This window comes from Pollachius pollachius (assembly GCF_949987615.1).
Source record: "Pollachius pollachius genome assembly, chromosome: 2".
NCBI lineage: Eukaryota > Metazoa > Chordata > Actinopteri > Gadiformes > Gadidae > Pollachius > Pollachius pollachius.
In genome coordinates this window covers 20,105,328-20,177,416 of record NC_136935.1, presented here as the reverse complement: position 1 = coordinate 20,177,416, position 72,089 = coordinate 20,105,328, and the positions used below count along the sequence as shown (strand labels likewise).

General features: G+C 43.6%; 2 protein-coding genes and 1 long non-coding RNA gene across 5 annotated transcripts in view; 1 reads left to right on the top strand and 2 right to left on the bottom strand.

The window, feature by feature from the left end:
- Positions 1-14,011: 14,011 nt before the first annotated feature.
- On the bottom strand, positions 14,012-26,445 carry LOC307092094 (transcription factor E3-like). 3 transcript variants are annotated; one of them, XM_079758984.1, is made up of 11 exons: positions 26,067-26,445; positions 23,982-24,071; positions 23,767-23,832; positions 23,132-23,297; positions 22,586-22,780; positions 22,312-22,416; positions 20,677-20,776; positions 18,140-18,199; positions 17,569-17,644; positions 17,105-17,252; positions 14,012-16,193 (listed from the first exon to the last, which is right to left on the bottom strand). In XM_079758984.1, the coding sequence occupies exons 1-11, from the start codon at positions 26,189-26,191 to the stop codon at positions 15,855-15,857; spliced, it is 1,470 nt and encodes a 489-aa protein (XP_079615110.1). In that variant the 5' UTR covers positions 26,192-26,445; the 3' UTR covers positions 14,012-15,854. The 3 variants fall into 3 exon arrangements, with proteins under 3 accessions (XP_079615110.1, XP_079615111.1, XP_079615112.1); XM_079758985.1 differs by having other exon boundaries at positions 18,140-18,196; XM_079758986.1 differs by having other exon boundaries at positions 22,312-22,395.
- Positions 26,446-58,414: 31,969 nt separating this feature from the next.
- Positions 58,415-70,685, bottom strand: LOC307092086 (transmembrane protein 26-like). Its single transcript, XM_079758974.1, has 6 exons — positions 70,484-70,685; positions 68,833-68,929; positions 68,185-68,268; positions 62,971-63,191; positions 62,722-62,804; positions 58,415-61,823 (listed from the first exon to the last, which is right to left on the bottom strand). The coding sequence occupies exons 1-6, from the start codon at positions 70,666-70,668 to the stop codon at positions 61,561-61,563; spliced, it is 933 nt and encodes a 310-aa protein (XP_079615100.1). The 5' UTR covers positions 70,669-70,685; the 3' UTR covers positions 58,415-61,560.
- A 1,171-nt stretch (positions 70,686-71,856) lies between these two features.
- Positions 71,857-72,089, top strand: part of LOC307070343 — a 4,659-nt gene continuing 4,426 nt past the window's right edge. The window contains exon 1 of the long non-coding RNA XR_013811551.1: positions 71,857-71,905. This is a non-coding gene — a long non-coding RNA (uncharacterized lncRNA). The remainder of the gene's footprint in view (positions 71,906-72,089) is intronic.

Below are 72,089 nucleotides of genomic sequence, written 5' to 3'. Positions count from 1 at the left end.
CCCTAGTGAGTTAAGGAGCCTCAGTAAGGCGGAGGAGCCACAGTGAGGAGGAGGGGCCTTAGTGAGGTGACAAGCCTCAGTGAGGTGAGGGCCACGGTGATGAGGAAGGGCCACAGTGAGGAGGAGGGGCCTTAGTGAGGTGACAAGCCTCAGTAAGGTGAGGGCCACGGTGATCAGGAAGGGCCACAGTGCGGAGAAGGGGCCATAGTGAGGTAGGGCTGCACAATATATCGAATTTTTATCGCGATGACGATATTGGTGTCCCACAATGTTTTCTCGCGATATTTTCGCGATATTTTTTTAAAATAATGCATCCGCAAAAAAAAGAAAACCAAAAAAGAAACGAGCCCCGTCCATGCAGTATACGCTCTACCTCCGCTGCAAAGCAAACCAAGCGCTCCCTGTACACCTATCTGTGACTGCGCAGCGGTGCGAAGCCTGAAAAAGACTAGCGATTACTTTGAAAGACAAACACAATTACAATGTCTGACACAGTTGAGGTCGAAGAGCTCGTCCCTCATCAAGGATCTTCTTCTGTTATGTGGAAATATTTCGGATTTAGGGCAAGTGATACAAACCAGCAAAAAACAATGTGCAAAGGGTGCCTGTCAAGGCTTGGTACACAGGGAACTAGGGTGACTCAAGTGCGAAGCAAAAACAGGATTAGTGTAAGGTATTTATTCCTCATTAATAAAGTTCCAAAAGCTCAGAAGATCCAAAACACAAAACACAGAGTCCAAGTAATCCAAAAGGCAAAAACACAAAAAACTCAGTCCAACAATCCAAAAGGGCAAAAACACAATCAAAGTAAATCCAAAGGGTAATCCAAAACTCAGAGTATGGGAACAGTCCAGGGTCAAACAACAAGAAATCCAAAACGTAGAGTTCAAGACCAAGGTCTACTCACATGGGTTCAGTGAAGACTCAACAGAGACAGAGTGAAAGAACCAGGCTTAAGTACTGTGAGACAAACACGGCGGAACCAATCACATGACTAATTAACAGGGCCAGGTGAGTCTGCTGAACAGTCGACATTAGGTGGAAACAACACAGAGAACAGAAAGACAGAATTGGCGCCATCTAGTGGTCTAAGACACAATAGTCCAACATTATGACAGAATCTCCCCCTCTAGGAACGTCTCCTGGCGTTCCCAGGACGATCAGGATGCTGTTGGTGAAAGTCTCTGATCAGGGTCTTGTCGACAATATTCCGAGAAGGAACCCATGAACGTTCTTCAGGGCCGTAGCCTTCCCAATCCACCAAGTACTGGACCGACCTCTGGACCCGACGGGAGTCCAGCAGCTGATTCACCGTGTAGACTGGTCCACCATCAACCATCCGGGGTGGAGGAGGGGGCTTGAGGGCAGGGGCAAAAGGGGAGGTAAGCACGGGTCTCAAAGGTGAAACATGAAAAGTGGGGTGGACTTTCATGGACCGGGGCAGTTGGAGTCTGTAGGCGACTGGATTAACCCGGTGGGTAATCTTGAAAGGGCCAATGTAGCGTGGGGCAAGCTTACGGGACGCCACCCGTAACGATAGATCCTTGGCGGACAGCCAGACCTTCTGTCCCGGGCGGAATATAGGAGCCGGTGTCCGGTGACGGTTGGCTTGCACCTGGTTCCGTTTGGCAGTGCGAAGCAGTGCCTGACGAACCCTTTTCCAGGTTCGTCTGCACCGCCGCACGAAATGCAGAGCAGACGGCACCCCTGCTTCATTCTCCTGCTCTGGGAACAAGGGTGGTCGGAACCCAAACTGGCACTGAAATGGGGATAGACCAGTGAAGGAGGACTGGAGGGTATTATGAGCATACTCCGCCCACGGCAACTTGGCGCTCCAAGATGAGGGGTTGTCAGCAACCAAGCTCCGAAGGGTGGCCTCCATCTCCTGGTTTACCCTCTCTGTCAGGCCATTGGACTACGGATGGAACCCCGAGGACAGGCTGGCAGTGGCCCCTATGAGTCGGCAGATGGCTTGCCATATACAGGAGGAAAACTGGGGGCCTCTGTCCGAGACGATGTCCTGCGGCAAACCAAAAACTCGGAACACATGGATGTGTTTCTTTACCTAAGTTGCCATGCAGATGGCAACTTAGGTAAAGAAATTAGTCTGCAGGCCTTAGAGAACCTGTCAACAATAACTAAAATGACACTGTTACCTTCTGAGACGGGTAGGCCAGTCACAAAATCCATGGACAGGTGCGACCAGGGCCGACTGGGAGTTGGGAGTGGTAAGAGCAAGATTAAGGACGCTGACGAAGGTCTTTGCTTCGGACACAGGTAGCACAGGCGGCAACAAAGTCCTTAACCTCCTCCATCTCCGGCCACCAAAAGCGTCGCTTGAGGAACTCCAGAGTTCTTTGGGCACCTGGATGTGCTGTGAGATGCGAGGAATGGCCCCACTGGAGAACTTCAGACCGTGCTCTTCTGGGAACAAACAGTTTACCATCTGGTGCAGGTCCCGGATCAGGATCCTGCTGAAGAGCCCGTCTGACAACGGTCTCGATTCCCCAACGGACAGGTGCAACAATTCTCTTCGGTGGGATAATTGGCCCTATATCCTCTTCCCGGTTGTTAGGCAGAAACTGTCTGGAAAGGGCATCAGGATTTCCATTTTTGGAACCGGGTCGATAGGACAAGGTGAAGTCAAAGCGACCGAAGAATAATGCCCACCGAGCTTGCCGAGGATTCAGGCGTCTGGCTTGCTGGAGGAACTCCAGATTCCGGTGGTCCGTCCAAACCAAGAAAGGATGCTGGGCTCCTTCCAGCCAGTGGCGCCACTCTTCAAGCGCCATCTTCACTGCCAGAAGTTCCCTGTCACCAACATCATACCTTGTCTCTGTGGGACTGAGGCGATGGAACAAAAAGGCACATGGGTGTACCTTCCCATCAGACGAGCGCTGAGACAAGACAGCTCCAATACCCACGCTGGAGGCATCCACCTCTACAATAAAAGGCAAAGAGGGATTAGGTACTGTCAGTATAGGAGCCGAAGAGAAGCGCTCCTTGAGTCTTCGGAATGCCTGGTCTGCATCCGGAGTCCATCCAAAAGGTGCTGCTTCCTTCTTGGTGAGAGCAGAGATAGGAGCAGCCACAGAACTAAAACCTCTGATGAACCTCCTGTAGAAGTTTGCAAACCCAAGGAATTGCTGGACCTCTTTCACAGTCTTAGGAACGGGCCAGTCTCGCACCGCTTGAGTCTTCCTTGAGTCCATCAGAACCTGACCTTGTTTGATGATGAACCCAAGGAAAGCCACCTCGGTGACGTGAAACTCGCACTTCTCAGGTTTTACATACAAGTGGTTCTTTAAAAGTCTCTGGAGGACCTGACGCACATGTTGGCAGTGCTCGTGACGAGACTTGGAAAAAAATCAAAATGTCATCCAAATAAACAAACACAAAAAGGTTAATCATTTCACGCAAAACATCATTTATCAGGGCTTGGAAAACAGCTGGGGCATTAGTGAGTCCAAAGGGCATCACTTGATATTCATAGTGTCCAGAGGGGGTGTTAAAAGCTGTCTTCCACTCATCACCTTGTCTGATGCGAACGAGGTGATAAGCATTGCGAAGGTCCAACTTAGAAAAAATGGTGGCCCCTTGTAGAAGATCAAAAGCTGTGGAGATCAACGGAAGGGGGTATCGGTTGCGTATGGTGATCTTGTTCAGACTCCTGTAGTCTATACAAGGGCGCAAACCACCATCTTTCTTCCCCACAAAGAAAAACCCTGCACCAGCAGGGGACGTGGAGGGGCGTATAAAACCAGTGGAGAGGGCATCCTTGATGTAGTCATCCATGGTCCTCCTTTCCGGCAAGGACAGCGAGAAGATCCGACCACGTGAAGGACTGGATCCTGGCAAGAGTTCTATGGAACAGTCACAGGACCGATGGGGTGGAAGTTTGCAGGCCCTTTGTTTGCTAAAAACCTCCTTTATATCCAGATATTCTGTGGGAACGTTGCTTAGCTCGGAGGGATCTGGAGACTTAGACACAGGGGAAGGCCTAGAAAAAAGGCAGGTGGCATGGCAAGTTGGACTCCACTCAAGGATGGACCCCATCGACCAATCAATATGTGGGTTGTGGCGGTTCAGCCACGGGAAACCCAGGACCACAGGAAATTCTGGGGAGTCAAGCAAATGCAAAGAGATACTCTCGTTGTGGTTCCCGACACGAAGGCGAAGTGGAGTGGTGGCTGAAGTAACCTTTCCATCACCAATAGGTTGGCCATCTAAAGTGGAGACAGAAAGCGGAGTCTCCAAGGCCTCTTGGGGAATCTGCAATCTTCGGACAAGGGCAGTGTCCATAAAATTTCCAGCAGCACCAGAGTCTAATAATGCCCGACAGGAGTGGCTTAGCCCTCCCCAGGCCAAGGTTACTGAAAGGTAGACTCCTGTGCCTGGGAGCTCGGGAGAACGAGTGACCCCCGTCACGGCCCTCCCAAGGCTGGACGGGGCTGGTCTTTTCCCAGGAGGTCGGGACAAAAGGCTCTGAAATGTCCTGATTGGCCACAATAGATGCACAATCTCTCCCTTCGTCTCCGATCCTTTTCCTCCTGAGAGAGGTGTGCTCGTCCAATCTGCATAGGCTCTGTGGTGTCCATGGGAGCAGGTTGGTTCCAGAGGGGAGTTATAGGTGTGGGTCGGCTCTGGAAGCTTGGCTGCTGGCCGCTGGTCCCGTCTACGCTCTCGGAGACGATTGTCCAGACGTATGGCCTGGGAGATGATGGACTCAAGATCCTTAGGACACTCAGTTGCAGCTAAACAGTCTTTCAGTGATTCAGACAAGCCATTTAAGAAAGTGGTAACAAGGGCCGTCTCATTCCAGCCACTCTCCGCGGCCAAAGTACGAAAAGAGATGGCGTAATCCGAAACCCGGTCTCTCCCTTGACGAAGGAGCAAGAGTTTCTTAGCCGCCTCTTGTCCTGAGGCAGACTGGTCAAAAATTCGCACTAATTCTCATTAGTGAAAAGAATAATATCCGAACATTCTGGACCCTGTAACTGCCAGATTGCAGTGGCCCAGGCTAACGCCTTGTCAGTCAATAAAGTTATAATATGAGCTATCCTGGATCTAGCAGTACGGAACGAAGTAGGTTGCAGCTCAAAAGTCAACTGGCATTGTGTTAAGAAACCACGACAAGCACCTGGGTTACCATTGTATCGTTGAGGAGTAGGTAGCCGAGGTTCTGCGACTAGGGGGTGGAACTACCGGTTGAGGTGGAGCCGGCGGATCGGCGGGATAAGGCTGCCCACCTGGGTCTGGTGGATCCTGGCCACCGGGTAGAGTGGGGCTAGGACTCCCCGCTGACTGGACGAGTTGCTGAAGAAGGTGGTCATGTTGGGCAAGAGTCTGTTGTTGGAGAGCCACCGCCTGTCCATGAGTATCCATAGTGGAACCAAAGCTATTGAGAGCTGCCATGATTTTTTCAAAGTCAGAGGCAGCAATAAACATAGTATCAGGGGCTCCTGCCGATGCTGTTGCTGGGTCAGTCATGGTTGAGTCTTCTGTCACGGCTTGGTACACAGGAAACTAGGGTGACTCAAGTGCGAAGCAAAAACAGGATTAGTGTAAGGTATTTATTTCTCATTAATAAAGTTCCAAAAGCTCAGAAGATCCAAAACACAGAGTCCAAGTAATCCAAAAGAAAAAACACAATCAAAGTAAATCCAAAGGGTAATCCAAAACTCAGAGTATGGGAACAGTCCAGGGTCAAACAACAAGAAATCCAAAACGTAGAGTTCAAGACCAAGGTCTACTCACATGGGTTCAGTGAAGACTCAACAGAGACAGAGTGAAAGAACCAGGCTTAAGTACTGTGAGACAAACACGGCGGAAACAATCACATGACTAATTAACAGGGCCAGGTGAGTCTGCTTAACAGTCGACATTAGGTGGAAACAACACAGAGAACAGAAACACAGAATTGCCGCCATCTAGTGGTCTAAGACACAATAGTCCAACATTATGACAGTGCCGGAGAGTTGTGGCTGCGTCGCAGGGCAACACAACAAATTTATTCAGCCACCTGAATAGCCACAGAATGCAATATGAGGACTGCATGAAGGCCAGTGTTGCATCGGCTGCTAACGTCAGCTGTCCCGGTCCCTCGTCAGCTGCAGCTCAGACTTCAATAAAAGCGAGCATGTACAGCGCAACACCGTATGCATCCAAGGCACAACGACACACAGAAATCACCGGTGCAATTACTTTCCATTTGGCAAAAGATATGTGTCCAATAAATACCGTCAGCAATGAAGGGTTTAGAAAAATGGTTAACATACTGGACAAAAGGTATGTAATCCCCTCGCGAAATTATGCAAACGGCATTTTTCCCACACTGACCACACTGGAGAGTTAATTTCCCCAGGGACTGAGGGAAGCGATGGCCTCTTGGGGCTTGCAGGAGGACAGTCTTGTCTGCATTACAAAACGGCCGTAGCACCAAATTCTGGGCCCTGTAAACAAGAGGTACTGATGCCCCCCCCCCCCCCCCCGGAGAATTGTTGACGGGGTGGGGGGGAGGGCGTGAGCACAGTGTGTGGCTCCTACCACTAGGGGGTGGTAGAAATTCGGCCCCAGTGAGTCGAGGGGGAGCCAGAGTAAGGAGGAGGAGCCAAAGTGAGGAGAGGGGGCCACACTTAGTCGAGGGGCCACAGTGAGGTGAAGAGCCTCAGTGAGGAGGAGGAGCCACAGTGAGGAGGAGGAGCCACAGTGCGAAGAAGGGGCCACAGTGAGTCGAGGGGGAGCCACAGTAAGGAGGAGGAGCCTCAGTGAGGAGGAGTGGCCATAGTTAGTTGAGGGGCCACAGTGAGTCGAGGAGCAACACTAAGGGGTAGTCACAGTGAGGGGGAGGAGCCACAGTGAGGAGGAGAGGCCTCAGTGAGGAGGAGGAGCCACAGTGAGGAGGGGGCGGCCACAGTGTGGAGGAGGGGCCTTAGAGAAGTGACAAGCCCCAGTTAGGTGAGGGCCACAGTGATAACGAGGGGCCACAGTGAAGAGGAAGGGCGACAGTCAGTCAAGGGGCGAAAGCGAGGTGAGGTGCCACAGTGAGGAGGGGGAGCCACAGTGAGTTGAGGGGCCAACGTGAGGTGAGGAACCTTTGTGAGGTGGAGTAGCCACAGTGAGGAGGAAGGGCCTTAGTGAGGTGAGGAGGAGGGGCCACAGTGCAGAGGAGGGGCCACAGTGAGGAGGAGGAGGAGCCACAGTGAGGAGGAGGGGCCTCAGTGAGGTGAGGGCCACAGTGAGGAGGAGGGGCCTTAGTGAGGAGAGGAGCCTCAGTGAGGAGGAGGGGCCACAGTGAGGAGGAGGTGCCACATTGAGGAGCAGGAGCCACAGTGAGTCGAGGGGCCACAGTGAGTTGAGGAGCCTCAGTGAGGAGGAGGGCCACAGTGAGGAGGAGGGGCCTTAGTTAGGTGAGGAGCTTCAGTGAGGAGGAGGGGCCACACTGCGGAGGAGGGGCCACAGTGAGGTGGAGCGGCCACAGTGAGGAGGATGAGCCACAGTGAGAAGGAGGAGCCACAGTGAGGAGCAGGAGCCACAGTGAGTCGAGGGGCCACAGTGGGTTGAGGAGCCTCAGTGAGGAGGAGAAGCCACAGTGAGGTGAGGGGAAACAGTGAGGAGGAGGGTTCACAGTGAGGAGGAGGGGCCAGAGTGAGTCAAGGGGTCACAGGAGGAGTGGCCTTAGTTAGGTGAGGAACCTCAGTGAGGAGGAGGGGCCACAGTGAGGAGAGGAGCTTCAGTGAGTTAAGGAGCCACAGTGAGGGGAGGAGCTTCGGTGAGGAGAGGTTTGCGCCCTAGAGGCTACCGGAATCTAATAGAGATCCTAGGGAACCTTCCATTTCTAAGGGCCTTCTTCCTTTCCCTTTCTTCTTTCCTCTCCTTCCGTTTTTGTTTGTTTAACTCCTTATCAAATAGCTTCTCTGCTTCCCTCTTTTCCTTTTTCTCCTTCCCCCACATGAAGAATTCCTCCCTATTTCTCCTGACCACCATCTTTTGATGCTGATTGGCCATTTCTTTTTTCAACTTCTTCCCCAATTCCATTCTTCCCTTTCCATCGCTGGCCAACATTCTAGACCACTGTTTGTCCAATTTCTCCTGTTGTTTTGCTACAAACTCAGACAATTTTCTTTCCTCTTTAGCCAGCTTGGCCTCATATTTAGGAGGGTACTTCAGCTCTTCCTTTCGTCTCCTCTTCTCAAGCTCCAGCCTTTCGTTGGCTGCTTTCGCTAAAGACTTCCACCTCTTTTTCTCCTGCTCCTGTTTTACCTTGAGGAGCTTCATCTGCTCTTTCCTTACAATTTCTTGCTGCTTGATGGCTCTTTCATCTCTCCTCTCTTTCTTTCTTCTCCTCTTCATATCTCATCTTCACGTTATTTTCCTCCAGTTGGACCAATCTTTTCTGTTCTTTCTTTTCCTTTTCAATCTGCTTGGCTACTTCCTTCTCCTTTTCATAGTCCAGTGTTTCCCATACATAGACCAATGTGTGGCGCAGCGCCACAGAATCAACACAGAGCGCCACAAATTGATTCCAGATATTTGACACAGAGAAGTCGGTCAGCGACCGTTTTACCAACATAATGTTAGCCGGCCCTTATGAACATCCTGCACCCTAAGTCAGCATAGATAACGCAGCAAACGATGTGATTAATAGGAAACACGGCCGTCAGAATCACTGGAATCACTGAGACTTTTATTTTTTAAACCCATTATTACGTCCCTCGTAGGCGCAAGAACCGCCAGCAATAGTTTTTTTTAACCCCCCAAAAACACATATCATTTCTCAAACAAGGGACACAAAAGAGGACATAAGAGTAAATCATGCCTATATGTTTGTTGACCCAGCAGGGATAATATTAAATGACTAAAGGTGATTTTTTCAATTGAGTTCAATTTGGGGGGATGTGCAGATAGTACAGTGCACCCTTATGTATACATCAAAACCACAAATGCAACTAAGGGTAAGTGCTGTGTATTATGGAAACTCCCATTTTTCAGACCTCCTCAAAAACTGAAACTAACCACATCGCTTCAAACCAATCTCACACCGAAATGTAGAATAACTACGTTATTCCACAGTGTAAAACATAGTAGTAAAAATGAAGTTTTTTATCATTGCTACGGTGGTTGCTATTGACCCTGCTATCTCTGAAACCAAAGATGGCGGGAAATCATTTGATAATCAGTGGAAAATGCAATATTAACATGCTGCATTTGATTAGTTAGAAATGTAACTGTTAGAAATGTATTTTATTGTCATAATCTTCATTTAGTGATTGTAGTTTTGTTATTTAGTAATTTAAACTGCTGGTGGCGTTTCTAATACTTATTGGGGTTTTTGAGGGACCGTGGTTAGGGTATATTCTCTTTAAGAAATAACCAATTGACATATTTTATACACAATATGTATTTCGAACATTTGAAGCGAAAAAAAATCAGAATCCCCCCGCCCCCCAGTTTTCGTATGTATCCATATGTTCTTGTTTATGACCTATGGCAATTATTTCATCTTCTGTAACATGCACGCATATATCCTGTATTTACTATATTAACATGTTATATGAACAGAATATTCAGAACGCCCAAACATATTTATTCTAGGTTCCTGTGATAGGGAACATTAATGAACAAAATGTCAGCACCATTAAGTTGCTTCATCATCATCATTATCAGTAGTGCACTTAACTCATTTACTAATTTAAAGATCAATGATTTAGCCGGCGCTACTCCAAATAGCTCTGGTTCAAACCACAGTACACTTGTTGCCATAACAACGAAGGCTGAACGAACGTTTTTAAATGAGACGGTCTGGTCTACGGAGCATTTCAAGTTTGCGTAACAAGCCGTTAACACCCTTTACCTTGCGTGACGACGCACTGCTCCTGTCACTAGCAACCCTGATAGCTGCGGTTCAAACCGTACGGCGGAGGAGAAATATGGAGCCGTTATATAATAATCATATAAAATATAACTTTAATTAGTTTAACGTTATATGCCTCGTGTTAATGTCATTGAACTTTGACAATAAAGTTACAAATTTAAAATAGATTTTGTCATCAAATATGTAATTTGCTGCAACTGCCGCTTCCGCCCTCTCCGACGCCATTTCTGAAAAAATCAAACGCGCAATGAATCGTTGGATGCGTTGGGCCGTGAAGGATCCAGCCGGTGGATCCTTCAAATCCGGGAAAAGAAGGCTGCATTTGTCGGCAGCATTTGAAGGAGCCTTCGAAATGGGACAGCCTTGACGCGTCGCAGTGACGCATTCGGCCTTTGAATGCAGCCTTCGAAGGATGCGTCCCCTGAATTGAGACACAGCTCGTTTCCCTGGCTAGGAAATAGACAAATATACTAAGTTGCGCCAGGCAGAACAGCGCCTCCCTGAGTGCCACCGAGGCAATGACCCCCTCATATGAGAGAGGCTATGATTCATGCAGTGTGTATTGACTATTTCTGTTGTTGAGTGCAATGATCATGGAAAAATGCATATTTATAGGAATAAAGAATAGGGAACCAGATTAATAGTTGTTTAATTTCTAAAGAAGGAAATCGGAATCAAGGCTCCCCCTGTTGTGGTCACGAAATTAAACAAGCCACGTTGATTACAAAAGTTGATTACACATTGCAATCAAGCACTAGGTAGTAGCAGGCTAAACGCGTTTTCACTCAGAACCAGCGTGACAAGCTTTTCCCATTGCTTGGTTGTGAAATCATCACATAGGCAGCATAAAGGTAGAACACGTATAGTTAAAAGCCTAAACAGCCACGTTGCTGGATAGCAGCATAGGCTATGTTCGATTGAATAAGGGTTTTATTTCATGCCTACTACCTCCCACCGATCCACTGCCTCTCTGTCCCCTCCCTCTCCCTCTCCCTACCCTTAAATCACCCAATGATGATGATCGCTAACAATGGACACACACGTGCAATGCAACGTCCATTTGAAAGCGAACACTTTTCGTTTGAATGCAATATATAATTGTAGTACTAGATGTTAGTAATTCCTAGACAGTGTCCCTTTAAATAAGTAAATGAGTGAAGTGCACTATTAAGGTGATACCACCTCATCTAGGTTGTTTGCAACGTGAACTGTGCTTACATTTAGTTAATTAATGTTCCTCATCACAGCGTCCCTCTCCTATCAAAGGAACCGAGAATCAATATGTTTGGGGGTTGATCTGAATATTGTGTTCATAGAACATATTAATGTAGTTAATACAGGATATGCGTATGCAAGCATGTTACAGAAGTTGAAATAATTGCCATAGGTCATTGTTACGGCTGTACTGTATGTGTTTCCTGTGTGGTTGTGTTCCCAGTAGTGTGAGTCCCTGTTTTGTTTGCATGGCTCTGCCCATGCTCAGGTGTGCTGCATCAGTGGAGTTGATTAGAAGGACCTGGACCACTCGTCAAGACTTCAGGTAAAAGCCACAGATTCCCGTTCCGATTGGGATGCTTTTGGTCATGGGACTGCTGGCTGGTCGTGCTGCCTCTCTGGGATTGGTTCTGTCTTTATGATTTGGACTTTGTTGGATGTCTTAATGTCATGTATTTAAATATATCCCACTGGTTGGGTACTTTTAAAATGTGTTCTTTCATATTTGGGGTCAATGGTGGTTTGCTGTTAGCCCCAGTAGGGCCAACTAGAGGTGGGGCGTAATAAACAAGTGCATATGGATACATACGATAACTGGAGGGCAGGGGGATTTGGATAAAAAAATTAGCCCATTGCTTCATATGTTTGAAAAATATAATGTGTGTAAATTATGTAATTTTGGTCATTTCTTATAGTCCCTCGAAACCCCCAATAAGTATGAGAAACGTCACAAGCTGTTCAATTGACTAACTAAACATCATATACAATCACTGAATAAAGATTATGACAATAAAATACATTTTTAACTGTTCAAAATGCATTTTAATGCTGAAACAATGTTAAGATTGCATTTTTCACTGATTGTCAAATGATTGACCGCCATGTTTGCTTACAGCGATAGCAGCGTCCATAGCAACCACAGTAGCAACGATAAAAAACTTCACACATTTTTAGAGCCGTTCTTGCAACACTGCTACGTTTTCTGCTATGGAATAACGTAGTTATTGTTCTACATTTCGTTCTGTGTAGCATGAAAAAAAGTCGTCCAATCATGCTCTGGTACACGATTGAATACAATCATTTTCATGACTATGAGCATGAAATCGTGTGATACCTGGTTGGAAATAGTATAACCAGACAGTGAGTGACAAGGAGAGTCGTTGACGTATATCTGTCCACTGATGTGCCAGTATGGAGAAGATCCTTGAGCACGCCTCGTTGGACGCCTCCCTCTGACTCATCCTGGTCTCCAGGGGTTGAACGTCCAGCTGTGGTGATAGCACACAACACAACGCTTTGACCATCAAAATAGATGTACTTTTTTATGACATATTACATTCATAATTGCTTGATCTGGTAATTTTCAAAACTGTTCTACTGGAGAATATATATGTTAAAGCCAAGGAACGCTTGAGAGGCAAAAGAGAGAAAGATAAAATGCACACCACAATTCAGAAAATTTGATGTTTGACTCAAGATGTCCTGGGGGACCCCATGCTTAATGCATGTTCAAATGCAAATGCATGTTCAAATGTTCAAACAATACCTACCCGACTGCATTGATGTCCAAAGTAATAATTTTACTCTGTTAGAAAATAACAAATTGTTTCGAGTTGATGGATATTTCCTTCACTCATAGTGCCCCCTTGTGGCTAGTTGGTGTGATAGTTATGAATAGTGTCTTGATCTGGTAAAATAGAATAACCAGACCAGGGGCGGAGTGGGGCCATTTTTCATACTGACGGGATTTTTCACTTTTTCATGCTGACGGGGGGGGGGGGGAATCCTGAATCCTGAATCCTGATCGTTTCGCGATTAGTCATTCGCGTAACCTAAATACAGCCAGTGGCCACAGTGTGCCCGCGGCCCACTAAGGCGTTGCCCGCGGCCCAAATTAAACAAACGGCTGGAGGACTGTTTCCCGCGGCGCTGGTGTTCATCCAGGGACTACCTCTCTTGCTGCAGCCGTGTCCGATGGTTCGCCAGAATGGAGGAGAGGTTTGAGTGAGCCCTCTCGAAGTTCGACTCCACAGCACTGCTCCTGGTCTCCTGGGTGTGTATATATATAAAGATATAAGTATTTTATATATATATAGAAACAGATAGATCCATATATCTATAGCTAATATCAGTAGCCAACCGTGACTTTTAAACCTTGGCCTTCTGACCCCCCTTCCCTGTCGTGTAAAAAAATGAAAAATGAATAGTCTAGTCCAGCCATAGCAATGCAACGAGCCGGGGAGCACGGGGAGAGTTATCACCAAAACTAAAAACAGTTCTCTCCTAAGGAAAATGCAAATCCTCTAGAAAAATAATAGCATCATCACACAAGCTGCGTGTCTGAGTGTGTTTATTTTGTATTATTTTGTAACAAATGGAAATACAATGTATATTTAAATGAACGTATACTTACAGGTTCCAAATGAATCTTATTTTTCTTTGGCAACATGGTCGTGCGGCAAAAGTCATCTTAAATAACTCAACAAACTTCAGAAGTTATCTCAAGAAGATCTCTGACAAGTGTTCGCAGTGTTTATAGCTTATAGTATAGTTTATATCTAGTGGCGGCCTTGGCGACACCAAACCCAATCATTGTCATGGCTGCGGTCAATCCAATCATTGTTTACTAAGTAATTGGCTGTCGGGAACGCTCAATTTGTATCCGTGTTTTTATATATATATATATTTATATATGTTTTGTTTTTTTTTTGTTTTTTTTGAAGCCCATCGTTTTATTATGATAAAGTTAAAGTAACATTAATCTGACTCGAAATTAAATGGAATTTGATCAATCACATTCAACAAGGAGTAAAACAAGGATTACAGTTCAAAATCTCTGAGACATCTAGATATTTAGTGTTGGGGACCATAAAGACCACTAGAAAATGCATTGAGTGCTGTAGTGCAAAGTGAGGTTGAAAATATGGTTTAATAAAGCTGCATATTTAAAGACTTAAAGAAATGTTGAATGGCTTGCATCAAGTGAAACGAGGAGTTAACAATGGACACATTCATACCATTTAGAAAATTTCAAATGGTTGGAATCCAAAAAAGTGTAAGAGTTAAAGAAATAGCTAAAGTGATAAAACATACATACACAATACATAAAAGTTAGATCATATAAGAATAGCTGAACTGTTCTAATACAGTATGAAATGGTTGAATCAACTCAGTGTTACAGTCAAGTGAGAAGAGTGAGAGTGTGTCGTAGTAACTTGGAGAAGTGTGTTAATTCAGCCTTGTTGCAGAATTACAGCCACTACGAGCCAGTCCCACAACGAGCTTTCCACATACGTGCCGTTTTTTAGAGGGCGAGTCAAGGTGGATGCTTGCGGCCACGTTACCATGTGCTCGTGTTAGAGTGGATGTATCGCAATGGCGAGGCGCACGCAGCTTTTGTCCGTGTTCTGTAAATATTGTATATAAATACACAATAACACTCCGGGTGATCCGGCGGGAGTCCTGGAGCTCTATATCTAAATAATATCATATATTATATTGATATCTATATCATATAATATATATTATCACGGCCAAAAGCTGTGTGCCCCTCCAGACGATATTATGAATCTCAAACGACTGCGTCGGGTTCTCCGACATCTCTGGTTCTTCCACTTCCACATCAATCTGAAGTTGACTGAACCGTGACGTGGAGGAGAAAGGGATTGTTGACCACAATTGTCTCCCACCGGAGCCCTGCTGCCGAGGCACAACCTTTTTTTTTTCAAAGGCAGAGCAAGATACCTAGTGCTCGTTTTACACCTAACGCCAATTTTAGCTACTTGAGGACCATAGGCAGGCTAAGGGAACTTATATTAAGGTTAGAAAACCTCATAAAGGGAAATTGTCATGCCATGGGACCTTTAACTACACATTTAGCTGTATATTGTACCACAGATTGAAGTACACCTATCCTTAACTACGCCTTTACCTACATCTACCTGCAACTATATGCTCCATTAAGTTATATCTGCAGTAGAAAGTTAACATAATAAAACGCACCAATGCGATTATTATTATTTAACTAGGGCCAGTCCAGGGCCTTAAGGTCATATAGGCCGTATAGTTCATATAGTTAACACAGGCCATATGTTCCATATAGGTCATATAGGTCGTTGAGGGACTCATTACTAGGCCTATTACAGTACTTTAAACTAGTATTAACTTACTCATTACTAGGCCTATTAAAGTACTTTAAACTATTATTAACATACTCATTATTGCAGTACTTTAAACTATTATTACCATACTGATTACTAGGCCTATTAAACTCCATTAAACTATCATTAACATACTCATTACTTGCCTATTAAAGTACTTTAAACTAGTATTACCATACTCATTAACAGGCCTATTACAGTACTTAAACTAGTATTGCCATACTCATTACTAGGCCTATTAAAGTACTTTAAACTTGTGTAAAAATACTTATTACTAGGCCTATTACAGTACTTTAAACTATTATTAACATACTCATTACTAGACATATTACACTTCAGTAAACCAGGATTAACATACACATTACTAAAGTTATTACGTTTACGGTGTTGACATGATTAATAATGTTGGATAAGGATAACGTTATGGAGGTTACCTAGCTGCCCTGACCGTGGTTCCGTCTAGGGGGAGACGGGTTACCTAACCGGGCTCGGGTCTCAATCGGCCCTTAAGAAACCTGATTACAGCCTCAACCAGGTTACAATGGCTTCCCCTCGTCAATGTACTGCAGGTGAACCCTGGTGACATAGATGAGCACCATGGCTCCTCAGTCCTGGTGTTCCATACTGAATCGGCTCCTCCTCCCGCGGTCCCTGGACGCTCCGTGGGGAAGGGGGGCGGCCCCTCCAGCCTCCTCCATCAGGAGGTCCTCCAGGACTCCCAAACCCAGCAGGTCCAGGGAGAACACGGGCGGGGCTCCTCGGGGGTCCTCCATCTCCGCAAAACTCAAGGGCTCCTGGTCAGGAGGCGTGCTCACCATGGAGACCAGGGGCGGGTTCAACATGGCCGCCATAGCAGGAGCTGATGAGGCAAAGGTGGGGTGAAGGGGGGAGACGCTGGCGCAGCTGGAGAGAGATGACAGGCTACCTGCCCGGAGCTCCAGCTCCTGCAAAACCAACAAGGAAACAGGTGTGTTACCTGTGTGTACAGGTTGGTTAGCTGTGTGTACCAGGTGTGTTGCCTGGGTGTGTACCAGGTGGCTTACCTGTGTGTACCAGGTATGTGGCCTGGGTGTACCAGGTGTGTGACCTGTGTCTACCAGGTGTGTGGTCTGGTGTGTACCAGGTGTGTGACCTGTGTCTACCAGGCGCCTGAACCGTGTTACCTGTGTGTACCAGGTGTGTACCAAGTATGTGGCCTGTGTGTACCAGGTGTGTTGCCTGAGTGTACCAGGTGTGTTGCCTGTGTGTACCAGGTGTGTTACCTGTGTGTACCAGGTATGTGGCCTGGGTGTACCAGGTGTGTTGCCTGAATGTACCAGGTATGTTGCCTGGGTGTACCACGTGTGTTGCCTGGGTGTACCAGGTGTGTTACCTGGGTGTACCAGGTATGTGGCCTGGGTGTACCAGGTGTGTTACCTGGGTGTACCAGGTGTGTTGCCTGGGTGTACCAGGTGTGTTGCCTGGGTCTACCAGGCTGTGTGTACCATGTGTGTTGCCTGTGTGTACTCTGTGTGTGAGCTGGATGTGTACCAGGTGTGTGACCTGGGTGTGCACCAGGTGTGATGCCTTGGTGTACCAGGTGTGTGGTACACACACCTGGATGTGTACCAGGGTTTGAGCTTGGTTTGTACCAGGTTTAGTAGCTGGGTGTGTACCAGGTGTTTGAGCTTGTGTGTACCAGGTGTTTGAGCTGGGTGTGTACCAGGTGTGTGCGCTGGGTGTGTACCAGGTGTGTTAGCTGGGTGTGTACCAGGTGTTTGAGCTGGGTGTGTACCAGGTGTGTACCAGGTGTGTGCGCTACGCATGTACCAGGTGTGTGGCCTGGGTGAGCCATAGGGATCTACTGGTGTGTTACCTGGACTCGTAGCTCCAGGGCCCTGTTGCTGTTCTCCAGGGTCCTCTGTCGGACCTCCAGGTCTCGGGCTCTCTGCTGCTCCTTCTGCAGCCGGCGGATATAATCCACTGAAGCCTTCAGGATGGTCCCCTTGTTCCAGCGCAGCTCCCTAAACACCATCAATACCACCCAGTATAACACCATCAACACCGCCCAGTATAACACCATCAATACCATCCACAGCACCAACCACACCATCCAGAGTATAAGACCACAGTATAACACCATCAACACCTCCAACCACACCACCTAAATTGTTACACCATCAACACCACCCACAGTACTGTTAACAGCATCCACAGCGTAACATCAACACCCTCCAAAGTGTAATACCCTCAACAACACCCACAACACTGTAAACACCACTGCATAAAACCCTCAACACCACTTTTGTGTGTGTGTGTGTTTGAGAGAGAGACACCTACTGGTCAGCTGATCTTGGGATCATAGCCCCGAGCTCCTGGATCCGGTCGTTGATGTTGAATCTCCGCCGTCTCTCGACTGCATATTGTATCAGATTCTGATTGGTCAATAACGGCATTCAGCGGCATGTTATCTCTGTATAGCAGACCGTTGCTATGGACGCTATTTTACATCATCCCATCTTACTGATTTGACAAATGTTCATTAGCAGGACAACCATTTTAAAATCAATACAATCATTTTTGGTGGAATTTTTATTAAGCAGACGTATAATAAGTAGTAATGATATAATAATATAACAATGATTATAATTATAATAACCTTCAGGGGTCTTGAACCACCACCAGGTCAGGACATATATCCTGATAATGACTAGCTTGCTATGCATTCAAATTTACATAATAATAAAGCATATTGAATTATATCCACAGAGATACGCTGAGAATACCTAAGAAAACCCAAACTCTAGAATAACAACAATTATCCACAGATACTCTGAGAATTCCTAATAATAACAATGCAATAATATATGTTAGTATGAATAGTATGATGTAGAATTATTGAAGTACTTACTGAGATTGTGGTTGTCTTTCTTCTGACGTTCCTTTGCTAGTACTTTGGTCTCCACATCTACTGAAATATAACATGTTACATATACATATATACAGTGGGGCAAAAAAGTATTTAGTCAGCCACCAATTGTGCAAGTTCTCCCACTTAAAAAGACGAGAGAGGCCTGTAATGTTCATCATAGGTAAACCTCAGCTATGAGAGACAAAATGAAAAAAAAAATCCAGAAAATCACATTGTCTGATTTTTTAAGAATTTATTTGCAAATTATGGTGGAAAATAAGTATTTGGTCACCTACAAACCAGCAAGATTTCTAGCTGTCACAGACCTGTAACTTCTTCTTTAAGAGGCTCCTCTGTCCTCCACTTGTTACCTGTATTAATGGCACCTGTTTGAACTCCTTATCAGTATAAAAGACACCTGTCCACAACCTCAAACAGTCACACTCCAAACTCCACTATGACCAAGACCAAAGAGCTGTCAAAGGACACCAGAAACACAATTGTAGACCTGCACCAGGCTGGGAAGTCTGAATCTGCAATAGGTAAGCAGCTTGGTGTGAAGAAATCAACTGTGGGAGCAATTATTAGGAAATGGAATACGTACAAGACCACTGATAATCTACCTCGATCTGGGGCTCCACGCAAGATCTCCCCCTCTGGGGTCAAAATGATCACAAGAACGGTGAACAAAAATCCCAGAACCACACGGGGGGACCTAGTGAATGACCTCCAGAGAGCTGGGACCAAAGAAACAAAGGCTACCATCACTAACACACTACGCCGCCAGGGACTCAAATCCTGCAGTGCCAGACGTGTCCCCCTGCTAAAGCCAGTGCATGTCCGGGCCCGTTTGAAGTTTGCTAGAGAGCATTTGGATGATCCAGAACAGGATTGGGAGAATGTCATATGGTCAGATGAAACCAAAATAGAACTTTTTGGTAAAAACTCAACTCGTCGTGTTTGGAGGAGAAAGAATGCTGAGTTGCATCCAAAGAACACCATACCTACAGTGAAGCATGGGGGGTGGAAACATCATGCTTTGGGGCTGTTTTTCTGCCAAGGGACCAGGACGTCTGATCCGTGTGACGGAAAGAATGAATGGGGCCATGTATCATGAGATTTTGAGTGAAAACCTCCTTCCATCAGCAAGGGCACTGAAGATGAAACGTGGCTGGGTCTTTCAGCATGACAATGACCCCAAACACACTGCCCGGGCAACGAAGGAGTGGCTTCGTAAGAAGCATTTCAAGGTCCTGGAGTGGCCTAGCCAGTCTCCAGATCTCAACCCCATAGAAAATCTTTGGAGGGAGTTGAAAGTCTGTGTGGCCCAAAAACATCACTGCTCTAGAGGAGATCTGCATGGAGGAATGGGCCAAAATACCAGCAGCAGTGTGTGAAAACCTTGTAAAGACTTACAGAAAACGTTTGACCTCTGTCATTGCCAACAAAGGGCATGTAACAAAGTATTGAGATGACCTTTTGTTATTGACCAAATACTTATTTTCCACCATAATTTGCAAATAAATTCTTTAAAAATCAGACAATGTGATTTTCTAGATTTTTTTTTTTTCATTTTGTCTCTCATAGCTGAGGTATACCTATGATGAAAATTACAGGCCTCTCTCATCTTTTTAAGTGGGAGAACTTGCACAATTGGAGGCTGACTAAATACTTTTTTGCCCCACTGTACATATACAATAGGATATATATAAATACACATATATAGATATAACATGGGATATAAACATGAGATATATAACGTATACATATATTGATAGATTGATACTTTATTGATCCCAGGGGGGAATTCATCTCCCAGTAGCTTGAAGACATCACATACACTGCAGCATACACATACAACATATATATATATATATATATATATATATATATAAATATAAAAACATGAGATATCTACAACATCAGTTTTAAAAAATATATATTTATAAAAGGATGTTTTTATACAATATTTATATACATATAGAAACATGAAATATATAAAACCTGAAATATATATAACTTTAAATATATATCACATGAGTTTAAATATATATATATATACATGGTACAATTGTACTACATTAGTAATAACAGTACAATATTACTACATCTGTTGTGTGAAGTACTACATCAGCAGTACAATAGCATAACGTCAGCAGTATAGTAGTACTTCATCAGCAGTACATTCATACTACATTAGTACTACATCAGAAGTACATTAGCACTATATAAGTGCTAATGTACTTCTGATGTACTTTTCACATCAGCAGTACATTAGTACGACATCAACAGGATGTTGGTACTACATCAGCAGTACAATAGTACTACATCAACAGTATATTAGTTCTATATCAGCAGTACATTAGTACTGCATCAGCAGTACATTCATTCTTCATAAGTATTATATCAGCAGTCCATTAGCACTACATAGTGCTGCATCAACAATACATCCATGCTACTATGCTATCAGCTGTACATTAGTACTATATAAGCAAGCACATTAATAGTATTACATTAGCACTACATTAGTGGCTTACCTTGAGGCTCCCTTTTTGCAGACTGCAGGTTGCCGAGGGAACTTTTGCTAGTGGTGATTCTGGGGGTTTCTGACCCAGCGCTGCTGTACACATCCAGCAGCTGCAAAGAGGAAATCATAAAGCAGGACAAAATACAATCACAAAATTAAGCTGGCCAAAGACAACCCAAAATAATTCAGGGCCATTAATATTCAATGTTTTTGGTCATTTTTCCAAGGAACTGTCAATGTCATCAAGCCTGACCTGTATAACATACAGAGAACTGCCTCATACGATCTGTAACATAACAGAGTACTGCTTCATACGGTCTGTAACATAACAGAGTACTGCTTCATACGGTCTAACATAACAGACTACTGCTTCCTCCAATCTCAGACCCCTGGCCTCTTGCCCCTAACCTCGAACCCCTGACCTCCGACCTCTGACCGTTTACAGCTTAACCTTGTCTCTAACCTCTTACCCTAACATCTAAACTTTTACCTATTACCTCTAAACCTTGACCTCTAACCCCTGACCCTAACGTATAACCACTGACTCTAACCCCTGACTATATCCTCTCTTTCAACCCTAACCTACGGCACTAGCAGAACTACTGAACATCTTACCTCGTTCTCGCAGCACTTCTCATTTGCTGTTAAAACAACTAAAATCCTCATGTTGCCATTGAGACTGTACAAACACACACTCACCGGCACACACACTCTGACCGACACATACACTCTGACCGACACACACACACCGAGACACAGAACCTGATGCACATAGACTAAGAGAGGCTGACACTCTTTCCTTCCCTCTCTCTGGGAAACAGGAAATCATATTGCTTCAGTCGACTTTTTTTTGAAAAAAACAAAATGTGCTGTTTGATGACTCAGCATTCCTCTGGTAGCAACACTTTTCCTATTGTAACACAACGCTGTATTCTATTATTCCTCTATGAGCAACACTTTTCATATTGTAACACAACACTGTGTTCTATTATTCCTCTATGAACAACACTTTTCATATTGTAACACAACGCTGTGTTCTATTATTCCTCTATGAGCAACACTTTTCATATTGTAAAACAACGCTGTGATCTATTACTCCTCTATGAGCAACACTTTTCATATTGTAACACAACGCTGTGTTCTATTACTCCTCTATGAGCAACACTTTCATATTGTAACACAACGCTGTGTTCTATTACTCCTCTATGAGCAACACTTTCATATTGTAACACAACGCTGTGTTCTATTACTCCTCTATGAGCAACACTTTTCATATTGTAACACAACGCTGTGTTCTATTACTCCTCTATGACCAACACTTTTCATATTGTAAAACAACGCTGTGTTATATTATTCCTGTGTTAGCAACATGCTTTATATTTTAACGCATCACAACATCACAACACAACACTGTTATGTGTTATATTAGGTTACGTTATGTTGTACATACTTTTTCTTGTGTTGTGTGTCCTTCTAGTTTTGGCGTCTTTGTTATTTATGCTTGTGAAGCACTTTGTTACTTTGTTTAAAAATATAATTTTATTGTGTGAGTGTCCGTGTGTGTGGTGTGTGTGTGTGTGTGTGTGTGTGTGTGTGTGTGTGTGTGTGTGTGTGTGTGTATGTGTGTGTGTGTTGCTATGGTTACCATGTCTGGTTGAGAGTGGATGAGGAAGTCCTCGTTGAAGCTGGACTCCAGACTGATGATGTCATCGATCACTGTGTCCTTGATCTCAATCAACAAATCAGATGACTGGAAATCACATTCAGCCATTCACACTATTATTTATATGTTATATAGATATTAAACAGTGTGTGTATAATATGTATTACATAATTGTAACATTAACTTTTACAGTCTAGTTACGTACATGTTGTTTAGTATATATAGTATAGATATTAGAGATAGTTTTTATCTGTACCTCTATTTTGGTGGCGAGACTGAGAACTTGAAGGGGAGCACTGGGGGGGGAGGGGTCGGGAACAAGCTTGGAGGCGGTGTTGGGCAGTAGGGGAGTGCAGCGATTGGCTGCAGTGGCTGCCAGGTAGTGCCTGAGCTGCTGTCTCTGGGCCTCCTGGAGGTGATACCTGGTGGGGTTCTCCAGATGAGTCTGCACCTGGAGACACAGTATAGACATTAAACACACGTTACATACATTATGTTTACATTACATATATAAACAAACATTAAATATATGCATAAAATACATTGTAGATACATTATACACACATTATATACATTATGTATACATTACATACATAAACATAAATTACACAGACATTATATATACATTACATACATTATATATACATTATACATACATTATATATTCACTATATATACTATTTACATCATATATACACAACCAATACATTATATATATATATTATACACATAGCTTGTTTTCCATGCTAAACATATATACATTATACATAAATAACATGTATCCATATTGTACACAATGTACCTTGAGCACCTCCAGGGGGACCTGAGGGGGAGGGCAGGGTGTGGGACCGGGGGAGAGGGGTATGGGGGGAGAGGAGCAGGAGAGGAGGTGCAGGGACTGCTGCTGCGCCTCCTTCTGCTCTTCCTCCCTCAGCTGCTGCCGCATCAACTCCTGGCGCAGGAGGACCCTAGATCAGGGGTCAGCTGTTATTCACTCCTCTATCACCTTCTATCTTCCCTCTATCAACCTTTATTACATTACATTACATCAGGGCATTTAGCTCATTCACACACCGACTGCGGTGTCAACCATGCATCACTCCTCTTCCCCCCCATACCTTCCCCTATCACTCATATATCACCCTCTATCACCTCGCTAGCACTTCTCTATCAAAGCTCCTCACCCTCTATCCCTCCTCTGTAAACCCATCACTCAAATATCACCCTCTATCACCTCTCTAAAAATTCTCTTACAAAGGTCTATCACCCTCTATCGCTACTATATCAAGCCTCTATTCTCTCCCTCACTAATATATCAAGCCTCTATCATCTCTATCAATACTATATCAAGGGTATCATAATGATACTATATCAAGTATCATTATAATACCCTCATGTAAAACCACTCTAACCCTGCTCTATCACCTCTTCTCTCACCTGGATGCCACGGTGGACATGAGTGTTGAAGAGGAGAAGGAGGAGCAGGAGGCCATCGCTGGAGAACTTAAAACAGAAAGAAAGAGAAGACAGGTGACAAGGGGAGCAACTATCATCAATATTCATTCACATGAGATGACATAGGGACGCCAACTGATTGCCTGTCTCTTTATAGAGATGCTACCTGATTGGCTTGCTCTTTATAGAGATGATACCTGATTGGCTGGCTCTTTATCTGGTAGAAGGAGTCCTGAGGGAGAAGATCTTCTTCCATATCAACAACGATACCAGACTCTGGTAGGACCCTGAGACAGACAGACAGGCAGACAAACAGGTAGGACTCTGTTAGGACCCTGAGACAGACTGACATGTAGGACTCTGGTAGAACCCTGTGACAGACAGACAGGTGGACAGACAGGTAGGATTCTGGTAGGACCCTGAGACAGACAGGTAGACAGAAAGGAAGGACTCTGGTAGAACACACAGACAGGGAGACAGACAGTAAGAGCTCTGGTAGGATCGAAACAAACAGACAGGTAGACAGACAGGTAGGACTCTGGTAGGACCCGGAGACAGACAGACAGGTAGACAGACAGTTTCAACTCTGGTAGAACACAGACAGGGAGACAGAAAGGTAGAACTCTGGTAGGAGCCTGTGACAGACAGACAGGTAGACAGACAGGTAGGACTCTGGTAGAACACTGAGACAGAAAGACAGGTAGACAGACAGATAGGACTCTGTTAGGACCCTGAGACAAACAGACAGGTAGACAGACAGGTAGGATTCTGATAGGACCCTGTGACAGACAGACATGTAGACAGACAGGTTGTAATCTGGAAAGACCCTGAGACAGACAGGTAGACAGAAAGGAAGGACTCTGGTAGAACACCGACAGGGAGACAGACAGGTAGAACTCTGGTAGGACCCTGTGACAGACAGACAGGTAGACAGACAGGTAGAACTCTGGTAGGAGCCTGTGACAGATAGAAAGGTAGACAGTCAGGTAGAACTCTGGTAGGACCCTGTGACAGACAGACAGGTAAACAGACATGTAGGACTCTCGTAGAACACTGAGACAGACAGACAGACAAAATTCTGATTGGACTGTGGGGAATACAGACAAATAGACATAAGACAGATAGAGATATAGACAGACAGACAGGTAGATAGACAGACGAGACTCCAGTACGACCATGAGCCAGACAGGTATACAGACGGACAGGCAGACAGACAGGTAGACAGACAGGCAGACAGACATGACTTGGCCCTGCATCTTGGCCGATGAAAAAAAATAGATATAATACAAACATTCTCTGTCTCTTGTTCAGAGCTTGCGTGTTGCTGACGGATGTCACAATCTCTGTTCGCCAATCTACTTATCAAGTCTTAAAAATAACATGGCGTCGACGGATGATCTACTGATGGTATTGTGTGTATAAAATGTCCTTTTTGATGAACAATCTGTACACTTAAAAAGTTATCAATTTTAAGTGGTTTAAAATAGCGATTCAGTTTTTTACCGTAACACATGCCCCTATCATTCCAAGTTTCTAGCGTTTTGATGGAATCGGCTAAAAACAGCCAACTGAAGAATGCGTCTAAATGCGTTTTTTGTGCTCCAAAACAAACGTTCCAACTCGTTATCATACAAAACATATCCCAAATCCATTTTACACTGGAGTTGTCCTTTAAAGCAGTTTCGTTATTTGAGGAATTTGATTTAGTTGAATTATTCTTGTAGTTTTGGTTTATATCTGCATGGTTGAGTGAGTATTGTTAGGGTTAGAGAGATTGGACTGTTTGGACTCCGGTATGACACAGAGACAGACGGGTAGACAGACAGACAGAAAGTAGGCTGACAGACAGACAGTCAGACATGTAGGCAGACATGAACACAGACAGACATTTGGACATATAGATAGATACACAGTCAGGTTATGTGCGGTAAGGACATTCCTGGTTGCTTCCTGAGCTAAGTCCTTAGTCAGCTGTATACGTGTGTGTGTGTGTGTGTGTGTGTGTGTGTGTGTGTGTGTGTGTGTGTGTGTGTGTATTTTTTGCTGAGTCATGTCCCTTCAAATTAATACAAGCCACACATGGGGTGTTTTCCATTCTTCTCTCTCTCTCTCTCTCTCTCTCTCTTTACCTCTCTCTCTTAACCTCTCTCTCTACCTCTCGCTCTCTCTCTCTTTACCTATCTCTCCCTCTCTCTTTCTCTCTGACTCGAGTTTTTCAGACTGCTAGAAATAAAACTTCATCAACCTAAAACAGGTAGTTAACAGGGCTGAGACCCACTCACCTCTGCAGGTTGAGGGACTCCGGTGATTCCAGAATAACGAACACGGTGTGGGGGGGCAGACCCCTGGGCCACGCGTTAACTACCGCTCCCGCATCCTGGTCATGGTCTGACCCAGTAGACGACATCTTTCCCCTGGTATAAACTCCCTATTCCCCCGTATAAACTACCGCTCCTCAGACAAACTCTCTCCTCCTCCAGTATAAACTATCTCTCCTCCCCCGGTATAAACTATCTCTCCTCCCCCGTTTTAAACTATCTCTCCTGGTATAAACTATCTCTTCTCCTCCAGTATAAACTATCTCTCCTCCCCCGGTATAAACTATCTCTCCTCCCCAGGTATAAACTATCTCTCCTGGTATAAACTCTCTGTTCCCCTGGTATAAACTATCTCTCCTGGTATAAACTCTCTGTTCCCCTGGTATAAACTATCTCTCCTCCTCCAATATAATCTCTCTCTCCTCCTCCAGTATACTCTCTCTCCTCCTCCAGTATAAACTCTCTCTCCTCCAGTATAATCTATCTCCTCCTCCAGTATAATCTCTCCTCCTCCAGAATAAACTATCTCTCCTCCTCCAGTATAAACGTTATAAGCCTCCAGTATAAACTCTCTGTCCTGGCATAAACTTTCTCCTCCCCCTCCGATATAAACTATCTCTCCTCCGGTATAAACGATATGTCTCCTGGTATAAACTTTCTCCTCAGGTATCAACCCTCTCTCTCCCCTCACATACCCTATCTTTCCTTGTGTATTATGGTCTCTCCTCCGGTATAACAGCCTCCCCCCTTAGAAGGAGTAGCCTATGTAAACCACTACACTAGACAGCACTGAGCCTGGGCAGGGCATGACGTCTCAACAGTACGTGAACTGTATCTTCATGCAAACATGTAGAAGCTATAATTCAGAGCCAGGGAGGCGGGCCTGACTGGAAGTCAAAAATAATCCCACAGTGTCTCTGCAGACCAGAGCTAGCAATGAGTGGGAGGACCCCGGGAGCAGGCTGTGGCCCACAGCCACAAGTGGGAGGGACTAGCAGAGTAGACTATAGTCCCTCCTACTAAGACTATTAGTGGGCAGCTGGTCAATTTAGGTATTAGGTTAGAGATGGTTAGCTAAGATGTTAGGTTAGAGATGGTTATTTTAGATATTGGGTTAGACATGGTTATTAAGGTGTAAGTTTAAAGATGTTTTTTTAGATATTGGGCTAGACATTGTTAGTTAAGGTGTTAGGTTAGAGATGGATATTTTAGTTATTGGGTGAGACATGGTTAGTTTACTTACACTGATGAAACTGTGATTGAGGGTAATATTTATAAGGTACAGACATCTAGTGGCTTGAGATGCAACTACGGCTATAGGTTATATTACCTATTATCATACCTTGTTATCGTGGTTTGAGTTTTGCTATAGTAATAGCTATATAAACTCTAGTGGCTTGAGTTTTTTTCCTAACATGAAAGCTTGAGTTTCAGATCCATTTATAGCGATATAACCTCATGTCACTCTAACACCAGAGAAGTAGTTGTTGTAGGGTAGTGTTATGCAAGCCGAGCGCTCCCTCTGGTGGGCTCGGGTGTGTATGCACTCGGGTAGCCAACACGCGTCAGTCCTGTTTTGTGCCAGCTCGTTAATACATGTTACTAAGAGACACAGCCCGACTCTGTGTATTATTCTATGCTCCTTCACTTACAACATGGTGTCAGAAGTTGTCTTGGAACCCAGAGTGAGTCATACGTTGCCTGTCACTGGAATAGCGTGCGTTTATTTGTTTTGCTAGATGTAGTTAGAAGTTTCTGTTAGCCTGATAGCATTAGCACCACGCGGAGAAGATGGCTTCCAACATTCCGCCACCGAAGCCAATAAAGATGATAAAGATGATTTTCACAGCCACTGGGCTAGCTTTCGTTCAGACTTTGAGGATTATCTGCTTGCGACCGGGATCGACAAGGCAGAGAAGCCGGTGCAGGTTGCAATGCTCAAGAGGCTAATGGGGAAGGATTGCCAACATGTTTACAAGCACAACCTCGGACTCACGGAGGAAGAACAGGGAGACGCAGGTGCGATACTGGGGCAATACTTCACACCCACCAAAAATGTAATCTTTGAGAGGTATGTTTTTGAAAACCTTAAACAAGAGGATGGAGAGTCAGGATGCTTTTGTCACAAGACTGAGAGAGAAATCTGTCACGTGTGAATATGGAACTATAAGAGATGAGCTCATAAGGGACAGGCTTGTTCTGGGAATAACTGATGAGGGCGCCACATGACGCATGCTAAGAGAAAAGGACCTTAAGTTGGAGGGGGCTATTGACATTGGCCGTGCAGTGGAGGTGTTGGACAATAAGTTAAAATCCATGTCACTTAGCAGCTCTGTACCTGGGGAGAGCATCAATGTAGCATATAGACAGCGACCAGGATGGAGACCTACCAGCAGGCCATCCGAGTCTGCCAGCACATCTGCACAGCCACAGAGAGGCAAAGGTGGATGCAAGTACTGTGGCACACCACACAGATGGGGGCGAGACCTGTTCCCCGCATTGGATAGACATGTCGCTTGTGCGGCACTGCTCATCGCTTTGCCAAAGTGTGCATGAAAGGACGCCAGCAAGCACATCAGTTGAATGCTGTGGATGACCCGCCGCTAGGGGACCCGGAGGACAGCGACCACGATGAGAGAGACGTGTACACGGCGGAGAGTGCGGGGAACACTCAAAGGAAAAAGTGGTTTGTAAACCTGCCACTCTACAGAGGGGTCCAGAGGTGCCAGCTTGACTCTGGAGCCACCTGCAACGTGATGAGCATGAAAGACAAGATGAGACTGGCACCTAGAGCTCCTCTTCAGAAAAGTCTCACTAGACTGAGGCTTTACAAGAGTGAGTGGATGAGCTCAATGGGCGTGTACAGCACACAGTGTGTCATCAGGGGCAAGACAAACAGACTGGATTTTGTGGTTGTGTGCACCAGCCAGAAGCCCTTGCTTTCAGGGGAGACGTGCAAGAGACTTGGCCTTATGCATTTCACCATTCCCTAAGAGCAGAACAAAGTGGAGCACTGCAAGACTAAAGCTAGTCTTATTAACGCTACAATGATGTGTTCACCAGCCCAGTCGAGTCACTGCCGGCTGATATTCAGCCTGATGAGAACGTTCTGGACGCCGTGGGGTAGAAAGCATGGCTGAAGTGATGTTCACTTTGTGTTGGATAGCACTGTTGTGCCCATACAGTGTGCACCAAGGAATGTCCCGGTGGCCCTCAAGGCGGCTGTTATGGCGCATCTGGACCAATATGAAAAGGATGGACACTTCAGTCACTCAGCCAACGGACTGGATAAGCAATCTGGTCATAGTGAAGAAGCCGGACAAATTGAGCCTTTGCATCAACCTTAAGCCCCTTAACCGAGCCCTGAAGAGGTCCCGTGTGTGTGTGTGTACACACACCCACACACCCACACACACATGCACGCACAGCTAAAAACTAACCCTGGTGGATGCGCGCAACGCATTCCTGCAGTGTCGCCTAGATGAGGAGAGCAGCCTGATGAGAATGTTTTGGACGCTGTGGGGTAGAAAGCGATGGCTGAAATTCCCTTTCGGTGTGTCAGTCGCACCGGAGCTGTACCAGAAGAAACAACATGAGCTGCTGGCCGGTTTGACGGGGATTGAGCCTATAGTGGATGATATCCTTGTGGTCAGCTGTGGGGACACGGAGGAGGAGGCTGAACACGACCACGACGCAAACCTCATTGCTCTGATAGACAGATGCAGGGAAGTGAAGCTGAGGCTGAGCATAAAATAGCTGCAGTTTCGTGTGAGGGAGGTCTGCTTCCACGGCCACATACTGTCGGCGGAGGGCCTCAAAGCTGACCCAGAGAAGGTCAGGGCGGTCTTCAACATGCCAAACCCCACGGATGCAAAAGGCGTTCAGCGGTCTGTCGGCTTTGTTAACTACTTATCGAGATTCATGCCCCGCTTGTCAGAGGTGTGTACCGCTGAGACGGTTGCTGGACAAAGAGGTGCCGTGGCACTTGTTGCCCAAACATGATGCTGCTATGAAGGAAATCAAGACACTGGTCACGGCAGTGCCAGTACTATGTTATAATGATGTCAGCAAGCCAGTCACCATACAGAGTGACTCCAGTCAGACCGGGTTGGGCTGCTGCCTGCTTCAGGGGGGGCAGCCGGTCGCGTTCACCTCCCGAGCGCTAAACCAGACGGAGCAAAACTACACACAGATCGAGAAGGAGTGCCTGAGCATCGTATTCGCTTGTCAATGCTTCCAATACTACCTATATGGGAGGGGTGATGTGACTGCAGAGACCAACCACCGCCCGCTAGTGTCAATCTTCACAAGTCCCTGGCAGCTGGTGAGCATGGACTTGTTCAGCCACACAAAGCAATGTTCTTTTTGAATGAACAATGTATCGTAAATAAATAGATGTTCCCCATTTAAATACAGGGTGCATAAGTATAGACACCACTATGTTAAATTCCCATAGAAGCAGGCAAATTTTTATTTTTTTTTATTTTTATGGATCCAGGATACTATGCATCCTGATGAAGTCACCTAGGCCTTTGGAATTAAATTAGCCCCACATCACCTCATACCCTTCACCATACCTGCAAATGCAAATTAAACCAGCTAATTGGCTAACTGAAATAAAACCATGGCGATCTCTAGGTATGGTGAAGGATATGTGGTGATGTGGGGCTATTTTAATTCCAATTAACACAGAGGAACTTGAAGCTGCTGACTCTCTCCACAGCAGTCCTGGCAATGGCGATGTTGTCCATCCTCACTCCTCTTTTTCTGAATTCCAGGATCAGTTCCTTGTGCTGATGTTGAGTGGGAGGTAGTTCTCCTGGCACCACTGTGTCAGGTTGTAAACCTCTCTACTGTAGGGGGTCTGTCAAAGCGTAGTTTGTCGAGGGTCTTAAGGATTGGCACAAAAGGCAGCAGTGAGGCAAAAAATACTTTGAGATGCAATTTATTCTTCCTCCAACAGGAGTAATTATGCATACAAAAATGATGAAAAATGGTAAAAAGAAAAAGACAAGGAAAGTAATATCAAAAATAATATTCAGCAAAGATTAAGGCTATACTCAGCCAAACCAAAGCACTTATTCTATCAAGGCTTTAGCCATTAAAGTTTGCTCCAAACCTCACATAGCTGACAGCATAGTCTCGCTTCTGTCCATCAAGTCAGGAAGTAACGCACGCCCTTCTTGGTTATGGGTGGCGGGCAGCCTTGGACGGCATCCACCTTAATGTAACCGCCTAACCGCCTCCAAGAACATACCCCAGGTAGCAAACCTCAGGTCTGGCCAGCTGACATTTGCTTGCATTGACCACCAGCCCCGCAGCCTTGACCCTCTGGAACACATAAGCCAGTAGCTTTCAGTCCCCCTCAGCACCTGGTCCATCATGCGCTGAAAGGTCGCCGCCGCGCCATGTAATCCGAACGGCATGGTGGTGAAGTGGAACAGCCCGGTTGGGGCCCTGAAGGCGGTCAGCTCCTGGGCCTCAGGTGTTAGCGGCACCTGCCAGTATCCTTTGCACAGGTCCAGTGTGCTATGATACTGTGCTTTGCCGAGCCGTTCCACCAACTCGTCCACCCTCGGCATAGGGTAAGGGTCAAAGGCAGAGATGGCGTTGAGCTTTCTGAAATCCACACAGTAGCGCAGCCTCCCGTCCTTCTTTGGGACGAGCACCAAGGGGCTACACCATTCGCTTCGTGATGGCACAATAAATCCCATCTCCAACATTGACTGGACCTCCTGCTTCAATACAGGAATCAGCCTTGCAGGGGCCCTCAGTGAAGTCTGGCGGATTGGCCCTGGAGACGTCAGCTTAATGCTGTGGTGGATCAGTGTCGTCCACCCGGGCTCCTCCTGGAACAGACCCCCCCCCCCCCCCCCCAGGAACCATCTGCAGGAGCTCCCTCTGCTGACGGCTGGAAAGGTGCTCCACAGAGGGACGTGAGGCCTCGCCTCTGGAGGTGAGGAAGTACTGCTCCTTCAGTTCCTCCTCCTTGTCCACTCTGCGGGCCCACATCAGGTCGCTGGTGGCTCCTGGTCTGGATATCCACTCCTTGAGCAGGTTAATGGGGATCACCTGCTTTGGCTTTCGTCAATCTGGCATGGTGACCTCGTAGGTCACCGGGCCCATCTTGCGCAGCACTTCAAAGGGACCCTGCCACTTAGCGAGCAGGCTGCTTTCTGAAAAAGGGAGCAATAGGAGCACCTTTTGGCCTGGGTTGAAGGTACGACTGCGGGCGGTCCGGTCGTACCAGGTCTTTTGCTTCGACTGGGCCTGCGCCAGGTTGTCGTGGGCCAGACTGCTCAGCTCGTCCAACTGGTCTCTCATTTTGAGTACGTAGTCCATGATGTTGGTCAGTGGCTGAGGACTCTCTCCCATCCAGGCATCTCAGGATATCCAGGGGTCCCCTCATCTGACGTCCATAGAGCAGCTCGAAGGGAGAGTAGCCGTGGACACTTGCGGGACTTCTCTGTAAGCAAAGAGGAGATAGGGCAGCCACTCTTCCCAATTATCTCCTGTGACGCTCACATACTTCCGCAACATTGCCTTGATCGTTTGGTTGAAGCGCTCAACCATTCCGTCAGTCTGTGGGTGGTAGGGCATAGTTCTAATGCGCCTGATCCCTAACAGTGAGGTGCCCTGATCTGTTATGATCTCTCTAGGGATCCCCACCTGTGAAAATAGCTGTATTAGGCTATTCGCTACCTGTCTAGACTTGGTGTTTCTCAAGGGAAAGCCTCAGGATAGCGAGTAGCATAGTCACATATTACCAAGATGTACCGGTGGCCAGCCCTACTCTTGTCAAGGGGGCCTACAACATCCATAGCAATCCTAGTGAAGGGGACATCGATGATGGGGAGGTTAACTAGGGGTGTCTTCATGCCTCTTTTTGAACGTGAAGTGAGATGGCAGGTTGGGCAGGATTTACAAAAAGCTACAACTTCCTGGTATACACCAGGCCAATAAAACTGGGTAGCAATCCTGTCTAGGGTATTCTGTTGCCCTAAGTGGCCTGACCACGGGATACTGTGAGCTAGGTTCAGTACCTTAGCACGCAGGGGCTTAGGAACTACTAGTTGCTCTCCCTCAGCACTTATACGCAGCAGCCTTCCCTCTCTGAACACAAAGCACTCTTTTCCACACACTGCAGCCCTAGAAACATCCTCTTCTTTCTTCACTCTATTGAAATAGGTACTCAATGTGGCATCATATTTCTGAGCCTGTCCAAAGTCAGTAACATCCACCACACTAACATCTAGTGGCGCTAGGGGCAGCTGCTCCTGTACTGGAGTTCCTAAAACTTTTTCCCTCCTTTTAACTGACGTTTCCTATCTTTTCCCCCTGAGGAACCTACAGGAAAGGGTAACTCCTGCCACGAAGTTGCATCATTGGAGTTAGCCTTAGCTTGGGCTCTAGTTAACACAAAACTGCTTGCTTGGGGTAAGTGATGTTGCAATAACTCTGCCAACACAGGCACGTCATGACCTAGCACAACAGGGTAAGAACAGTTATCCATTATGCTGACCTTCAGTAAGTAAGACTGTCCTTCAATCTCCACCTGCACATCAGCTGTCTGGTGCTCACTCTCGTCACAGTGTATACAACTTACTTTGACTCTACCCACTCCCACTAACCCCTCTGGACCCAGATATGCTCCTTGGACAAATGTCTGGCTACTGGCTGAATCTATTAGGGCTTTCCACACTTTCCCTCCAATTCTGATGGGCACTAAAGCATCCATAGAGTTAGGGGTTGCCTTAGTTGAACTATTACATGGGGTGTAACATAGTCTGGCATCTCTAGTGGGCGCTAAAGGGCACCCTGGTTTGATATGGCCAGGCTGTCCACAGTTATGGCAGAGTATTTTATATCTAGGCTTACTGGGCTTATTGGGCTGCTGGGGCTTGCTATTGGGGCTACTAATTCCCCTGAACTCACGACCACCACCCACAGACTTACCAGAAGGCTTTCGGTCAAAGTCCCGCTGGGCGCCTTGATTGCCTCGGTTCCTTGTCTCTTGGTTGCCGAGTTGGCAACCTTTCCTATGTCGGCGGGCAGCGATGAAGGCCTCCGCCAGTTCAGCGGCTTGCTTTGAGGACTGTGGGTTATGTTCTTTAACCCACACCCTTAGCTCCAGAATCATTACATCTCCGATCTGCTCTTTAGTCTTCTCCACGGGGCAAATCCATTTTTGGTAGAGGTCTGTGAGTCTTGATTGAAGTTCCCTCGCCATTTCATCCTCCAGGAAGTCCATGGAGTGGAATCTGTGGCGATAGGCCTCTGGGTCAATTTCATACTTTGTCAAGATGGCTTGCTTTGCCTTGGCATAGTCTCTGGTGTCAAGTATGTCCATTGCCACACAGGCAGCACGGGCCTTCCCTGACAACAGGGGTACAAGATACAGTGCCAAACTTTCCATTGGTCACTGGTTTGTGAGAGTAATCCTCTCAAACGTGGTCAAAGAATGTTCAATGTCCTCATCTTCCGTGAATGGGGAAATCTTGGGTGGACTCCATCAGTGGCGTATCCAGGACATTTTTACTGGGGTGGCCAAGATGGGACACAAAGCTAGTGTGGGGTGGCCATGGCATAGCGAAGTTTAATACATATGCGTACGCAGCCAACTGCGGTTCGAATCTCGGTCCTTTGCTGCATGTCACATCCCCTCTCTCTCCCATGATTTCCTGTCTCATAACTGTCAAATAAAGGTGTCTATGCTGGTAAAAAACGTTTTTTTTTTTAAAGTCATTTTTTAAATTCCATTTCCACCTATCACAGTCCAAAAAGTATGTCTGGTTATTTTAGCATGTCTATTTTTAATCAGTAATTATGTTCAGAATAGGGTACACATTTTCTAAGAGCCATTTCCTTGTAGTGGAATAAGTCCTCATCTCTTCACAAGTTAAATTAGAGTAGAAAAATTCAACTGCTCTTAACTCATCCTATATAATAACATTAATCAGTCATCAGCTCATCATCTGTGTCACCTGTATTGTTACCTGTGTTTGCTTTACTAATTGAGGCGCCATCTTGTGGTTACATAAAACACAGCAATCGAGGCAACAGAACAAACCAAAATGCTTTAAGATAGACCTTATTAAAAAGTGTATCTGTAAGCAAAGGATAAATTAAGCTTGTAAGGAAAAAAACATAAATATTTGTTGTTCTTTACATTCTTAGTTTATGTTATTACTTAGCTTAGATATAATTTGTTGGAGATACTGGAATTAGATTTTTTTGGTTTGTTCTTTGCTTTGGTGTGTTTTTATTTAACCACAAGATGGCACCTAAATTAGTAAAGCAAACATAGGTAACAATACAGGTGACACAGATGATGGCCTGATGAATAATGTTATTCTATAGGATGCCTTGTGATGTATGAAAATGTGCAAAAACGGTATTCATGGTATTCGGCCCTGATGAAGGTATAAATTGAAACGTTGGCTTTGATTCAGCATAAATTATGAAGTTTATTTAAATCAAACAGTTAAGCCTTAGAATCACAAATTAACTTGATAAATTGTAACATAAACCAAAAAAATCTTAACTCCAAAGTATATACTATAAAGTAATGTTATGTAAACCTTCAAACTCTCATGAACAATAGAGGATTCTAATAATAGTAACAAAGTGCAATAGAGGTAGCTAGTTCTTGCTTTTGCTCATTCTCCTGCTACAAAATGCTTTCACATAGGCCATAAGACCACAAGACAAGACTTAAAGTCCAATGCAATGCCACCAGACCAAATATAACTTAAGGTTTAAGGTGCTTCTTCATAATGTAACTTGTAAAATTGTACATAAACAGTTGTAACATAAACCAAACAAACCTTAACTACAAAAAAACAAGACCATTAGACAAACTCACCCTCAGTACGACCATTACTGTGTTAGTGTTCATCCATCTTACATCAGATGAATTCTCCTGTTTTGGTGATTGGTAGCAAAAAGTTTAATAAACTTGTCCATGTCAAGTGACTGTGCTCTTCTAGCCTCAATGCTGAGAACACCCAGGTTGCTCAGTCTGTCATCTGTCATCGTTGTGCGCAAATAGGTCTTGATGAGTTTAAGAGCTGAGAAGCTGCGCTCACATGCTGTACTGCTTACCGGGAGGGCTATGGCTATCTTGCACAGACGAAAAAGCTCATGAAAAACATCCTTATGAGGTTCAAGGAACACTGCAAGTTCAACAATACCGGACAAGTTCGCCATTCCACTTTGCTGTTTCCTTTGCAAAAGCCTCCTTGTCTGGTGGGGTTCATGACTGAGATCTTCAGAGTCACTTTCATAAATTTCTCCCAGGCGAAAGACTGCTTCCTCTTGAAGGAAACATGTGCTTTTGGGGTCCAAAGCTTGTATTCCTCTCATTATTTCACAATTGCCTTTGGAGAATCGCCTGTCTAACTCTCCAAGTATGGTGTCCACAATGGGGTAGAAGATTGTCCTCCTAAAGGAATCCTTGTTACCATCGTTACATTTGCGCTGACCCAATGTAGAGGTTATGACAGACCCACCAAGTCTGGAATTAACTTTTTGAGACCTCTTTTTCTCTGCATTTTCAATGGCTATATTGCACTTTGTGGCAGTGTCAACAATACTTTTCCACAGATTGTCAACAAATGTTTCCCTTCTGTACTCCTGAAATGAGTCTTTGAGTGCACTTACTAAATCCACTGCCATGGCAAGGTCAAGTGAAGGAGATTGGAGGGTGTCAGACAGCACCTTTGCGTCCCCAAGGAGCCTTCGAAAGGTTGCAAGAAGACTGACAAAACTTATGTCTAGCTGAGTCAGCAAACCTCGAGCATCTACAGATCTTTCCCCACTATTTTCTGTAGCAATGTCATGCAGAACACGAAGTACAGCAGGTAATCGGTCCATTAGATTCCTGCAGGCCAAGTATCTACATGCCCATCTGGTGTCACTGAGCTTCTGCAACTCCCTTGGCTGACCTTCATACATTTCCTTTTGCACATCCAGCCACTTCTGGTGAACATAGGACCCAGAATTATAGACATAAAGCTTCTGCAGTAGTGCAAAAAAGCAATCAGCCTCTGGGACTGCCTTCACAGTATCAATGAGTACCAAGTTCAGGCAATGTGCGTTACAGTGTACATAAACTGCATGTTTTGCATCAGTCTTTATTCTTGCTGCCACTCCGGAGTGTTTCCCACTCATTACTGATGCTCCGTCATAACCTAGTACAATAAGATTGGATCTGTACTCAAGTCAATATCTTTCCAAACAGTGGATGATTTTGTCCTTGAGTCCTTCTGCATCTAATCGTGTGGCTTGTTGAAAGTCAAGAAAACTTTCGTGCACTGCCCCATTGTAGTAGTACCTAAGTACCAGTGAGAGCTGCTCCTTCTTTTTCAGGTCTTTGGTTTCATCAGCAATCACAGAGAACACTTCACTTTCCTTCACTTCCTGAATGATCTCCTCACGGACCATATTTGCCAAGCATTCTAGGATTTCATTTTGTATTACACTGCTTGTGTACTTGGCATTCTGCTTTCCCTTCATTTTTTTCTGTACCACTGGATCATGCTTTGCAATCATTTCCAAAATTTCTAAAAAGTTTCCTCTGTTATCTGCCCCTTCTGTCTCACGGTGACCTCGTTGTGCAATTGTTGTGTTGCCGTCAAAAGAAGTACTTCAGCCACTGTTTTAATATATTTTCGATTCTCTTGGACTTTCTTGTTGTATGCTTCATTAAAGGCATCACGTATGGAAGAATCTGTCAGTATTGCCTTCTTGTGCTCACCCCATGCAAAAATGGCATTGACATAACCCTCTGACTTTTCATGTACTTTAAATCCACCATCTTTGTACATTGCCTTTTTCCAATGAGAGAATCCCAGTTGTGATGTGAATACAGATGCCGGGGTGTTTGGCAAAGAGAAGTGTCGACATGCATAACAGTAGGCAGAATTTTGGCTTTGGGAGTACTCAAGCCATGGGTGTTGTTTATACCACTCACTGTTGAAGGACCTCTTCCTGTTGCCTTGCATGGTTCGTGGAAACACCTTAAGTTGAGGCTGTGTAGGGCCTGCTGCTCTGGACTGTGAAACGTCTGTAAATTATAAATAATCGTGATCAGTCCTTACTTCAGTTTTTATGAAGTTTCATTCAAAATGATTAGTTACAAAGTGAATTTGTGTTCAGTATTACAACTTCCACGTTATTTAAATGGAAGGCACTCAATGTCGTGTAAACTGAAAGATAAAATGTCACAACATACCGTGAGGTCCAGGTGGGGCAGCATGTACTTGTGCAACATGAGGAGCCTCTCTTTCATCGTTATCACCATCACCTACTGACATGCCCTCTGAATCACTTTGCTCACTAGATGAAGTACCTGAAGTAGTAAAAACAATAACCATTACACCCATAGACTGTATGTTGACTGATTAGTGTCACACATTTTCCTGTCTTTTCATAATGTTTTGTATTGAGATTTAAAGAATAGATTGTCTATGTTTAAGTGTGGGGTTTGCTGTGTATTAGCAAATGAATAGCAGACACTTTGGGCAAAATTGGACCATCCTTTTTAAATTAAATCAAGTATGAGAGTACACAACAACTTCAGGTTACTGTTCATGAATGACGTATCTGGACATAACAGAACTTGACATACCATGCTTAGCAGGTGGAGCTCCAGACACTGCTGGATCCTCCTCTGGGTGTGGCTGGTCAGCTGTGGGAATACACAGATATCTGAGAAATCTGAGACATCAATAGGCTGGAGGTTCTGCCACACACACACACATTATGCATTATGCACATTTTATTACTGTTCTTCTGTCTTTTACAACAGTTTTAACTATTGTTCTTGTGTAGTGATGTTTCAAACTGTTGTAATTGTATAAGTGGAGTGACAAACAACTTGAATGTGAGCCTACATGGTAAATTCAAACTATCCAAGCATGACTTACCATCCTGTGCAGGGGGGGGCTGACTGCTCTTCATCACTACTGCTGTACCTAGGCTGCTGACTTGAGTGGGCCATTTCACTGCTGCTTGTAGAAGCTGTGGCTGGCTCTGACTCTTTTCTTTTTTTTAAGAAGAAGCTCTTAATGTCTCCGCTTCTCTTCATATTTTCTTAATATCCCTGGGGGAAATGTAATTCAATCACGCAGGATCATTGTCAAATTGGGTTAGAATCAGTGTGCAAAATACAGGTGTTGGTGGGGCTCTGGAACCCCTTAAATAACAGCTTTGACTCCATTAAAATGTCAAAAAGAAAGGAGGTGTCAATAATGTGCCTAATTATGTCTATTTATAGGATCTACAAAGGTTTATTTTTACATAACTACCACTCTTACAACTGACTTTTAATAACACAATTAACACATATTGCATCGCAAGCATTTGTGGCATTTGAATGCAACAAATAAATAAGTCACAGCTTGTTCTTGTGTTATAGCCAGGGCTCTAAATTAACTTTTTTGATCACCAGCCAATGTGGCTGGTAAGTTTCTGAAGTTACCAGCCAATCAGAATTTCCACTAGCCACATTTTTTCCCGTGCAAAAAAGACAGATTATGAGAGCCACTGAATTCATTTGATCATTTTATTAACTAAAGCTTTAAATTCATCTTACAGTGAAGTTGGGAATGTATATCCAATTAAAATTAAATCCTAACCGCCAGAAGGTGGGGCTGGGGCCAGCGTTTTTAAACTTAATACTTTAAACAACTCTAAACATGTTTTAGTGCAGATAATGTACAAAATTACACAAATGTATTATGTACAAAGAGACAGGTTAAACATCATCAGAGGCAGAGCTCTCTGAGGACTCTGACTCAGAGCCCCCATCTACATCAGTTCCATTTTTCTTCCTCACAAAGTGTGGCCGGCGTGTGCGCACACTGTCACCATGCCAGATTTCTATGGCTTTGCGTGGGTCGAAGTCTTTGATGTCCGGTGAGCACAACTGTGTTTTCAAAAGGTCAGCTAGTGTCTCCCCTTTCAGGCTTGAGCGCTAGTCACTCTTAACCTGCTTCATGACACTAAACCCCCTCTCACAGTCAGCTGTACTTGTCGGAATGGTGAGCAGGGCATCAAACAGGTGTAGGACATCAGGACACTCATGGCGCAGCATTCTGTTTACTGCAGGCCATGTCTTCTCAATGGTCCCTGTTGCAGGGTCAGACAGACAATACAAAATGAGATGTTACGGTATGCACTTTCAGTGACTTTCAAGCACATGGAAAACAAATGCAAATTTAGTTAGTAAAAGATGGCATCACATTTGGATTGTACCTTTAACAAATGACCTACTCAAGACTATTTTTAAAGAGTCACATCAGACTTCATTTTCTTAAACTTCATTCAACAGTACCTTGGCTGAAACCTGCAGTGTAAAGTTGTGTTTTCAGAATGGTCCATTGATCTGGAATCAAGTCAATATCCACTCCAGCTGTCAGTAGAAGAGGTCGGAAGTGACTAATAACCTGGTCTACATCATCATCACCAAAATCTGAGAACAAAGGGGAAAAACATTGATACAAAGTTAAAGCTGCAGCCTATAACTATTTTTGTGTTATATTTGTTATATTTATATCTGTGGAGAGGGTCTTAGAAAGCAGAGCTGCAGCACAGCAGAGAGGAAGGAGGAGGGACCTGGAGGTTGTACTCATTCAAATTTTCTGGCTAAGTCCACTTTTGTCTCCAAACTACAGACTGCAGCTTTAAGGAGTTGTCTTAAAACATAAAATGGGAATATATTTGTTCATTACATTTTAATTATTACTGACCTGCACTTGTGTCTGTCTCTGGCCAGCACTGGAAATTCATCAGTCGCATTGCCTTCAGGACACCACTGTTTACATCGGCAAACCTAGAAGTGATGCACTGGCACATGGCATCTATGAGATCATTCTTGGACTTGTCATGCTGGTCAGGCTTTGTCGGTTTCAGAAGGACTCCCTCATAGATGTCCGTCTCCAGTGCTGCTCTCAGCTTAGGCCCGGGTCTACAGTTGTGCAGAGATGAATGGATGGATTTGATTAATTATCTATCTTTACATACATATTGTGAAAAAAGTGTGAAAACACACTAACACAACCTAAAATCAAATAATGAATTGTATGACATATGATACATATCTTATACATACATATACATAATACATACTCACCATATTTTAGATGGTGATTTTAATTAGTATTTATTGTTTTTATTTATCATTATACCGAGACCTGAGTTCTGGATTTTGTTCTTTTCATGTCTCATGGGCAGAATGAAAAAAAGTATTCTATTCTATACCTTGACTTGTACTTTTCTATGACAGCCTGAGTGGAGGACAGGCAGCTATGAGCCTCAGCCAGGGTTACTGCTGACTTCTGCAGTGACTTGGAAAGGTTGCTCAATTGAAAGATGATGTCATGGAGAAGACAGCATAACCGTAGGACTCCGCCATCCTTTGCTATGTTAAGGAAGCCCTTGGCCTTTGCCCTCTGAACACTGACAGTGGTCTCCTCCTGGGCCTACAAACAAAACAACAGCATTAAATCACAGACAACATTTACACTGAATTCCAAATTATTATGCAAATATGATTTTAGTCTCATATTTATTTTGTTTTTCCAATGCAATTCTTGGCTTGTATTGTGTCTCCTACCTGTTTATATCACTGACAGACATGTGTTTGACATGTAAATGTATTAAGCAAGGCACAAATATTAAATTATCCACCTACACTGTTGGTTTTAGTAGGCTATAAATTATCATACCTTTTCCTGTAAGTGGCGTACAACAGCAGCATAGCCCCTGAGGAAATGGTCTAGTGCTTTGAGGAGATGTGGCAGCCACCTGGTTCCACCTACTCTGGTTGGCATCAAAGCCTTCATGTGGAGCTCCCCGAAGTGTTGCTTTAGGCTGGCCCTGTTTACTCCACTCTTGTGATACAAGGTGTAGAGTCCACTCAATAGGTCCTCAACCTTCTTGGCCATCACATCACACATCCTCACTGCATCTGAAAAGGCGAGCTCAAGTCTATGGGCCATGCAATGGATCCCCAGCACATACGATCGGTCTGCACGCAGCTTGGTAACTACACCATTGTTGACTCCTGTCATTACAGCTGCTCCATCTGTGGTGATGGCCACCAGCTTGCTCTTCCAATCAGTGCTGACTTCAATCTCCATTACATTACACACAGCTTCAGCTATGCTTGTAGCATCTGGCTTTGAAACAGCTTTTATCCCGACAAAATCAACTTTGATCTTCCCCTCACTGGCACTCCTGGCATAGACCATCTCTTCTTCAATCACTGCACTGTCCAGGGATCCGTCTGACATGACAGAGATGAACTTGACATCTGACAATCTTGCCCTCATCTTTCTCCTCACATCCTCCGCTATGTAGTGAATGAACTCTTTTGCCTGATAGTCATTTGTGTATGTCTCTCCTATCTTCAAGCCTTTCTTTCTATCAACCCTGAAATAAATAATAACCAAAAACACATACATAAAAATGCTTGTATTAGGGCAATCGTGGTGGCCACATGATATATTCATGTTAAACCTTTGCATGTTATGTGACTGATAAAGTGTGAGGCTGAACTTTAAAATAGTTACTAAAATAGTACTGTCAATATACCGTATAAAATGAAACATGTAAATAATAAAGTTAATCCACTTACTGACACATCCATGCGAAGTCGGTGAAAGGCCTGCCTTTTTTCCCGATGGCGTGGGCATTGCGAAAAAGTAGCTCCATCTTCTCGAACTCGGACGTCTTCATTAAGGCAAGGCTCCTTCCAGCTTCACTCTCTTCGATACGACACGTCTTGGCGGTTTTCGTGCTCAGGCTCTCCTGATGACTTCGGGCACTCTCATGATCCTTTACTGCTTCTACTTTGAAATTATTGGTTCCTACCACGAAATTATTCGTTTTGTGTTTTTCTTTAGCATACATTCGGCAATCCTGACAGAACATTACGCTGTTTTCGTGATCATACACGAGCCACTCACGACCAGTTAGCCATTTACAGTTAAATTTCCTTCTTTTTTTTTTCGCGAGGTCCAATATCCTCCTCCTCCCCTACCTCTTTGGTAGGAATATCCTTTCTCTTGATGGCCGGCTGTCCCAACCATCGCCACATCTTGTTTGTGTTTGTGTCTGTTTGTATTTGTACCGGCGTCTATCGTTTTTTCCAACCCAAGAGTGACCTACGCCCCCTCCCCTAGTACGGCAGCCTCGACGGATGCGTTCCCATAAAAACCGTGCTCACGCGTCCCGCGAAATAGATGGTAAAGTAACTCATTTATCACCGGCCAAGCCGGCTAGTGAGTTTTTTTTAATACACGCCAAAATGAATTTTCACCCGCATTTGGCGGGTTGGCGGGTGTTAATTTAGAGCCCTGGTTATAGCTACTTGAATCTAGACTGTCACACTATATTTCACACACTGGTTGGCCAAAAAATATAACATTAGCTCTATTGAACACACACATCTGCAAAAAACACCATCAGTTCATCAGACATCAACTTCAGTCCAGATAACATCTTTTCATATTTCATGGCGGTATCCAAAACGCTAACGTTACATGCTTAACTTGGTTTGCAAGCTGCTAAGCTAGCTAGTGCAGTGTAGTTCGTCTTTTAGCTGCTACTTAGTGCTGGATAAAGTTTTCCTACACATTCAGAGGGAACTACGATATAACTAAACATTAAAATACCATACCTCTCAACGACAGATTTCAGCGTCTTTATCGTTTTTATATTGTTCACGTTGTCACTGTGACCGTCGTCCTCCTGTTTCACGGACCAGCAGCAGGTGCAGCGCGCTCATCTCATGGGTCACGTGACCTGCATGGCCAAACGTCCGCCGAGCAGAAATCAGCTCTCCCACCCTCAGTACGACCATTACTGTGTTAGTTAAAAATGTAAAACTGACCCTAAATCAGTTGATCAGCTGTCATCATTGATTGACAGCATTTCTCTTATTTCTTGTGTTGACGAACTTGACAAACTACCTATCAGATCTGGGGTGGCCACAGGGGTGGCAAATGAGCTTTCAGGGGTGGCCCCGGCCACCCCAGGCCACCCCCCAGAATCGCCACTGGACTCCATCTGAACGGCGCTGGGGGGAGGCATGGCCTTGGAGTATCCAAGAGAGGGCTGGATGAACATGACATTGTGACGGTCGGGGTACGTTGCTGGCGGGAAGTGACGTCCTCGGCGATGAGCCAGGCGAGGGTTTGGCAACGGAGCAAAGTCGGGTGAGCAATGTGCATCTTCCTCTTCTTCTAGGGACTGACGATCCAGGCTTCCGATGCTCACCAGTGTCTGCAGTTATTGGAACTGGTGATGTAGCGATCGCCAGCTTTAGTTTTGCAGCTGCGTCTCCCGCTCCTGCTGCTCCTCCCTGGTTTGCTTGGCCTGGAAGAGGGACGTTACTGCAGACTCAATCCTGAATATTCGGTCCTCTGGGGGTGCTGAATGTGGCCTGGGCTGGGTGTCTCCAACTAAAGCTGAAGAGGGCGCCGAAGGGGCTGCTGACGTTGCAACTGTCTTGGTTGCTCTCAGCGCCGTGGCAGTGCCTTTCCGTGTCCGTTGTGACATTATTGCGCTTGCTGACCCTAGCGGACCACTGGATCCCACCACTGCCACCAAATGTCAAAGCGTAGTTTGTCGAGGGTCTTAAGGCTTGGCACAAAAGGCAGCAGTGAAGCAAAAATTACTTGAGACGCGATTTACGCTTCCTCCACCAGGAGTAATTATGCATACAAAAATGATGAAAAATGGTAAAAAGAAAAAGACAAGGAAAGTAATAGCAAAAATAATATTCAGCAAAGATTAAGGCTATACTCAGCCAAACCAAAGCACTTGTTCTATCAAGGCTTTAGCCATTAAAGTTCGCTCCAAACCTCACATAGCTGACAGCATGTGAGGTAAGCTCCGATCCAACTAACACACCTCCATTATATCTGCTAGACAGACCAACCCCAAAGTGGTACATACCATTACACTAAGCAGACAGGGGTGTTTACATATCAATCAACAAATATGCATCAAACAGAGTTAAAAAGTTACCTATAACAAATATCAATACATCAGGCCTTACAGTTAACATTCATGCATGGACACACGCCACTACCTACAAAGTAAATGTTCAAATAAAGATAATTGATTTAGCGGAGACACAATTGCGTCATTCGCGCACGCACCAACACCATATAGCTGTCCCCGGACGGGAGCACGCTTCTTAGAAGCAGCATGGAAAGAGCAGCTGACAGGTGGTGAGAAGTTGTATTTTTAAGACAGTGAATAAGCAAATACACTTCAGCAATTACATATTTCCTAAATCAAGGCATTATGCAGAAACCTTCACTTTTAGTTTTGATTGATATTTTACCGCAACAAAACCGAGTATTACCGCAACTGATTAATTGAACGACTGACTGCATGCGAGGGAAATAGCCGCGGCATCACAGGGTCTCGTCATTGTCTGTGTTCAGGTCTGTCACTGTTGTGTTATCGGCAAAGTTAATAACCAAGTCGGAGCTGTGCGTGGGCACACAGTCTTCGGGGCACAGGAAGCAGAGGAGGGGGCACAGTACACAGCCCTGACGGTCCCCTGTGTTGAGGATCCATCCTCACCACTTGGCGTTGACCAGTTAAGAAGTCTAGGAGCCAGCTGCACAGGCTGGGCTTGATTGCTAGCTCCCTGGGCTTGGTGACGAGTCTTGAGGGACTATGGTGTAAGATACTGAAGTGTAGTCAACAAACAGCATCCTCACATATGAGTTCCTCTTCTCCAGGTGCCTGAGGGCGTTGTGGAGTGTTGTGTTAATGGCATCACCGTTTAAGGGGAAAGGTCCAGGGTGGGCGGTGACATTAGGTCCTTGACAAGCTTCCCTAGGCATTTACTCACCATGGGAGTGAGGGCAACAGGTGCTTTTCTTTGGAATTAGGACAACAGTAGATGACTTGAAGCTGGAGGGGACTGTACACATGGATAGGGGGAGGTTGAATATGTCTATAAACACATCAGCTAACTCTGCCACGCACGCTCTGATCAGCTGACCTGGGACTCCTTCTGGGCCGGCCACTTTGAGGATGATGATGCGCATGATGAAAGACTTGCGCACGTCGGCCTTGGCGATGGATAGAGCGTCAGTCATGTCCACGGTGTTTGGCACTCCCTCCACGAGGTCGGTCTTGACAACCTCGTAGCGGACGTAAAAGTGATTTAGCTTATCTGGGAGGGAGGCCGCGGCATTAGTTTCACAGCTGGGTCTGCCTTTGAAGTCTGATATTATGTTTAATCCCTGCCACATACTACATTAGTCATTACCACTTAGTTGTGGCTCAATCTTTTCGCTGTAAGACAATTCAGCTGCCTTGATGGCTGTGTGGAGAGATGGCTTGAGTCACACCAAGCATTGTTGACTATAAAGCATACACCCCCTCCCTGAGAATATTCTTGACCTGTTTGCATGAAGCTGATCATGCTGATGGCATGATCTGGTTTATCCTCCCACAACCAAGTCTCTGTAAGGCCGATAATGCTACAATCCCTTGTTTCCTACTGGAAGGAGATCACAGCTCTCAACTTGAACAGCTCGTTGTCCAGGGAATGTACGCTGGCTAGCCGAATGCTTGGAAGTGGAGGGAGGTTAACACGCCGCCTCAGCCTTACCCCCACTCTTGTTCCTCGCCTCTGGCAACGTCTCCAAACAAGGACCCCTGATGTGTGCGTGTCGCCTGCTTCCCCCTCGAAAGCAGGAATATGGAGGAAAAACTCTGGCTTGCTGTAGGTGATCGTTGAGTCTCTTGTGTTTGGCAGTGTTACTCTGTCAAGTGAGGTAGCGAGCTACTTTTATGGAAGCATTTATGTAGCAAAATTCAAATGCCAATGCAATTTGCAATTTGCAATACAAGTCATTACATTATGCAATTGACAATTCATTATGCAATTTAATAATGTAATTTGAAAATACGTTATTCAAAGTGTATTTCAAAATGCAAAGGGACAATGAAATCCTCAATTCAATTTGAAAAAGTTATAACAATAAAAATAGAATAACATTTTGTAACATTTTTTGAGTGCATTTATTCAAATGGAAAAGAAATAGCGCCCGCGAGATTGCAATGCACTTCGCCATGCACCGTGTGTTGAACAATTCAAATGACATTTTGCTACATATATACTTCCATATACTTTAGAGTTAAAGGTAATACAACGGTAAGCTACAATAAGCACTACCAGCATTTGTACCTGGTTATTTTGAGAATGAATCCTTACAGACATGAGTCTGTGTGTATCTTTCATACAAATACTCCCTTTTCAGGGATTTTACAAAGGCTACTGATGAGTCCTAGGCTATCTGGAGCAGGTTAAATACATCTGTATTATAATTCAACACGCTCTGATGACAATGCACACAGCTGATTTGAGTGTGAATTTTGCCTCATATTTGTAATCATGTTTAACGGAGCAAACCACACACAGCACAAATTTTGGCTGTATTTGTTTGCTTGCTTCCTACATTTTATGCCTGTCCCGACAAAGCTGTATGCTTTGGACTATATGTATATAGTATATATAGGTCTGTTATATATATGGTATATATATATGGTCTGTTTCCTTGTCTTGTTTTGGTGTGTTTCCCATTTTACTTTGGTATCTGTCTTGTTTCTCCCCATGTCCTGTCAAGTTTCCCTCCTGTGTGATAACTGCTCCCTCCCCTAATGTGTTTCAGCTGTTACTCGTTGCGTGTCCTGTGTTTGGTATTTAAGCCCTTGTCTTTCCTTTGTTCCTTGTTTGATCATTGTGGTTGGTGGTGAGTTGTGTCCTGTGTGTTACCTGTGTTACCCGCGTCACCTGTGTTCTCGGTGTTCCTTGCCTTTTGCGTTAATAAATTGTCCTTTACCTGAACGGTCTGCTATTGGGTCCTACCTGCCTGCCTGCCACCCGCCAACCATGACACTATACCCTACAAAGGTACAGAAACTATTGGAAACTGCTATTAAAAACGTCGAATGGATTTTGCCCCCATTTATGTTGTGGCCCAGCAGCTTAAGACAAAAAGAAAAGAAAAGAAAATGTACAAAGGCCCACTTACTTGGTGACCTCGCATGCATACACATTTACTTGTATACAGACTGGGGCAGACCGTGAGGGGAGTGGTATATCTGGCAACCTGCTGGCTCCACCCCCAAGCCTTACATTGACTTCCTCCCTTTAACCATGCAAGCCTGAGGATCATTAAGCAGGGGTGCTGTGTGATCTTTGAGGGCTAGAGAAGTACAGACAGCATCTGTGTGAGCTTCTGGAAATACTGTATGGCCGACGAGAGAGAGAGATGAAAACTGAATAGGACTGATTAAGGATAACGGATTGTACCTTAACGGAGGTGGATGACCCTTTTCCCACCCTGATTGTAAATACCCGATAAATAAATCAGCCAGATTTTGAACTGCTCTCTGTGTTGTGTGGTTTTACTGTTCAACTTGGTAGCGTGGAAATCCCACACCCATGAGCCTGCTACAAGGCAATCACCCATGCATACATATGCACCTAGATATAACCTACATTTATGCCCAGACCCTTATTCAGACACAAATTAATCACTGATAATCAGTGAATAATAGGTTAAATGGCTGAACACAAAAGAACAAAGCTCTTGCAGCTTGTAGATTAGTCCTTTGAAATTAACCTTTGACTAAACATGCACCTCTAGCTGGCCAGGGCTGTGGCTGGGATGGCTAGGAGTGTAAATGGTAAATGGACTGCATTTATATAGTGCTTTTACCCAAAGTGCTTTACAATATTTCCTAACATTCACGCATTCATTCACATGTGATGCCCACTGATGTGTGCCCACATTTGTGTGTATTGTTTTTTTTATATACTGCACCATTTTATATTGTTGAGGCGCTTTATTTCCTACTGGGTTGATCTTGTTTTGTACGGGCAATGTCTTTTGTGTTTTTGCATTTTTGCAGTGCAGTGGCGCTATCCTGCCAGTGGGAGGCACGGTAATATTGTGGTTTGCCTGAATCCCCGTGAGTTCCTCATAACTAATGAGGATTTGGAAGGACAAGTCACGTCTCCCGTGTCGGCATTCTTTCCTTGTGTTTTCCAGGTGGGTTGTGTGTTTGGAATGTAGAACGGGTCGATGTTGGTGATTGGAGAGTGTGTGGTGTGATGTTTTCGTGGAGTGTGTGTGTGAGGGTGAGCACATGTGTAGCTAGTGGGGTCCGACGCTCGCCGAGAGATTTGTAATGGCGGTGCCGTTGGAAGTCTTACTGTTAAGCTAGTAGCTTTAAGCTAGTACAGACCACGCTCATGTCCACCATCTTGTTATATTGTAATTACACCACACGTGGCTCACTGCTTGAGGTTTTGTAAAGTGTTAAGACGTTTATTGATATAGTTTACAAGGTACTGTTAAAAATACTAGTCCAGGGAAACTTAAGGGGTTTTAAGAGCATTAAAGATGCATTTTTTACATGTTTATTTTTTTGCATGTTTATTGTATCAGAGACAAGAGAGATGAAGGAACAACACTGTGAGAAAAGGTGTGTTTTGAATTGATTTTGGGTATTTCGGTTTGTTTTAAGAACATGTAAAATATGTCTTATTAGACAACATATGCAGTAATATGATACTGAGTTTAAAATGCATGGACAATGTGAAGATAAACAGTAACCTTTAGTAAACCAACATGTCGAATGAATAAATAACTAATGAGGATTTGGAAGGACCAGTCACGTCTTCCGTGTCGGCATTCTTTCCTTGTGTTTTTCAGTTATCTATAATCTGTCCACGGACGCTCCCTCCTGGGACCCGTTACACACGTAACCTTCTGGTGACCCCTAGAGTAGGGGTATCTATGCTAGAAGTCTATATCTAAGTTTGGTTCAGGTTACTTAAGATTCTAGGTTCACATTTGATTGGTAAAGAGCTTAATACACCGTAAGATTAATGAGACCTCCAACCCACACAACAAACACGTGACCACGACTTGAGAGAATAAAAGTTATGTATTTCAAAGATCCTCTCAAGAAATAAGTTGCATTCATTCTCTCAGCAATGTAGTCAAACAATAGAAATATTCACCCAGAATAATATAACAAAAAGTGAAATGAAAACTGTACCTTAGCTGCAGTAAGTACTTCAAATAAACAAAAAAAATGTATCCCGCATAGGACTAGAAAAAACACAAAATTATCAGTGCTTAAGAATCCTTCCGTCCGTCCCTCAAAAAAAACTAGCCTGCACAAAAGTGTGCAGCATGGTTATCAAACAGTCTGAATGTTTTTTTTCCACTGTCCATTGCATTCAACTTAAATAATAATCTTTTAAAAGCACACACAGAAAAAACTTTGCAATAGCTGCAAACAGCATATGAATTAACTTTAGCCTTTTACCTCTGTTTTTAAAAATGAACCTCATTGAATGCATTTATCAACCCTTAACTTATTTAAACATGAACCTCATTGAATGCATTTATCAACCCTTTAACTTATTTCTCCAAACATGTAAATTAGTTTAACCATGTTCTAACATAGTGCACATATTGCCTGTAGCGAACACACTGCCATGGCAGTAACAAGGCACAGAACGCAGCCGCACGTGCAAATTAGACTAGCTTCAAGGCAGCAATACACACATTCATTTTCAATGCTAAATGGCTTAACAGTTAACACCATCGGCCGCATTCAGTTCACGTCACATACACATTATATCCTGACTGTTTTTTAACTTTGACACATATCTCGTGCAATCTAACACACAATTACTTATTAAACGACAACAAGGTAATGCTAAGCAGCTAAACAAGTGCTAATTAGCTACCCAGAGCAGTTAACTCACCAGGATAATCTGTCTATTTACTCGGAAAGCACCCGTCCGGAGTTCTCCCCAGAAGATTTCTCCCGAACCACTATTAGTTTCCTCTCTCTCACAAGTGTCTCTAATGCAATTTTTTCCACATTTTTACATTAGGTATCTTATGTAAATAATTGAGGTATCTTTATCATAGTATTTTTTATACTCATAGTTTCTCTGTGTTGCCTTTGTTATGCAAATTTCTGCTAACCATCAAATTGTGCTACCTAGTAGTTATGCACATGCGCATCCCGAAAATGCATGATCATGCGTGCGCATCCATTAATTTCTGCTACCTTTTTGGCTGATGTTGAGTATTTTCTTTAAAACATGTTTTTAACTGCGCAATTATCTTACAAATATGTTTTACATTGCGCCTTTTGACCTGTAAGCATGTAAATATGTGCATGTACACACAGGCTTTGCTGCTGAATGTAGAAATAAGATGATATATGTGTTATCTTTATGGGACTGGGAGCAGAGAAAGTTTTCGTCTGTGGTGGAGGTGGAGGGGGCGACGACGATGTTATAAAAAGATATTTATTGTGTTACATCAATTCTAAATACTTTGTAAAGCTATGGAGGAAAGGTGGAAAGAATCGTTTGACCTCCTGTCTTTGGTAACATTCCTGGATGGGTATGATAAGTCGCAGAAATTAAACCATAGGAGGTACGCTTCAAAATTCACGTTAAAGGGTGAGTATCTGAAATACATGCTTGGTTATAACGTCTTTATTGAAGATTGCAGGGGTACAGTCAGGGCTGTTTCTAGCAGTTTGGGGACCCTATGCGAGATACTATTTGGGGGGCCCTATTTTTTTTCAAATTGTGAGGTAGAGATTCCTATCTTTTTCATATATTCTGTGATGATGCAGAAGTCTGTTACATTTTAAGAGGAAAGCAGGTTAGAGTACATTAATGAATGCAACAGATACAGTATGTTCTTGAAAAATGTTCAATGTAAACTTTGAGGTGGCATAACATAAAAAAACTTTAACCCACCATTCCGAAACAGTAAAATATAAATAGCTAAACTTACTTAAATAAATAAGCATATAATGGACCAGCATCCATGTTATTGCACAATCAATAACAAATAAATAAAAATATAACTGTACAACATCACTACTTTGTGATCAGGATATGAATGATCACAGTCTTACGTTCTCCTCAAAACTTCTGCTTCCTTGCTTTTTCAGAAGCAAAGTCATCAATTATGTCTTCATAGGACAGCTGCTTGCCAATCTCATGATTAATGCTCATTATGGCAAGACCAGTGAGACGATCCTATCCCATGGATGACCGCAGGTAGGTCTTGATGACTGCTCTATTGCAGTCATGTCATCAGAAGGCAAGCTTGGCAACTTGCTAATTTCTGGAGCCAGTTCCTATCCATCAATGTCACCTCCATCTCCAGTGCTTAATGTGCTGCAGAGCTTGTCACACTGGTTGCTCAATTCAACAGCATCCAGTTATTTGAAATTGAGCAGCACTCCAAATTTGGTTCTCACCTCATCAGTGTTTCAAACCTATCCTTTAAGGATCCAATGGTTGTGTCAACAACCACATTAAAGAATGCAGTTTCTAGCCTCTTCATGTTATCCTCAATATGCTCGGTATGACCCAACCTCTTCTGCCAAACTTTGGGCTTCAACCTTTGTCAGAGGGTCTGTCACTTTTTCCCTGACCTCCAACAATGCCACCCTTATGTTAGAGACCTGGTACCGCACAGCTTCTATGCTGTTGACAAGGCTCTCCCAACGTGTGTCACTCCAAGACTTCAGTGCAATAGTCACATGTTCTTTTAGGATTGCCCATCTTTGTGGGGCTGCTGAGAAAATATAATATATTATAAAATAGTAGCACAGGTCTATGCTTGAGACACATTTATTTGAGCCTTTTTGTAAAGCAAACTCTGGATAAAGCTGACTTTAGTTACATACAAACAATCATAGCCCGTTAGTTGAGGTAGCTCCCATTTATCTGAGGCTAGCTGAGCTAGCCAGCATGACAAAAGTAGCAAACTAACTAGCATTATGTGTCCCCCTCCACCCCACATCAAATGCCTTACCTTTATCTGATCGTATTTCTTCATCGGTTTTCTTCTTTTTGCGTTTCTCTGCACCAGACGCATAAGTATGTTTAGATGACATTGTAATAAGCGTCTACCGTTATTATTCTCATCACTTCAGTGGAAGGTGGGCGGCTGTCAACCGTACCGTCAGACCTGTCGGCAGACGTCACTTGCCACGTGACAGCCAAGCCCAAAGGTGATTTCAGAGCCGTTTCTTCGTGGAATGAATGCATGCAATACATGCAAATAAATACAGGTACTTTTAATTCTTCAACATATAATAAAATATGAGGCTGAACTTTTATTTATTTTTTGGGCAGTTTGGGGCCCCCTTGGTGACTGCGGGGCCCTATGCAGCCGCATAGTCCGCATATAGCAAGAAAGGGCTCTGGGTACATTTTGTGGATGGACCAATCGCCTCTATCAAATAATGCCCCCACTGCAGAACCACGTTATTTGACACCACTACTCTCCCTATGTACACTGTAGGAATGTGGGGAGCATGTTTTGATGCTTGTTTATAAAGTAAGAAGATTTCAGGGGTGGATAGACAAATACATACAATAAAATTAATACTTTTGTGAATTGAATTTTCTTTTTTATTCACAAATTATACATTTGTAGTGTACCATGATTTATTTACTAACATAATGATTGGAGTTGCCACAGTTTAAAGGCTTATGAAAACCATTGTTTCTAGGGAATGCAGAGGACTATGACCAGTGTTGGGAAAGTTCACTCTCTACGTGAACTAGTTCAAAGTTCAGTTCACAAATTTTTAAATGAACTAGTTCAGTTAAACGTTCATAATTCAAAATGTTGAACTAAGTTCACAGTTCCAAAAAATTAACTAGTTCATAGTTCTTTTTTTCAATATGTTGCTGTGAGCTATTATTTCTTTCCGGTATTTTGAACATTGAGCCACCTTTGTGGTTTGTCTAGGATGAAATAGAGTGGTTGAATGAAGCATCGTAGCGAAATACAGTTTCTATCGTGTTTTATTGCACATTTAGCGAATTTTGTAAATCCCATTGATTTCTGTTGGAAGACTCATTGCTCGTTGGCCGGAAAAGGAAAAGGGGGGTACAAAAAAAAGAAAGGACTACAACCAAACGTCAACAGCCCCCTTTTCCGTTTCCGGTCAACAAGCATTGATTCTAGGAGGTATTCTAGTCTGCTGAGCTATGAGCCGGAGACCTAACGTTATGGATTGTACATATTTATAATTCGAAATTCGTCTCAGCCTTTATACCACATATACTCTAGGGTCTATAGAATATAACCGCGTTGTCTTATTACAGTTTAATTCATTTTTCAGGGTCTATAGAATATAACCGCGTTGTCTTATTACAGTTCATTTTTCACAATTTAACAGCTCTCGTTTTGTAGAATAATAACCGCGCCATTCGTTTCAATGGGAATCGAGACGGCCTATACTTTCAACATAAAGTGTACATATTTATAATTCGAAATTCGTTCAGGCACAACACTGACTATGACTGTGTGGTGTGCTCCTTTGCTGAATAAATTGCAGATGAGAGCATGTTTGAAATGGTAAAGTGGAACATAAATTATGTGCTTTGTATTATTAATTGACTCAAAAATGTGTGTGGATATAACCATACAATGTATCTCATTGTAAATTGTAATGCTCTTTTAATTGTTTTTTTTTTGGCAGGTGCAGTGTGAATTGTGCAGTCGGTGGGCAAACTTTGAGTGTGCCCAATATATCCATTACATAGCGCAGTATATATCTGCAAGAAATGCCTCAAAATAAAATAAAGATTTGAGATCTTTGGTTGTTTTTATTATTGGATCTTTTGAATAATTATTATCTATTGCATATATAAACACACATATACAGAATCCCATACACAAATATAGACACGTTTTAACAATACTTTGCTACACTTTTCTTTATTTAGTTTAATTGATTTTTGATGTTTTTTCTAAGGGCTTTTTTTACATTGCATAGATTGCACATACTGTACCCCTGACATTTTCAATTTAAACGTTATAAACAGCATCAACAGTGTACATGGGGTGTGTAGTGTTCAAATAACATGATTCTGCTTTGGGAGCATTATTTGATTGAGGAGATTGGTCTATCCATATATTGTCCCACTGAAATCTTCAATAAAGACAATATATAAACAAGCATCAAAATATGCTCCCCATATTCCTACAGTGTACATAGGGTGAGCAGTGGTGTAAATTAACGTGATTCTGCAGTGGGAGCAGAAGGGGGACAGATCAAATACGCTTGTGATGTAAGGTAGCATTTTCTGATAGGGTAGCATGATTTGATAGACTCTGGTATCGAGTCGCAATACATGCATTTCTGCATGAAGATTAGAATCATCAAGTAAGGAAAATACAGTTCCCAAGGTCTAAAAAAATAAACTCATGGCAAAATCAAAGTTTCTCCCAACTCATCATAAGTGAGCTTACGAGTTGGCGCCTCTCTCTACCAGAGCGTCTGAACTCAGTGGACTCTTGGTTATCAGATGCCTTATTTTCTTTGTCTACAACTACAGGTTCGGCTGTGACACGATCTGTGATGTCATGAACAGATGATATACGTGTTATGTCTGGTTCTTTGATATCAATAACAACATAGTCTGGGGCTCTAGAGTGTGAGGTAGAATGTGTAACTGCATTTCCACTCTCTGAGCTATTCAGAGGACATTCTGATTGAAACTCATGTCTTGGGTTATCAGTGTGTAGAGTTTTGAGGCTCAAAAGGAGGAATGTCTGGGTTTAACACCACTGAGGCTGTTTGAGGCTCATTGGGATCACCTCCTGTTAGAAAGAAAGGGCCTCCTCAGATAACCTCTGGCACTTGTGTGCTAAGATAAGAGTTCATTCTCATCACTGTACAACTCATCCTCTTGACAATCATCTCCCTCTGTGTCTTTTGATGCTTGTTTCCTCAGTTACATTTTCCTTGTTTTATCATTGTGTGAATGATTATCCTCTTCTTCTATTAGAGGAAGGAACCCACATGGTAAAAGAAGATCTCGGAGCAATGTGCGCTGTGGTCCTTTTCCTGTATCAGGTGTAGCCCGTGGAATTGGATACCACACACGACACAATGACTTTCGGGGTTTCTTGTAGCATTAATTTATTTTGGAACACAACGATTTTTTGAGTCAGTGTTATATATTCTTTTAACAGATTATTTCTACTGTGCTCAACAGTTGCACTTCAATCTACATCAGCTCGAATAATAAAGAGGAATAAAACAAATAAAAGAAAATGCCTAATAGAAAGATAGTTAAATAACAGCTTAGACTATAGTTCAGAAAATGGTCTGAATTTCAGCAAACTTGAACCCAGGCAAACCCCTCCTGACGTTTCCAGCGGACTTATTTCCTGTTATCGCCACCCAAATGCTCTATACCGCAGCAACCGCCAGCATGTGTCTATAGGCCACTCCGTTAGCCCACAATGGAGACACACCTCGTCTTCTCAGCAAATACCAACACTGTCCGAGCGCTAACAACCGGAAGAAAAGACCAGGATGCACCGGCCGCAGCATTATATAGTCGGACTCAATACTGCCACCCTGCGACCAGACGGCCACACTTCCCGTTGTCAACCAACCGCAATCCCATTCCCAAGTACTACAGTACATCCTATATGACTGTACCACCCGGTTACACAGGTTTAACCAAATAGACAGGGCTCTCTCCAATCCGTTTGGCAATAACATGGATATTCTGTTCCCACCTGTCTGCGAGTTTGTTTCCCTCTTATGTTCACAAAGAGCTCTGCTGCTCTACTTTCCTGTCAAAACAAGCTTTGATCTTCTCACCCATTTTCTGGGAGTTTTTTGTAGCTAGTGAGTAGCTTTCTTGCAGGCGTTGACAAAGGCCTTTAACATACTCTGAGTGGGTCTTGTGGTTTCCCATATCAGGGTGGATTCCAAGGACTAGATCAATTGGCAGTCTGGGCTGCCTCCCAAACATTAACTCATAAGGCGAGAAACCTGGCAGCCCATGTTGTTCATATGGTTCAAGCACAAAAGCTGTATTCTGACATTCTCAGTCTGACATCACACATGATGACACAGCACTTTTGTTTTGTACGTGAGGGGATTGTTATCGGTAAGTTCAGTAAAATTTGTCCCTTAAAGTAGTTATTAATATTCTCACCAACAGCCCACTATACAGCTTAGAACTCAAGTTTGTGAGTGGGGTAGTTTTGTTCGCTCTTAGAAAGACCTTGACTAGCATAAGCCACAGCTCTGAGCTTCCCCTCTTGCTCTTGGTAGAGGGCTGCCCCTAGACCTTCTCGCAGCATCGGTATGCAAGACATACGGTAGTTGTGCGTCTGCAAAAGCAAGGATGGGTGCAGAGGTCAATTTGTTGATTAGAGTTCTAAATGCATTTTCACACTCAGGAGTCCACTACTCTCCGAGGAGTGCGTTTGGACTCACATGATGTTTGGAGTAGTCTCTCTTGTACACTTTGCCTCTTTTCTTTGGTGCACAGTAGCCTGTTGTCAGGCTGTTGAGGGGTTTGGCTATTTTGGAGTAACCCTTGGCAAAACGTCGATAGTATCCAGCAAAGCCTAGAAAACATTTCAACTCCTTGTCAGGGTCAGTATGGACTCCCTGAGCATCGACTACATGACCCAGCTCCTTCACAGAAGTCTTAAAGAAGTGACACCGTTCTGGATACAGCTTTTAGCCATAGTCTTTGAGGCGATTCAGTACCTTCATGAGCCGTACTTCATGTTCTTCCAATGTGTCTGAGAACACTATCAAATTGTCTAGAAACACGAGCACCTCATTAAGGTGGAGGTCACCGACACACTTCTCCATAAGGAGTTGGAAGGTGCTTGGAGCATTTACAACACAATACAATACAACTTTTATTTTATTTCCAGACCTCAAGGTCATAACACTACCTGTAAAATAATACACCAATGTCTCATTTGTGTGTATTGCAGCCGATATTGTGTTTATCATCAATAAATGCAGTACACAAATAAATTGACCTCACTAGTTGATAACGCCCGGCAAGGACCCTACCCCTTTCTTCAGAGGGTAGGGAGAGCGCCAGATCTACTTCCTGAGGCAGAGGTCTTATGAGGTAGAGGGACAGCCCTAGAGATGAATGACATGTGGCAACTTGGAAATATTGTCAACATTGTATCGTAACTTACAAATAATTAGTGAAACAGCACAACCCATGTTCTGGTAGATGTACTTGTTTTAAAGTTTGGATGCATTAAAGGCTGTTTTTTTGCGTAGTTCCTCCAGTGGTATGATTAATTAAACAAACATGACTAACCTGATGAATGAAATCATACTATTCTTTTTTTATCAACTTTTTATTGAGAAAGACACATAAGAAAAGGATAATATATAACATTTCTTTTGTCTTTTACAAAATCCTATAATTAGAATATATGTGCCTAAAAATCAGGTGTTCACATTTCAGATTAATTATTAATTGTGATTAACAATATAAGTAGTGTTTAATAACTAGTAATATTATTGTTTAGAAGCAGAATACTTTGCATTAAATATTATTAAACATTTATTGACCTTGACAGTCCCAGACCTGAGAAACTGTTAAATGTATTTATGTCAATATTACTTTATTGAAATAATACAATTTATTTTACTCTCTCTCACTCACACGCACGCACGCACGCACGCACGCACGCACGCACGCACGCACGCACGCACGCACACACACACACACACACACACACACACACACACACACACAAACACACACATATTCATCTACATTTCTGTAAATGTGGCAGTGTTAGCCAGCAGCAGCCAAGATGTCAATAAAACACATAACCATACAACCATTCATACAAACTACCATTGGTTAGACAGGACTGCTACAAGAATACATAGCAACAGACAAACATGCCCTCGGCTTAAATACTATCAAAGGTATAAAGCCAAAAAAAGTGTAAAGTCACCGCACACTGGTAAGCTGATTTATTTATGTAAACAACGTGTTTCGCTGCTGCTTCATCAGGTTCAGTCTACTGTTTTTTTTGCTTAAAGTCCATAAAATGGACGGCAATGGATGGATGGATGGTGGGAGGTGCAATTTCTAATCTCCACTGGCAATTGGTTCCATAGTTTAGAGGCTCTGACAGAGAAACATAATTGACCAAAGGAGCTGGACCTAAGAGGAACTACACAGTCCCCTCTTAGAGCAGACCTTGTGGTTCTGCTGTTGGATTTTTTTCTGCTGTATAAAAATGTAGAGTGGTGGGGGAGCCTTGCCATTGATAATCTTAAAAATCAGGCATGTGTCAGTTTGTTTTAAAATATTTCCCCAGCTGAACAAGTTATATTTGTCAATGATGTAACCAGTGGTCGAGTTGTAAAAAAAAGCCAGGGGGGATGGTGGATTTGCGTTGCTCACGGGTTGGAATGAAAGGGAGAAAAGGGGACAGAGTTGCCTGCGGAAGCGATGTCTGAGATGCAGAGACAGCTTCACGCTACCAGTGTCTTGTCTCGTACGGTGTGGAATGAGAGCTCGGGAAGGGACTATTGCGCAAGGAAGCAGGTGCGCAGCAAGCGTGCCTGTGTGCTTGCGCAATAGCATACTGCCCGAGAATGCAGTATCGCTGTCAAATCCGTCCCTGGGAAAAGTAACGTTGCGCCGAATTGAAAAAGGAAACCGCTATAATGAAATAGCCGTAATATTTCCACATTAACTTATAAAATAACAGGGGATGGGAAGGGGAGATGGCTGTTTCAGAAGGGGGATGATTTTGATCATTTTAATTCCAAAGGGGGATGCCATCCCCCCTCATCCCCCCTCAACTCGAGTGCTGGATGTAAAAGTGTTGGTAAAGCTTGGGTTTTCTGTCCAAAACTTTAAGCGCTTGTTTGTGAAGTGATAAAATAGGCCTTCATGTTGTGTTATTCACCTGAGTCCAGGTCATGTTAAGTGGGGAATGATCATAGCATTCATACAGAGCTCCCTTATTTGCATGACCTTTCTCACTTGGTTTTTGAAGGACAGAGCCGTGTCAAGGATAATACTTAGATATTAAAAATGTGTAACTGTTTGATCAACATTGGGTTCACAGTGAGAAATAGCAACTGTGTGAGTCAGCAAGCCATTTATGTACATGTACCATTATATCACTGAGTTTGGCAGCATCTTTGGCTTTGCTTTTTGTTTTTTTATGAACATTAATAACTGTATCATCAGACTACATCTGAAATTCACATCCAGTGCATACTAATGGCAGGTTATTTATGTAAAGTCTGAACAGAATAGGGCCCAGGATAGATACCTGGGGTACGCCCAGTTCATTCCTCAGGGGGGGTGATGTCTCACCACTATGCCTTACACACTGGACTCTATGTGACATATATGATCTCATCCAGTTAATTACACTGGTTGAGAAATAAAATGAGACATTTTGTGAATGAGAATTTTTTGATTGACAGTGTTGAAAGCTTTTTTGAGTTCTAAGAAAATTGCTCCAACTATACCTTTGTCAATTTTTGATTTGATGTTTTCCACAAAAAAACAATTAGCTGTCTCAGTGGAGTGATTGGCTCTAAGGCCGAATTGCATGGGGTGTAGTGTAAAAGGACTACTATTAAGTTGCTCAGTCAATTGCTCAGCCACACATTTTTCAGAGATCTTACACATGACATTTCAAATTCTAATCAGCCTATAGTTATTCATATCAGTAGTGTCCCCTGATTTATAGACTGCCACAACAGTGGCTGACTTCCAGTCCTTTGGGAACTTTCCCTCCCTAAAAGAGGTGTTAATAATTTTAGTTACTGGCCCTGTGAAAGAGGCAGCATGTTTCTTTAAAAACATAGAATCCAGTCCAAATATGTATTTTGATTTGGAATTGTTAATAAAAAAATTATAGACTTAACTTTGGATTCAGAAATCTCTGTCAGAGCGAAGACTGGCTGTGTAATATCAATTGGTGATGAGTATAGTGGACCACTTTGGGGACTATGCAAAGAATTGAAAAAATGCCTCTTTTCTTTGGTGCACAGTAGCCTGTTGTCAGGCAGTTGAGGGGTTTGGCTATTTTGGAGTAACCCTTGACAAAACGTTGATAGTATCCAGCAAAGCCTAGAAAACATTTCAACTCCTTCCTTGTTGAAGGGCGGGGCCAATGCTATTTCTGTTGGTCCTTTTTACAGGGTTTTTATTGTCTTTGATCTCCAGCTGCTTTGTTACTTTAATAGGCGCGTTCAGAATGAGGGAATTCTTGGAAAGCGGATCAGTGTTTTGGCTACGCCCACTCACTTAGTTCCCCTCTGCGTCCTTTCTCATACAGGAATTTCAAAACAGAACGCAACAAAGCGGTAACAGAAAGTGTTGTGGTGTAAAGGAATTTACATCAGCGAAATACAACACAACGTCTTAGACAAGGGCTGTTGGTGGCGGTGGTCATGGTAAACAAAGTCTGCCTTTCCCTTTCAGTAGTGTAACCTATTCACTTGAGTTTGAATGTGTGTGATTGTGATTGTGTTTGTTTGTGCGCGTGTGTGTGATGGTGTATGTGTGTCTTCATATACCATTATCTGACCTGGAGTCCTGGCAGATGACCACCAGCCTGTACACGTTCAGGGCGAGCATCAGCAGGTTCTTAATGGCAAAGAAGACCAGCATCTGGTTGAAGACTTTGAAATGTATGAGGACAATGAGCCTGACCACTAGGAAAGGCCCGTCGTGGATGAACAGGGCCTGAACAATAGTCCACAGGTCTGTGCTGTGTCTGGTCAGTAGCGAGATGCTACGGTCACCCTCGTTTTCCGGCTTTTTGTTGACCACTATGGGGAAACCACACACAGAAGAGAGGCTCGGGATCAGTCTTTGATTAATCCCCCGACGAGGGTGGCTGATTGCAAGGCTAACAATGCTGCATCCTTTAACGGATACAGCTCTCCACAAATATCCTGAATGTGCCAAATATAATAACCTTTCTAACATCCTGTTATATATTTGCCAAACTGTTTTTGTCTTTTTTCTAATGACAACTTCAACCTCAGTGGTAAACAGTGATGGAGTGATGGTTGAACCGTTACTGTTGGGGTTAGACTCTTTGGCAGGGTCACTGTCACAACAGTGACCCTGCCAAAGAGTCTAAATCGGTAACAAAAACAAACTCACTTAATAATACAAGCTTCTAGACTACTCAAAGCCCCCCTTACATATATGTCCCCTTGCCAAGAAAAATAAACAAGCTTAGCTAGGTTCAGGGAGAACAAACATGAATACAAATGGATAATTCAGTAAATATAAAGGCACTTAATATCCACTAAACAGTTTGACTTTGCAAAGTAAAAACTGATAGTTTAAATCGTCCCAGAACGGGAGAGGCTATTTACCCAAACATCATCGTTGCTTCGGTAGAGTTAATGGTGCAGAAGAACTACATGTTTATAATTAAACATACATGACACAACAAAGAAAAGTGAATGCAGACTTTACGGTCGTCCTTCCTGCTTTGTGTCGACCCCGGTCGCTACAGGAAGCAGCACACTGAAGGGCTGGGTCCAGTCTTTATTTAATTCCCCAGATCGGATTGATGAGGTTGTGCCAAGATGTGCACGCATTTACATTCTTTGTTCATGTGTTTAATTGTATATATATGCTCCTTGTACACCATCAGTTTAGAACTTTGCTGAAGTACAAAGCAGCAACCCCCCCACACACACATACACTGACCGGATAGATGTAGTGGGAATTGCAACATGCTCCAGGTCCAGACTGCCAGGGTAATGTAGATCAGCTGAAAGCTGTCTTTGGAACTGGAATAGAGGAACAAAAAAATGAAAAGTAAGATTCAGCATTATAGTGTCTGTGTGGTCAGACATGTGGCTCAGAGTTCTAATGAATTGGGTGATTGAGACATCTTTGTGTGTGTGTTTGTGTGTGTGCGTCACATGTGTGCGTGGGAGGGATATGAGTGCTTACCCAAGTGATGGTGTCTCACTGGTGAATTCCAGAATGTCTGCCGCAGTCCCAACGAATAAGAGGAGAAGCTGAGACAGCTCGTCCCTGGTGACTCCGCCCCCTATGGGGAGGAGCCACTTGCCCACGATCAGCAGGACGAGTTGGGTCATGTGGAGACCCAGGATCCACTCTTTGGAGCATACTGCCGAGATAAACTGGTCCAGACGTGCATTGAAGTAATCCTTGAAGGATTTATTTAGAAATGTGAAACTTTAAACAAATAATATAAAACAGACGTCCCACTTTTGTAATTTAGAAGATTCGGTGGATAGTTGGATCAAATTTGTGTCAATATAATCAAAGAAAACCTCTTGAATATCAAATTAATTAATATCATTAATCATAGAAACTTGGTTCTTTTTTATAATATATCCATTTTGTTCACAGTTCTCTCTGCTCATTTGTCAGGGATCCGATTTTTGCCCTAGCTGTCGTCTTTGCGCCTGCTAATGAGCTTTTTAGTGTCATCTCAGTGCCGTGGATGTTTTTCAATGAAACAAATCCTTAACAGCGGAACTATGCCATCAATAACCACGAGCTAAGTTTGCTATCTTTGCTAGCTTTTGCTCTCTCAAATTCTTATTTGTTTGATAGTTAAGAAGTTTGGGGGGTTTGTCCATGTAACAGAGGTGTGCTCCGTTACCAATGCGATGTGGTTAATTCTGTATCGCTACAACCCTCATTGTAGCGGAGGGTAGACACAGCTATGGGTCTTTAGTGGGAGCTTTTCAAAGGTGTTTCTGTGAGTGGAGAGGGAGCGCTGTGTGAGGTTGAGGAGGGACTGTGCTGCAGTGCGACAGGTGGAGGTGTTCATCTGCCAGGAGCCGAGACAGTGGATGTGGCAGAGGGGGCACAGCAGCAGGACAGGACAGGAAAGGACAGGACAGGACAGGACAGGACAGGACAGGACAGGACAGGACAGGACAGGACAGGACAGGACAGACGGGTGTTGATGGCACAGCAATGACCACCCTGGGAAGAGGTGGCCGTGTTGTCCATGAAGACCATGGGGCTGTGGTCCAAGTTTGGGGCTCTACGTCTGCATGAGCGTGTGAGGCAGCGGGCATGAAAGGGCCCCCAAGGGCCGGCTTAAGTCCATGCATGGAGCAGCAGGGTCAGGGCACTTTTGAGTCACAAAGACACACTGCCATCTCCGCCAGAGCTTTTACTGGGCTCAGTTCAGGAGAAACGTTGAGGACTTTTGCTACCACTGTTACCCCTGTACGTCAAGCAAGGGCCCACCTTGCTTGCTCCACTCCAACAGTTTCCAGTGGGGGTACCAATGGAAAGAGTGAGGCTGGATGTAGTGGATCAGTTGCTTCACTCAGGGGTAACCTCCATCCCTCTCCGCCATAGACAATTTAAGGAAGTGGCCAGAGGCATTCTCCCTCCCAGACCAGGAGGCAGAGACGATGGTGAATGCCCTGGTGAATGCCCCCGATAGTGAATCCACCTGAGATTGGGAAGAGAGCTCCGCACCCGGGCAGAGTACGGAGAACGCCAGGAGGCTTCAGGACCGCCTCAGTGTGCCGCTGTGAGGCCATTTTCTAGCTGCAGAGCTAGTCTGGGTCCACAGCCCCCAGTGGAAGAAGGGCCAGTTTCCTAAGCTTGACAGCCAGTGGGTGGTTCACTGCAGAGTACTGGAGAAGGTGGGTGAGGTTGTTTACAGAGTGCAGCGGGTTCCTTCCCCAGGGGAGGAAGGTAAATAGAGACCAACTAGCTCCTTACAGAGGGGGCTCTGTAACACTGTTATTGCCTCCCACTGCTTATCCCCTCACGTCCTGCTCAGCCCCCTGAGGCAATGCAGGATACCCTGGTGACGGTGTTTCCGGTCCCCTCTTTATCTTCCCCCCCATCTTGTGGTTGAATCCCCTGTAGCTGTTCCCTTGTCCCCAGGCCCGTGAAGGCAGAGGTGGTTTCCAGATCACTCCTGAGACTTTGTTTGGTCACTCGGTTCAAGGATCTTTCTTGTGGGGGGGTAGTGTAGCGACCCTGAAACTACTGGAGTTCTGGGTTACCGGGGTATTCCTGATAGTTATTCAATTACTCTCTGCCAACCACAGGAATGCATTGAATGTTGGTCATTGTGCCTTCTAGTACTTTAGAAGGCAAAACAGTTGTTGGCAACTGTTTTGACTGTTGTGTTTTTGATCTCTTCTGAGTGTGAGCCTCGATGGAAGTTGTCACAGTTGATTAACTGTTATTTATAATATTATTATTATTGTTGCATTCAAGAAGTCCACGATCGCATTCCCTGTAATAGAAAGGCGATATTTAGTGGTGCTCACACCATGCGATGAAAAGTGATAGATACATAGATATAGATGAAGATAAACATATACATATGCTTGTACATATACATCAATTGAGCGGTATGGATATATATATAGAGATGAATCTATACAGAGATATGTAGAATTAGTATATGCTACGTGTAAACCTCCTAAGACGGCGCAATTTGATTGGTTCACTATCTCGGGATATTGGGCAATATCCCATGATTGAGATCTCAAACTCTGGATATTGTTTTCATCGCAAAATGACCCACTTTCGGTCGTCTCGACACGCTAATATAAACAAATAAACTGCTAATAAAAACAAACAAATCCCAGCAAAAAGTGTTATCTTTTTTATTTTTGGAGTGTTCACGTGTAGTATATACTAAAACAATTATTCACCTCAGGCTCCGTGAATAGTATTCACTATTCACTTCACTTCACTTGAATAATTGTTAAATATAGATATAATTTTTTTTTCTGTGTATACATATATATAGAGGGATTATTTGTTTATCAACACGGCAGATGCGTGCGCAGAAAAATGGCAAAAAGAAAATTTGTTTGACCGGTTGCCATGGTTATCTCTGTGTGGTTAATTTAGTGTAGACCGTCGCGATTCCCATTGAAACGAATGGCGCAGTGAATTATTCTTCAAAACGAGAGCTTGTAAATTGTGAAAAATGAATTAAACTGTAATCAGACAAGGCGGTTATATGCTATAGACCCTAGAATATCTGTGGTATAAAGGCTGGGACGAATTTCGAATTATAAATATGTACACTTTATGTTGAAAGTATAGACCGTCGCGATTCCCATTGAAACAAATGGCGTGGTGATTATTCTTCAAAACGAGAGCTGGTAAATTATGAAAAATGAATTAAACTGTTATCATAAAACGTGGTTATATGCTATAGACCCTATAGTATCTGTGGTATAAAGGCTGGGACAAATTTCGAATTATAAATATGTACACTTTATGTTGAAAGTATAGAACGTCGCGATTCCCATTGAAACGAATGGCGCAGTGATTATTCTTCAAAACGAGAGCTTGTAAATTGTGAAAAATGAATTCAACTGTAATCAGTAGGGGTGCAATGGATCACAAAACTCACGGTTCGGATCGTGTCACGGTTTTTGAGTCACGGGTCGGATCATTTTTGGATCAACAACAATAAAAAAGATAACAAGACAAATGTGACTTTAAATAATTCTTCAAATGTGTAAAAACTAAATAAAGTGAAAAATTAGGTAATAATCCTATTTCCTTTAAACATAGTCAATATTTAAAAGAATTGCAACCTAAGGCATTATTCCTTCTTCTTTTTAACATCGATAGTAAATAATCCTGAATTAAATTCAGGATGTCTGCACTGCCTGGGGAGAGTTTACACTCTCCCCAGGCAATGCAGACATCCTCATCTTTTTTTTCATCAAGTATGGTAGCGAAATACAGTTTCTGTCGTATTTTATTTGGCATTTTGTAAATCCGTTGATTTCTGTTGGAAGACTCATTGCTCATTGCAAGGGGGGTTGGTTGTAGTCTTTTCGCTCGGTTCTCGCCCTACTGTTGATACGGAGAACCAAGCGAAAGACTACAACCAAACATAAACATTTCCGCTTCCGGTTTCTGTTTCAATGGGATTTACGGAACGCCAAATAAAACATGACAGAAACTGTATTTCGCTACGCTACTTGATGATGTTGTAAATACCGGAATAGTCCTTTAAACATGCGATGATCACGTGAACGCACAATTTTTTATCAGCCGATCCGCGGATCACTTGCGTCCCGAACCGTGGGGGTTGATCCGTACGGATCACGGGTAACCCGTGAACCGTTGCACCACTAGTAATCAGACAATGCGGTTATATGCTATAGACCCTAGAGTATCTGTGGTATAAAGGCTGGAACAAATTTCGAATTATAAATATGTACAATCCATAATGTTAGCTCTCTGGTTTATAGCTCAGCGGACTAGAATATTTCCCGTTGCCAAGTCGTAGCTACGGTCCGTCCTATTTATGTGAAAAACTTTATATTTGGATTGTAAAACGCATGAAAATATAAATGAATAATCTTCATTTCTTTTCCTTGGCAAGTGACCATGGTATAAGCGGGATAATGCCCTTCGAGGTGTCAAAACCATGTTTGATCGATTGTCATTAAAGGGGACTACTTTTTAAGGGAGATGAACTTAAACAGAGTATACATATATACTCTTTTTGCCAACGACATGCGCGCAGAGCGGGAAGTGGCGTAGAGTGACGTAGACTAATAATCCCTCTATATATATTTCTTTCTTTTTTTTGAGGTTTATAGACCTCTGGGTATACAATATTAATATAAGTTTTAATCAATTGTTTACCTTCTTGCCTCCAACTCCTAAGGTGTTAGGGGGGGAAAGACTTCCCGGGGTCCGTGCACCGTTTAATGTACCGGGAGGGAAATATCAGAAGGGACCAGAGGAGTGTGAGTTGAAAAATAGATATAGTCTATGCAATGGAAAAAAATTGGTTTCTTTATTTAATCCAATCAGACTCGTTTAAACCAGCCATCATCCACACATACTCCAAAAAATAAGTTTGTTCAATTATATATATGTAAATATAAGTCAAATTATGTGAATGAATGAAGTTTGTTTAGTTAATTTACAGATCCAATGGTTAAGTCAAGGTATTTTCCTGTGTGCCACTAGGCTAGCGGGAACTTGCAGCGATTGATTTACTGTTATGAATCCAGCAGAATGTAAATCTGCTGGATTCTTCTACCCAGATGACTCACTGCCAGGCCAACTGCCAGGCCATGAGGCCAAAACTGACATACAAATATCCTATTGAAGTCAGTGACTTCTACATTGCATTTACTGGACCTGAACACTTCAACCGCTTTAACTTACATTTAGGGAGGTGGTATTTTGCGATGTTACGTTCTGACCATTGAAAGAATCTTTGAAAGCCTCCCATGAGTCAAGACGGTTGCACTATGAAGATGAAAAGAAATATGTGAATGCATGACATTCATACAACACTCTTCGCAGCACTTATTAAAAGTCAAAATGCATTCCATTTACAGGCTCACATGCTGTGAGCAATTGGTATCCATAGCTTATTACAGAAGGTAACTGGTGGCTATAAGCTTATTACAGACATTGAGTGGTAGCTATTAGCTTATTACATACAGTGAGTGGTTGATATTAGCTTATTACAGACAGTGAGTGGTGGATATTAGCTTATTTCAGAGAGTGAGTGGTGGATATTAGCTTATTACAGACAGTGAGTGGTGGATATTAGCTTATTACAGCCAGTGAGTGGTGGATATTAGCTTATTACAGACAGTGAGTGGTGGATATTAGCTAATTACAGATAGCTGACAGAATTAACCACATTAATTGCTGTGTTGATTCAACGGTCGTATCACTATCATGCGTTCTATTATTAATGTTCTTCTTAGTATTTATCCACAAAAATCAACTCTAAAATGAATGCTCCTACTGACAGTCATGGTTCATGGGATTTTGGTTTGCTAGTTTCTCTGCGGGGATCACCTTTGGCTCATTGGACATGTTCTGCTGGTGATGGAGCTCCAGGATCCAGATGGAGGGAATGATGCTGATGAGGAACAGAAGAATGGCTGGAGAATACCTGGAGAACATCCAACACAAAGTTTAGCAAGGCTACGAGCTGGTAATAAGGGAAGATAAGGCTTCTTTTAAATGGTGAATGGATTGCATTTATATATCGCTTCTTATAGACCCACTGTACAATATTGCCTAACATTCACTAATTCCGCCACACATGCACACCCCAACAGCGGAATCGACTATGCAAGGCAACAGCCAGCTCGTCGGTAGCAGTTAGGGTTAGGTGTCTTGCTCAGGGCCAGCTTGACACTCAGCTAGGAGGAGCCAGGGATTGAACTAGAAACCCAGCTTCCAGATCCGGTTCCGTTTTTAAATTGTTAAAATATAACATATAGCCTGTAGTTATGTAAAAAGAAATAAAATTGAATGAATTAAATGAATGAATGAAAACTCCACCTTACATTTCTGACCTCCTAACAACATACGCTCCCCCGAGAGCACTGAGGTCCATGACCAATTACTACTCACCATCCCTCCGTCAAGACTTAAGAGCAGGGGTGATCGGGCTTTTGCAGTCATTTGCCCCAAACTGTGGAACTAACTCCCTCTTCATGTCAGGCTAGCCCCTTCAGTGTCCGTCTACAAATAAAAACTATACTAATTTCCTAAAACAAATTTCTATTCTCTTGCATTTAACTCCATAGACGTTTTATTATTGTTTAGTGTGTCCTTTTTCGTGCTTTTAATTGTTTTGTTTTTTTGTTTGTTTTTTAAATACATGGCTGAATTGCACTTTGCACTGATGTGGTCTTTAAAGGGCTCTTAAATAACTATAATAAATGTGAAACTTGAAATACACTTTCAGCTGTGTTTATTAGCTATCCAGTCCCCAGGTTTGCAGGTTGTTCAATATTTTGTTCTAAAGACTATCCGAGCCTCTGTCTCCCTTTCTATGAACTTCAACCGTTCGAAACAAGAAGTGTGCAGCTTCCTTTTTTCTTCAACTAATGTAAAGGACCGGGGCGATTCTAGGACCAGACCTTAGGGGTGCTCAGCCCCTAGTCACAGTGTTACATGCATACAGGGCCTTGAAGGAGTGTTCAATCCCCCGGCAAAATTACAAATTTCACTAGAGAACAATGAATACATTAATATAGTTCTATATATGATATTTTATTATTTTTTGTTATTTTAGTTATTTATATTATTTACAACAATAATACTTTGAACAAATTGCTTATACATTTTTACAGTCCACCATATCCTCAAGCAATGAGAGAGGGATCCTACAATACAGAGACAGTCAAATCAGGCCCTCCCTCCAATCTGTTCATCTTGAAAAGCAGCAACAAGTAAGATATAACAGACTAAAAACAAGTTAAGTGACTGCTATTAAAACAGAGTGCATGAGTCACATTTTCTGAATGCTGTATAAGTATGGCCTATATGGCATTAGAGCAATAAAGAAGCAATCACTTGAGAGATAACCCTCCAGGAAGGGAGGGTAACGGATTATCTAGGGAGGGGGACATCCAGCTAGTTGGACCGGCTACAACAAAGGACATTTGTAAAAATAAAATAAGTAAAAGAAAATCAATTTAATTGCAACTCTTACCATTTATAATCTTTTCCCCTTCGCCTTGTCATGGTGACCACCATCTCGGCGACTTGAGGTAGGAAGAGGAGCGTCAGAAGCCAGTAGTAAGGGTTTTTCATGACCCATGCCACTCTACAGACTCCTACCAGCGATACAAGAATAAAACACGCTCTGGTGAACACAGCAGATATCAACGTCCACATGATGGATCCAACACGATAGCGTGTGCACGGAGCAATGTGGTCTCTCTTCCCGTTGGTGCACTTTAATACATTTGAACATTGTCCCCAAAGTTTAAGCCCCGCCCATAGAGGGTGTGTGTGTGTGTGTGGGGGGGGGGGGGGGGGGGGGGGGGGGGAGGGGGGGGGTAATCCGAAAGAGCGCATGAAATAGCCACCCATGAATACCTTGCTGTGTGTGCAGACCGTGTCAAGTCTGTGATGATGTACACCCCAAGGAACCTGAAGCGACTGTCCCTTTCCAGAACGTTTTCATTGATGCGTATGGGTGCAACATAGCGCTGCATATGAGCATCTCCAGTCAATTTGAACAGTAGCTTCCCACCTGGATTGCAAGTTCCTCAAAATCTCATTTTTAGGAGGGGACATGATGTCTTTTGGCTTCATGTTGCTGCATGCGATTTTTCCCAGTGTGTTGTCATTCAAGCCAGCCAGCGAATGGCCAGAGGAAGGGAAACGACATATGGGGCCGGAAACATTGGAGAGGGGACATACTCTTCCTATCTTTGTTTCAAATGATCTACTTACCATTCTGCTGTTTGTGTCACACAGAAGCAGCTCACAGGGATCATTAATCAAAGTGATCCCGCAAACAGAGTTGTGATCCACTGACTAGACATCAGCCTTGTGTCACACTGTCACAGATGTGTCTCTAAAGTTACCTCATATGCACTGTAAAACAGGACAGCTCCGTTTAGTTAAGTCCACTTACTTCCTCTCTTTAACACAAAGAGCTCTAACAAGTTTTGGATTTTGAACTCATCTGCGTGAGTTTTAAAAAGTAGAACTTACTGTTATTAATTGTGTTGACTATTTGAAAATGTTATCAGATAAGTGTGTGTTGATTGAACTTGGGTTTCAAAGTTATCAGATGGGGGGGCGGGGCGTGGGGGAAAAGGCGGGAGTGGGCCAATGAGAGCTGCAAAATTAATATTTGGACTTTTGAGTTTAATTGTCTTCTTTAATTCATGGCAAGGCTGAAGCATGAACAGTATAATTTAAACACCGCAGATAAGTCATATATCATCATCGAAATACAGACACTTTGTAGTAAATGATCAAGGACTACTTCGACACGCGGGAAGAGACTATGCCTGACAACGGCCTAGAACCGAGGCGGAGTAACACGACGCGGGGACCGAAGTGACGAGTGGTGAACGTGTCGAAGTAGATTTCTTTACACGAGGCTGAGGAACAGCAGGTGAGTTTAGCCTCGTATCTATCTCTAATTAAGTCTTTTAACATTAACCTCATGTGTAGTAACGTAATAACGTTAAATGTGTAGGTTGTGCTTTTTTAATAGCCTGGAAAATGTGACTGCAACATTAGTTTTTATTCGAGCCCGACATGAGTTGGCTAGTTTGCTAGTTAGCCACCTAACGGTT

Bases quoted from the DNA above. Each gene is read 5' to 3' on its own strand.
- LOC307092094 (XM_079758984.1), bottom strand. From the start codon at position 26,191: ATGTCGTCTACTGGGTCAGACCATGACCAGGATGCGGGAGCGGTAGTT. The intron at 24,072-26,066 runs GTGAGTGGGTCT...TGTCTGTCTCAG, and splicing joins GAGTCCCTCAACCTGCAGAG to GGTCCTACCAGAGTCTGGTA. The intron at 22,417-22,585 runs GTACAGATAAAA...TGTGATTTCCAG, and splicing joins GTCTCGCCACCAAAATAGAG to TCATCTGATTTGTTGATTGA.
- LOC307092086 (XM_079758974.1), bottom strand. From the start codon at position 70,668: ATGTGGACGTTGATATCTGCTGTGTTCACCAGAGCGTGTTTTATTCTT. The intron at 62,805-62,970 runs GTAAGCACTCAT...CCTCTATTCCAG, and splicing joins AGTGAGACACCATCACTTGG to TTCCAAAGACAGCTTTCAGC. The intron at 61,824-62,721 runs GTCAGTGTATGT...GTTTCCCCATAG, and splicing joins ATTCCCACTACATCTATCCG to TGGTCAACAAAAAGCCGGAA.